A 72,089-nucleotide genomic window follows, 5' to 3' on the forward strand; every position below is an offset into this window, starting at 1 on the left:
GCAACATCCTCCAGCATGACCGGTTTGGCGGTGGGTCAGTCATGGTGTGGGGTGGCATTTCTTTGGGGGGCCGCAGAGCCCTCCATGTGCTCGCCAGAGGTAGCCTGACTGCCATTAGGTACCGAGATGAGATCCTCAGACCCCTTGTGAGACCATATGCTGGTGCGGTTGGCCCTGGGTTCCTCCTAATGCAAGACAATGCTAGACCTCATGTGGCTGGAGTGTGTCAGCAGTTCCTGCAAGAGGAAGGCATTGATGCTATGGACTGACCCACCCGTTCCCCAGACCTGAATCCAATTGAGCACATCTGGGACATTACATTACATTTACATTTAAGTCATTTAGCAGACGCTCTTATCCAGAGCGACTTACAAATTGATGCATTCACCTTATGATATCCAGTGGACATAATGTCTCGCTCCATCCACCAACGCCACGTTGCACCACAGACTGTCCAGGACTTGGCGGATGCTTTAGTCCAGGTCTGGGAGGAGATCCCTCAGGAGACCATCATTACCTCATCAGGAGCATGCCCATGCGTTGTAGGGAGGTCATACAGGCACGTGGAGGCCACACACACTACTGAGCCTCATTTTGACTTGTTTTAAGGACATTACATCAAAGTTGGATCAGCCTGTAGTGTGGTTTTCCACTTTAATTTTGAGTGTGACTCCAAATCCAGACCTCCATGGGTTGATAAATTGGATTTCCATTGATTATTTTTGTGTGATTTTGTTGTCAGCACATTCAACTATGTAAAGAAAAAAGTATTTAATAAGATTATTTCTTTCATTCAGATCTAGGATGTGTTATTTTAGTGTTCCCTTTATTTTTTTGAGCAGTATATTTTGATTTGTTTAACACTTCTTTGCTTACTAGATGATTCCATATGTGTTATTTCATAGTTTTGATGTTGTCGTGGACATTTTTACACAGGGACACTCGAAGTAAATATTAAATGAATCATTGTTTATTTGTCAGCACACTTCCAACTAACTTATTGAACCATAGTAAACATGTCAATCAGGAGCTCTGCCTGAGCAGTCCCAGCAGTTGTCTTACATACGGCTATACACAGACAAGTTATATTTGCATGATTTAGCATAATTAATGAATCATTACCAGTTTGTTTCATTCATGTGACCGACCAATACTGGTTCATAGCTTGTGACAGACCAATACTGTCACGCCTGCTTACAATTATTTCCTTATGGAGTTATCAAGAGATTATTTGCCGCTCAAGGGCGCCAGGCGGCCCATCATTACGCACACCATCACCATCGTTACGCACATCAGCGCTTCATGGGACTCACCAGGACTCTATTACCTTATTGATTACCTCCCATATATCTGTCACTTCCTCAGTTTCTTCCCCATGTCTGCATTAATGTTGTTTTGTTCCCCTTGTCCAGACAGCTGTCCTTGTTTTGTTTCATGTCCGTTATTTATTAAATATTCACTCCCTGTACTTGCTTCTCGTCTCCCAGCATCTGTCCTTACAAATACCTCACGAGGCTTCTTCTCTCTAAACTGAGACTTTGAAACTGAGATATCTTTTGTTCGTTCTCAAAACAAGGTCTGGGCGTACTACCAAATTGCAGGAAATGATAGTTAGGATTCATTCAGTCAACCACTAGCATGAACACTGAAATTGGCTTATAGAACAGCACATAAATAGAACACATACATTTGTTATAAGAAAAGCACAAACATTAAAATTCCTGTCACCTCCTGACCAGTAAAGGGGTCATTTTGTTATTTTAGTTGGTCAGGACGTGGCAGGGGTGTGTTTGATTTATGTGTCTTGGGTTTTTGGGTAATGTTCTATGTAGTCTATTTCTATGTTTGAATGTCTATTTAGTCTATTTCTATGTTCAGGTTTGGTTTGGCCTTCAATTGGAAGCAGCTGTTCTTCGTTGCTTCTAATTGGAGGCCATATTTAAGTAGGGGGTTTTTGTCACTGTGTTTGTGGGTAGTTGTTCCGTGTATAGCTGTGTAGCCTTACAGGACTGTTTTCGTCGTTGTTTGTTATTTTGGTCTAAGTATTCACGTTTCTCCAAATAAAATAAGGAAGATGAGCACGATACCCGCTGCGCCTTGGTCCACTTTTTACGACGCACCTGACAATTCCATTACATTCCATCCTCGTATCACTTGTGTGATAATAATTACATTTTAATGTAAGCATTTAGATTTTAGCTTCTGTACCAAAAAATTATATACTCATATTAAAGTAAGGTAAATCATCACAGAAAAAAAAGGCACCATATTTCTTACCACAATCGGGTTGCATTGACCTATGTTTTTCATTAACTGTCCCTGGGACATCAATTTAGTCCAAATATAAAACCTGCTAAGACCTTCAAAAGGTTGGTGATTGCTCATCAGCTCAGTGTTCCACATAATGTAAAGGGTTTAGATGACCTTACCCTCAACTTGTTAAAAGAAAACAACCTTCAATCATTACTCATTGTCCTTATCTACAGGGGGAAATGGGAGCTCATGTAGATTTGGCATCTAACTATTTCACCATCCTCTGGAGGAGCAGAAAACATGATAGCTGCTGAAATCTTACCAGCCAGAGAGGCACAGATCGCCTTACAGCATGTTAATAACAATTCACAGGGAAGACAGAGAACACATGTTATAACAGTTTCACACCAATTTTGCTAAGAAAGACTAACTTTTCTCATCACTTGTGGTAATGACAGATTGGTATTTCAATGCATTCTTAGTCTAAATTACTATAAATGTGCAGTGTACAGACCTCCACAATCAACCTGATAGCCCAAATAAACAATTTTGGATAAGCCTAAATCAATTACGGGCATGGTTGACCACCCGTTTCTTCATATTCTTCTTCAGATAGTGTTTCAGTTTGTCCTTTAATGGCACATGTTCTAAGTGGATGGCCCTTGATAATCAATCAATCAAAGTGTATTTGTCACGTGCGCTGAATACAACAGGTGTAGACCTTACAGTGAAATGCTTACTTACAGGCTCTAACCAACAGTGGAAAAAGGTATTAGGTGAACAATAGGTAGGAAAAGAAAAAAAAAAACTGTAAAAAGACAGGCTATATACAGTAGCAAGGCTATAAAAGTAGCGAGGCTACATACAGACACCGGTTAGTCAGGCTGATTGAAGTAGTATGTACATGTAGATATGGTTAAAGTGACTATGCATATATGATGAACAGAGAGTAGCAGTAGCGTAAAAGAGGGGTTGCGGGTGGTGGGTGGGACACAATGCAGATAGCCCGGTTAGCCAATGTGCAGGAGCACTGGTTGGTCGGCCCAATTGAGGTAGTATGTACATGAATGTATTGTTAAAGTGACTATGCATATATGATAAACAGAGAGTAGCAGCAACGTAAAAAGAGGGGTTGGGCACATAATGCAAATAGTCCAGGTAGCCATTTGATTACCTGTTCAGGAGTCTTATGGCTTGGGGGTCAAAACTGTTGAGAAGCCTTTTTGTTCTAGACTTGGCACTCCGGTACCGCTTGCCATGCGGTAGTAGAGAGAACAGTCTATGACTGGGGTGGCTGGGGTCTTTGACAATTTTTAGGGCCTTCCTCTGACACCGCCTAGTGTAGAGGTCCTGGATGGCAGGCAGCTTAGCCCCAGTGATGTACTGGGCCGTACACACTACCCTCTGTAGTGCCTTGCGGTCAGAGGCCGAGCAATTGCCGTACCAGGCAATGATGCAACCAGTCAGGATGCTCTCGATGTTGCAGCTGTAGAACCTTTTGAGGATCTGAGGACCTACAGCCCTGTCGATGAGAATGTGGGCATGCTCGGTCCTCCTTTTCCTGTAGTCCACAATAATTTCCTTAGTATTGGGATAGGTTGTTATTCTGCCACCACCCCGCCAGGTCTCTGACTTCCTCCCTATGGGCTGTCTCGTCATTGTCGGTGATCAGGCTTACCACTGTTGTGTCGTCAGCAAACTTAATGATGGTGTTGGAGTCATGCCTGGCCATGCAGTCGTGGGTGAACAGGGAGTACAGGAGTGGACTGAGCACGCACCCCTGGGGAGATCAGTGTTGAGGATCAGCGTGGCAGATGTGTTGCTACCTACCCTCACCACCTGGGGGCGTCCCGTCAGGAAGTCCAGGATCCAGTTGCAGAGGGAGGTGTTTAGTCCCAGGATCCTTAGCTTAGTGATTAGCTTTGAGGGTACTATGGTGTTGAACGCTGAGCTGTAGTCAATGAATAGCATTCTCACATAAGTGTTCCTTTTGCCCAGGTGGGAAGGGGCAGTGTGGAGTGCAATAGAGATTGCATCGTCTGTGGATCTGTTTGGGCGGTAAGAAAATTGGAGTAGGTCTAGGGTTTCTGGGATAATGGTGTTAATGTGGGCCATTACTAACATTTCAAAGCACTTCATGGCTACAGACGTGAGTGCTACGGGTCTGTAGTCATTTAGGCAGGTTGCCTTTGTGTTCTTGGGCACAGGGACTATGGTGGTCTGCTTTAAACATGTTGGTATTACAGACTTAATCAGGGACATGTTGAAAATGTCAGTGAAGACACCTGCCAGTTGGTCAGCACATGACCGGAGCACACATCCTGGTAATCCGTCTGGCCCCGCAACCTTGTGTATTTTGACCTGTTTAAAGGTCTTACTCACGTCGGCTACGGAGAGCGTGATCACACAGTCGTCCGGAACAGCTGATGCTCTCATGCATGCCTCAGTGTTGCTTGCCTCGAAGTGAGCATAGCAGTGATTTAGCATGTCTGGTAGGCTCGTGTCTCTGGACTGTCACCTTACAGTCCATTAAGTCTTTGTTCATTTTGGACAGGATCTCTCTCCATGCTCACTCCACATGGACCCATGTCACACTCCTGAGAGAAAAAGCATGAGAGACAAGGCAGTTGATAGCTTCTGGATGCTGTGTACAGGTTGCTGGCTCGGACTCAGGTCTCACAGTAGAAGTGGTGAAGTACCATATTGAAGGCCATTTTAGCCATTTTCAGCTGGTTAGAGGGGGCGTTGAGGTTCACACTGTTCTTGGTCGAATTGTCTTCCATGCATCTAGATACCATCTGTGGTCACCTTCACCATAACTTCAAGAGAGGACAGACCAGAACAACAGTTTAGTTTAGAATAACAACACACAGTTGAAACCATTTTTTGCTCCCCCAAATTGGGTTATACTCCCCTATCATCTTCGTGATCTCACTGCAGAGTTACAGGTCAGAGAGTCAGAGGGCTAATCCTTAGGGAGAAATCCCGACCATCCAGCAGACCCAATCCGGTGAGATATGTTTTTGAAGCAAGACAAAAACACACAAAACAAAACAACAACAGAAATACACATATATCACTCGAGGTGGGGAAAATTTGAATTAATTTGGAGTAGCAGTCATCCATTACCAACATCTCTTTTTTCCTTTTACAGGCAGACATGTGAAGAAAAAACATTTGCATATTCACCAAAGGGCCCCAGGGGACTGGTAATTCCCCCTTTGGAAACATGACTCACATTGTGATTCATGCATATAAAAAAAACACATTCACCGCCTGTTAAATCAAAAATAAACATTAGAACAACACGTCAAATTATCTCTTAATAACTCCATAAGGAAATAATTGTATCCCATAAGGGAATGGTAAAATATACTAAGGACAGCTCTCTCTCTCGCTGTCCTTCTCGTGGTCCGATCACACATTATAAACTTGTTCTTAATTATTTGTTTTTACATAGCCCATAAAACAAAACAATGTCTGCTGTCTTTCTAGTGAGGGTGATCAGGCCTCACCAGGAAGTAAGAACAGAGGTCAGAGGTCAGTCAGCCCTACTAAGTGAGTGTTTGTTTTCCTGTACCTCAGATATTATTTGGATGAAATACTGTAACTTGGAATGGATACCCCCTTTATATGTCAAGTTTGCATCCAATATGTTGTGCATAGGATATGAAAAAGGATGAATATATTTGTGTTAAGATAGGAATGTGATTTTAGAAGTCATAAGAGATAATTATATCCTTTGCGCAGTAACTAGCCACACCCTGAGTGAGGTCAGAAAAGTGTCAGTGTGATGGAACCGCTCTTTTCGACCAGAGTGCTTAAAATGACTGGCTAAGAATTAACATATCAGACCAGAAAGACTTGAGACCGTGGTCCACACGTTTGAAATGGTTGAAACTCTCAACCTCAACACAAGGTGAAGAAAATTACCTTACCAGACCAGGATATTGCCAGTCTGCAGCTAAATTGGTTTGGAACTTTGACTATCTGCCCTAGGAAGAGGAGAAGAAAACTCCCCTCTCAGACAATCACTGGTATGGCTAAGTAGCTGTTCTTAGGAAACAGCCCATTGGAGACTGGACAACTAAGAAGGACATTGTGATCTCTGGTGGACAATCAAAGCATGTACAAGTAGCCCACAGGAAAGGCTCACCAAACCAACATTCTTCCAAAGGAGGGCTCTTTCCGACAGAGAAACGGCGAACAGCATTCAACATGTAAATACATTCATTACTTCTTATTCCAAACGGGCGGCGGTTCGTGTGTAAGTTATATGATTAATGTGAGGACAGTCCAATAATGTATCCACTATAAATGTCCCTTTCTTTTCTCCACCCCCTCTCCATATGTGTAACAAGCCGTCCTATCTTGTCAGTCTATTAGGGACCTTTGTCTCATGTAAGTTTGTATGTGTATTCTGTCTTATTATTTAGTTAGCTAGTAAATAAATAATTAAACCAATTTGTGTAGTACTAAATAATGCTCAAGGCTGGGGTTTTTGCGGACCCAGGAAGGTTGCGACCGTTCAGATTATGAGACTGATATGAGGTAATGATTAATAAGTGACTGTTATCGATATATAACTTATATATCTTATATATCTATACATCTAGTGTAATTTGGGAGATGGCAACTCGTTAAACAACTTCTTCCGTGGTGCCCCAAATCCTAATGAGTTAATTGTTACATGATTAATTTGAGTAACAATTAAACATTATGTATTTAATCCACTAACTGTCATCAGATTAATGAATGTAAAGTCACGACAAAAGTGTTTGTATAATATGATTGGTGCGATGTCGCTGAAGCCAATACTCAAGTTCCCTGTCTCAACCTGCTGCATTTAATATAGTAATAGTAGTTTATTTCATTTTTACATTTAGGCCATACTTGGCAGCTAAAAGCTTAATTGCAGTACAGAAGTAAACCAAAACTAAAATAATATTACATTGCTTAAACGTAAAACAAACAAGCATCAAGTCTATATCTTCAGAGGGTGAAAGCATTTGATGAAGGCATCTACCAGTATTCTGCTAGCAGTCTACTTCGATGGTAGCCAAGTTGTATGGTAGGGACAAGGTTGGTGATGATAATGGTGGTGGTGATAGAGTTGGCTCACTGGAGTTGTCCTCAGACGTTGTTTTCATCAGTCCTCAGCTCTCTGTAGGTACTGGATGACTCCTCCCCCAGCGACGTGTAGTACTCACTTGGGTGATGCTTTTTCTCCTGCCTATTCTGGAGCTTAAAGCTCACCACACACACGTCCAATGTATAAAGTAATCCTATAAGGGAGCCAGCCCTCTTCCATCTCCACACTGCAGTCCTCACACTTTGGATGGTGAAACAAGAAGCTGTGTCAAGAATGTGTCTTTTGAATGCAAACAGGCAGCTGGCTAGCTAACAAGCTAACTAACTAGCTAAGCAAACCAAACAAATCAACCTTCAATCATTTCTGGTACTCCCATGAGCAAGACAAGTAGACATTTTGGATTAAAATGTTGAATTAGCAATAAGAAAAACCAGATTTCAAATAACAAAACAAATAAACTAAAATCAACCAAATATGTACAATATTTACAGGAGTCTATGCTGTATTTGCAGCATCATGGCAACCAAAATAAAAATGTTTTACTGTAACTCAAATAAACACACACACAGATGTCTCACTTGCCACAAGGTTTTTATTTTTTCATATAAAAATAGCCATCTCATCGTTATCATCAAAAAGTAACAACGAACAATGGACACAAAGTATTAATTCTTTTGTAGAATTCACTTTTGATTCATTCTTTTCACAAGGAGTGCTTTCACTGAAAGCAATGTCTCTTTGATACTGTCTGTTGAAGGTTAATATCACATTTCCTTAGGAAATTAGAATAGAGCGAGATTACGTCCTGCTTTGTTCGCTCTAAACCCAGGGTCATATACATTACTGTAGCAAAGTTTCTGCAATGTAAATTGAAAATTAGTTTTTATTGGACAAGTTTGGGTAGGTCCTCCCTGTTTTAGTCAATTTTCTTCCGTTTGGTATCTAATGAATACGACCCAGGAGTGGCACACACTCTCAATAAATACACCATAAAATACACCATAAAAATTTACCCTCTCAAGGAGGTCTCTACACTAAATTACATTTGGTCAACATGCAAAATCAACAATGACACAATATTCCAAATTAGTCCTTGATTTGTCGATATGAAAACAATTTCTTAATTTCCATCAACATTGGATTGAAAAATAATATTTTATCTGATAACTCAGATGTAACAATCATCTGTGTTATAAGCGCAGATTCTTCATTCACTAAGATTTGGAATCAATCACACTTTCTGAGATGCTTATTGAAAGCATAGAGAAACCCTGTTTGAAAAGAGAAAGTGCTGTGGGTCTAATACAAGACTGAGAGAGGGAATGGAAACAGAGAGAGACAGGTGAGGGGATAAGGGAGGAGGGAGAAAGTCTGAGTAACACTCAGCATGAGAGAATCTAAAAATAAGGGCTGAGGCTGAAACATCAGTCCTTTGCCAATACCTTTGTTTCCATCTGGAAAAAAGCCTGAGCATTGGTTTGTATAGAGGCTGGCTTGAAACCTTCACAGACAATGATAAAACATGATACAGTACTATAGGGAGATCCTTTTGACCAGACTCCATGGGAAGGTACAAAAGTATGTGGACAGCCTTCAAATTAGTGTATTCGGCTATTTCAGCCACACCCATTGCCGACAGGTGTATAAAATCGAGCACACAGCCATGCAATCTCCATAGACAAACATTCACAGTAGAATGGCCCGTACTGAAGAGTTCAGGGACTTTCAACGTGGCACCGTCATAGGATGCCATCTTTCCATCAAGTCAGTATCAAATTTCTGTCCTGATAGAGCTGCCCTAGTCAACTGTAAGTGCTGTTATTGTGAAGTAGAAACGTCTAGGAGCACCAACAGCTCAGCCGGGAAGTGGTAGGCCACACAAGCTCACAGAGCGGGAACGCCGAGTGCTGAACAGCGTACGCATAGCGCATAAAAATTGTGTCCTCGGTTGCAACACTCACTACCAAGTTCCAAACTGCCTCTGGAAGCAACATCAGCACAATAACTGCTCATTGGGACTTTCATGAAATGGGTTTCCATGGACGAGCAGCAGCACGCATGCCTAAGATCACCATGCCCAATGCCAAGCGTCGGCTGGAGTGGTGTAAAGCTTGCCGCCATTGGACTCTGGAGCAGTGGAAACACATTCTGGAGTGATGAATCACGCTACACCATCTGGCAGTCCGATGGACGAATCTGAGTTTGGTGGATGCCAGGAGAACACTACCTGCCCGAATGCATAATGCCAACTGTAAAGTTTGGTGGATGAGGAATAATGATCTGGGGTTGTTTTTCATGGTTCAGGCTTGGCCCTATAAGCCGGATGTACACAGATTTAGCTGTCCCAGACAAGTTGTTGAGAACAGAGACAAAATCCTCATCCCTACAAAAGGGCGAGCGGCAGTCACCGACGCTCGTTTAATGTGAATGGGTCAGAGATGCAATTTGAGGGCTACTGATCTCGTCTTTGAGCAGTCCCAGACGTCCCCATATTTTCAGACATGTTTGATTTTTATCGGCACAAAATCTGAAATGCTCTTGTTGTGTGAGATGTGCAATGAAATGTTTTGAGAACGGTGATGAGCAATAACCAACGAGAGCTCGCCACAGAAGAAGCCAATGAGATGATGACGTTGTTTCGCATCACCCAGAATGTGTAGACTCTCGAGAAGGTGCGATGAATACTACTAGTATGCGTTTGCACTTGCCTTTAATCAACGTCTCAAATCGTCACAGCTCTGAAGTTCAAAAGCAATGTTATTAAATTAGATATTTCAACTCTGTATGGCAAGCATGAAAAGATTTGATGCTGCTTTGAGCCACAGCTCGTTATAGCTACATTAAATCTAATCACATCATCACATCATTGTTTTCGCGAGACAATGTGGTATCGATAATCCTCAAGACCAAGTGAAGAATCTTGCAGTGTCTGACCCACATCTGTGCCGCATCATTTTGTGTGCTCACCACTACGTGGGCAAGACAACAAAAAAAACGACAGGAAAGATGGTTGTTTAATGTGAGAGGTTTAGCGATGTTAGGATTTTGAAAGTCGTGTAGTGTACTTTAGTTCCAGTGATTGGAAATCGTAATGCTACAGCATACAATGACATTCTAGACGATTCTGTGCTTCCAACTTTGTGGTAAAAGTTTGGAGAAGGGCCTTTCCTGTTTCAGCATGACAATGCCCCTGTGCACAAAGCGTGGTCCATACAGAAATGGTTTGTCGAGATTGGTGTGGAAAAACTTGATTGGCCTGCACAGAGCCCTGACCTCAACCCCATCGAACACCTTTGGGATGAATTGGAACGCCAACTGCGAGCCAGGCCTAATCACCCAACATCAGTGCCCGACCTCACTAATACTCTTGTGGCTGAGTGGAAGCAAGTCTCCGCAGCAATGTTCCAACATCTAGTGGGAAGCCTTCCCAGAAGAGTGGAGGCTGTTATAGCAGCAAAGGGGGGACCAACTCCATATTAATACCCATGATTTTGATGAGCAGGTGTCCACATACTTTTGACAATGTAGTGTAGTTTAGGGGGCACAGGAGGGAAATCTCAGGCGTTCACTGTCACCCTTCTTAGCGAGGAGTGTAACCCTGAGCTATAGCCTTGCACAACCCAGCATTTTCCTTTGGAGAACACATATGAAGAGCAATATTGTAAAATTGTTCTCCAAGTGATATTATTGCACTTCAGTGTGAGCTGGTTTGGGCTTCTCTATGCCCCATGGAGGGTGTTGTCTAGGATCCATCTTCAACTCCCTCTGTCTGACCCATCCAATGGGGTGACTCACTAAGCCGTGAGGGCATGCCCCAGGAGCAGGTTAGCCAATCAGAGCGAGGTTTGGCAGTTAAGTCTCCTCCCCCTCCATTGATTCAGCTGCCCACTCTGACGTAGGTGACCCGTCCCTTGGCAGAGCTCAGACTGGCAGTGCCCGTCTTGAAGAATACAAGCTGGTGACCTGGGGACAGAGAAGAAGAAAAAGAATGTCAATAAATGTGAATAAAAAGTGGAAAAGTAGAAGAGACCGTAAGAGGACGACATTGTGTTAAAACAGCTGAATGTACCCTAGCAAATGCATACCTTCTACAATGTATTACCTGTTAATTGCATGAATGCCATGACAATTGTACAATGCCAGAAATGGCCCAAAAATTGAAAGAGACTGAAAAGAAAGAACTGCGGTGTGTAGAGGAGGTAGAGACAGAGAGAGATACTGTATGATGGGGGAGAGGAGGACAAAGAGTGAAGGGAAGGAATATGAAAGTGCTGTGGGTCTAGACGTGCCTGGTTCAATAAACAGTGATTGCCATGCTGATGTGCTCCCCTCAGACTACGCTCTAATGAAGTGTGTGTGTGCCACCTACTAGAAAGGAGAGGATAGTGATGAGAGACGACGGTACTGTAAGCCCTGCCTCTGTTTGATCAGAGAGACGTCTGACAACGCTGGGTACTTTACCTCCCACATGCACACAACACACACACACACACACACACACACACACACACACACACACACACACACACACACACACACACACACACACACACAGGGTACTTTATGGACAAAAACACAGACACAGACACACACAGGCTGCCACACAAATGCAAGCCACACATTGTCTTCAACCATACAATGATAACACTGTAGCGTGAACAAATATTCACTTGCTGTTGGCTGGGCTCCCCGCTTGTGCCATCAAACCCCTGCAACTTATCCAGAACTCTGCAGCCCGCCTGGTTTTTAACCTTCCCAAGTTCTCTCATGTCAACCCGCTCCTCCGAACACTCCATTGGCTTCCAGTCGAAGCTCGCATCCACTACAAGACCATGGTGCTTACCTACGGAGCAGCAAGAAGAACTGCCCCTCCCTACCTTCAGGCTATGCTCAAACCCTACACCCCAACCAAAAAACTCTGTTCTGCCACCTCAGGTCTCTTGGCCCTCCCACCCCTACGGGAGGGCAGCTCCCGCTCAGCCCAGTCCAAGCTCTTCTCTGTCCTGGAACTCCAATGGTGGAACCAGCTTCCCCCTGAAGCAAGGACAGCAGAGTCCCTGCCCATCTTCCGAAGTCCTCCTCCCCTTCCTCCTCCTCACCTCGACCCCCCTCCCCCGAAAAAATATCTAATATATATATATATATATATATATATATATATAAAATAATTAACCCTTGTAGCTCTGACTACTGATATCTATGTTAAGGAAAAATGTACCTTCTATTCCTGTGATATGTGCTTGTCCCACCTAGCTATCTTAAGATGAATGCACTACATGTAAGTCGCTCTGGATAAGAGTGTCTGCTAAATGACTGAAATGTAAATTTAACTCTTACCTGTCCAGGTGGTCTGATTGGTCAGTACAAATGCTTGGCACTGGGCGTGGCTCTCACACACACCAATAGCCTCTGTGATGCTGAAGACAGATAGCAGACATCCATCGTGCTGATAGGATGGCCAGCAGCGGTAGTTCTCCTCAGGAATAGAGGCATCCACCACATGCTTATAGTCTGGAGAAGACAAGGAGAGAAGTAATTTAGTTAGCAAGGAAGGGTGTGTGTGTTTGTGCGTGTGTGTGCGAGCATGTGTGTGCATATTTGTCCCTGGCTGGGGGAGATGCACTGAGGGTCCTGCACACGTGTAATGAGGTAGCTCATTGTGTGAGGGAAAGGGATAGGGAAATACTTAGTCAGTTGTACAACTGAATGCCTTCAATTGAAATGTGTCTTCTGCATTTAACCCAACCCCTCAGAATCAGAGAATACTGTACCTATCACTCCTAAATCTTAAATGGGACCCCCCCCCCCCCCCCAAACTTCTCCCTCTAACAATTTTTATACTTTGAAATAAAAGGTGATTCATAAAAAAATGAGATTTGAGCAGTTGCAATTTAAATGTTCATTTACAGTGAGGGGAAAAGTATTTGATCCCCTGCTGATTTTGTACGTTTGCCCACTGACAAAGAAATGATCAGTCTATAATTTTAATGGTAGGTTGATTTGAACAGTGAGAGACAGAATAACAACAAATAAATCCAGAAAAACGCATGTCAAAAATGTTAGAAATTGATTTGCATTTTAATGAGGGAAATAAGTATTTGACCCCCTCTCAATCAGAAAGATTTCTGGCTCCTAGGTGTCTTTTATACAGGTAACAAACTGAGATTAGGAGCACACTCTTAAAGTGAGTGCTCCTAATCTCAGTTTATTACCTGTATAAAAGACACCTGTCCACAGAAGCAATCAATCAATCAGATTCCAAACTCTCCACCATGGCCAAGACCAAAGAGCTCTCCAAGGATGTCAGAGACAAGATTGTAGACCTACACAAGGCTGGAAAGGGCTACAAGACCATCGCCAAGCAGCTTGGTGAGAAGGTTGCAACAGTTGGTGCGATTATACGCAAATGGAAGAAACACAAAAGAACTGTCAATCTCCCTCGGCCTGGGGCTCCATGCAAGATCTCACCTCATGGAGTTGCAATGATCATGAGAACGGTGAGGAATCAGCCCAGAACTACACGGGAGGATCTTGTCAATGATCTCAAGGCAGCTGGGACCATAGTCACCAAGAAAACAATTGGTAACACACTACGCTGTGAAGGACTGAAATCCTGCAGCACCCGCAAGGTCCCCCTGCTCAAGAAAGCACATATACATGCCCGTCTGAAGTTTGCCAATGAACATCTGAATGATTCAGAGGACAACTGGGTGAAAGTGTTGTGGTCAGTTGAGACCAAAATGGAGCTCTTTGGCATCAAGTCAACTCGCCGTGTTTGGAGGAGGAGGAATGCTGCCTATGACCCCAATAACACCATACCCACCGTCAAACATGGAGGTGGAAACATTATGCTTTGGGGGTGTTTTTCTGCTAAGGAGACAGGACATCTTCACCGCATCAAAGGGACAATGAACGGGGCCATGTACCGTCAAATCTTGGGTGAGAACCTCCTTCCCTCAGCCAGGGCATTGAAAATGGGTCGTGGATGGGTATTCCAGCATGACAATGACCCAAAACACACGGCCAAGGCAACAAAGGAGTGGCTCAAGAAGAAGCACATTAAGGTCCTGGAGTGGCCTAGCCAGTCTCCAGACCTTAATCCCATAGAAAATCTGTGGAGGGAGCTGAAGGTTTGAGTTGCCAAACGTCAGCCTCGAAACCTTAATGACTTGGAGAAGATCTGCAAAGAGGAGTGGGACAAAATCCCTCCTGAGATGCGTGCAAACCTGGTGGCCAACTACAAGAAATGTCTGACCTCTGTGACTGCCAACAAGGGTTTTGCCACCAAGTACTAAGTCATGTTTTGCAGAGGGGTCAAATACTTATTTCCCTCATTAAAATGCAAATCGATTCATAAAATTTTTGACAGGCGTTTTTCAGATTTTTTTTGTTGTTATTCAGTTCTATTCAAATAAACCTACCATTAAAATTATAGACTGATCATTTCTCTGTCACTGGGCAAACGTACAAAATCAGCAGGGGATCAAATACTTTTTCCCTCACTGTACCATGCCAATAATTATTATATCAAATTACAGAGTGAATGACAAAATGCTCAACATTGTTTAAACCAGATTCAGGGTTCCCCTAAGGATCCACAAACATAATGAGTGTGTTCCACGGACATTTAATAAAAGCAAAACAGAAATCGAAAAATACCAAATAAATAAAATTAAATAGGTTCGCTTTGCCAAGGCTCATAACAAAATACTGCTTCTAGCCATGTTGTAGAAAATAGAATAGCCTGTTTTGTGTCCTGGGTTTTATGCTCACTAGAGCAAGTCTTATTACTCAGAGTGTTGTCAAGTGGAACAATAACTCCATAGATATACTGTACAACCACAGTACGTTACTGATTAAGCCTGACCAGACATGGTTAGCTGGATCTGATGTGGAAAATAGAATCTTGAGTGCATGGCTACCCAACTTAGGTGCAACTAACCATATACAAGCATCAATAAGTAGTTTTAATCGTCAGACTTTTGAATTTCAACAATGAATATGATAATGTGCAGTATCCTGTATATAACACAGTCATGACCTTGATTTAAGTGGGCTAGGGTCATTTTGGGGTTTTGGTTGGTGAGTAGCTTGATTGATGTGTGGCAATTGTCATTTTCATGTATAATTAACAAAAATATAAACGCAACATGCAACATTTTCAAAGATTTTACTGAGTTACAGTTCATATAAGGAAATCAGTCAATTGAAATAAATGAATTAGGCACTAAAACTATGTATTTCACATGACTGGGCATACAGATATGCATCTGTTGGTCACAGATACCGTAAAAAAAGGTAGAGGCCTGGATCAGAAAACCAGTCAGTATCTGGTGACCACCATTTGCCTCATGCAGCGTGACACATCTCGTTTGCATAGTGTTTATCAGGCTGTTAAATGTGGCCTGTGGAATGTTGTTCCACTCCTCTTGGGTGTGCGAAGTTGCTGGATATTGAGGGGAACTGGAACACGATCCAGAGCATTCCAAACATGCTCAATGGGTGACATGTCAGGTTAGTATACAGGCCATGGAAGAACTGGGACATTTTCAGCTTCCATTGTGTACAGATCCTTGCCTGCCCATGCCATAACCCCACCACCACCATGGGGCAAACTGCTCGCCCACACAACACCATACACATGGTCTGCTGTTGTGAGGCCAGTTGGAGATTCTGCCAAATTCTCTAAAATGACATTGGAGGCGGTTTATGGTAGAGAAATTAACATACAATTATCTGGAAGCAACTCTGGTGGGCATTCCTGCAGTCAGCATGCCAATTGCACACTCCCTCAAAACTTGAGACATCTGTGGCATTGTGTTGTGTGACAAAACTGCACATTTTAGAGTAGCCTAAAACAAGGTGCACCTGTGTAATGATCATGCTGTTTAATCAGCTTCTTGATATGCCACACCTGTCAGGTGGATGGTTTATCTTGGCAAAGGAGAAATGCTCACTAACAGGGATGTAAATACATTTGTAGACAACATTTGAGAGAAATAAGCTTTTTGTGCATATGGAACATTTCTGGGATCTTTTATTTCAGCTCATGAAACATGGGACCAACACTTTACATGTTGCATTTATATATTTGTTCAGTATAGTTAAGTCTAACGAAATACAGATTTGTTCTATGCTACGTTCTCTAGAGGTAAGCAACATTACTGACTATGATTACAATTACTGGCTATTGTAATGCTGATCTTTGTATGCTAATAGTGAGGTTTCCCTGGTTTCATCCCAAATGGCTGTGATTACGCTGTGGTTCTGATGACTAGAAACTACACTCTACAAGGTCCAGTCAGCAAGATGGCTCTGTGTGTGCATGTGTCTTTCATCCCAAATGTGCTTACCTGTACAGTACCACACCTACTCATTCAATGGTTTTTCTTTATTTTTACTATTTTCTACATTGTAAAATAATAGTGAAGACATCAAAACTATGAATTAACACATATGGAATCATGTAGTAACCAAAAAAAACACGTTAAACAAATCAAAATCTATTTTATATGAGATTCTTCAAAGTAGCCACCCTTTGCCTTGATGACAGCTTTCTCTCAACCAGCTTCATGAGGAGTGCTTTTCCAACAGTTCTCACATGTGACTCGTTTCAGGAAACTAGGCGTATGTCGCGCATCACTACTTCACAGGAGAGCAATTTGAACAGAATTGCCTTCTCGAACATGTGAACGTTCATGCGCCTTAATAACAAACTTGTATGGCACCTGTAAATATTAATAAAATTGTTAAATTATGAGCCTAGCTGGTTTATCCACATAAAAAGACAGCAACATGATTGGCTGAGATGAGTGTGCTGGACATGCCGAGAGATGAGTTCAGATTGGTCTGCCATGTAGAACGCTTCTGTCTATTTGAGCATAGTAAAACTGCATAAATGTTGCACTCCAGTTTCTGGAGGACCGAGTTTTAAAATCAGTTGAATTAGACTATGATAGCTAAGGAGATGGAGAAAACACTTGTCTCTGGATTACGTCTTCAAACTAAGGGCAACCATAGCATCCGTGACAGAGAGCGAGAAGCGTACATCCATGTATATGGGTAAGATACATTTTCAGATATTAAACATTTCTAATTTTGTCAGAAAGTAGTTTTCATTTCAAGTTAAAATGTACTGTTAGCTAGCTAGCTAACATTAGCTGACTGGCTCATTAGCTAACGTTACGTGTATGATCTGTGTAGTAATATTATTTGTATATCAGAGCCATTTGCTTTGCTAGTTGTAGCCTAATGTTAGCTAGCTAACATTGAACCTGGTTGGTTATCTACCTTCTGATTCATGCAGGGTAGTAACGTCATGAGTTGGGATTATGGTTCATTGTTTAGCTAGCTACATGTCTTAACAAAAGACTCTATTATGCAAGTATCCATTTCAATAGAATGTTCATGATGTCACTGCGACAGCTGTTGATAGACGTAGCTGGTAAATTCGCTCTGGCTATCTACTCCGATTTCAGAGCACTCTCCTCTGAGTGTGCCAGAGCGCAGAATATCTGACACATTTATGAATGCTCAACACCCATTGAATATGGCCAGTGTCAGAAAACGTTGGCAGAAAAGTGTAAATTGTTACCAACAGCACAGTTGCAGTCACCAATGCTCTGGATAACATAAAAACAGCCCAACCAGCTCTGCTAGGGCGAGTAAAATGGTCAGAGTGAGCTGATCTCTCATTTGTGTCTGGAAGTAGCTAGCAAGCAAGCCAACTTTAGCCAGCTAGCTTGGGTGCTTGACTGCTGTTGTTATGACAGAACGCTCGGATCAACCCTTAAAGAGATGGGTGGGCTAAAGCTTAAGAGTGTGAATGATGCTGAATGGATTTAGACAAAGAAGAACTCTCCAGTAGGTGTACCAACACATTCAAAGGCCATTTTCTCAAAAGTGAGGTTACAAGTTTATCAACTTTCAAAGCAGAATTACTTTTCCATTGTTCCTCACCTGTAGTGTATGATATACCATTTTCTAGCTCTGAGTCTATACTTTTATCCAATGTAAAAAACAACATTTCAAATGTTGCTTCATAAGACCGAATCGAGCTGGTCAGTCACATATGCTGAGCACTTGTTGGATGCTTTTACTTCACTCTGTGGTCCAACTCATCCCAAACCATCTCAATTGGGTTGAGGTCGGGGGATTGTTGAGGCCAGGTCATCTGATGCAGTACTCCATCACTTTCCTGCTTGGTCAAATAGCCCTTACACAGCCTGGAGGTGTGTTTTGGGTCCTTATCCTGTTGAGAAACAAATGATAGTCCCACTAAACACAAACCAGATGGGATGGAGTATTGCTGCAGAATGCTGTGGTAGCCATGCTGGTTAAGTGTGCCTTGAATTTTAAATAAATCACAGACAGTGTCACCAGCAAAGCACCCCCACACCATCACTCCTCCATGCTTCACGGTGGGAACCACACATGCAGAGATCATCCGTTCACCTACTCTGCGTCTCACAAAGACATGGAGGTTGGAAGCAAAAATGTCGAATTTGGACTCCTCAGACCAAAGGACAGACTTACACCAGTCTAATGAATATTGCTCATGTTTCTTGGCCCAAGCAAGTCTCTTCCTATTATTGGTGTCCTTTAGTAGTGGTTTCTTTGTAGCAATTTGACCATGAAGGCCTGATTCACACAGTCTCCTCTGAACAGTTGATGTTGAGACGTGTACTTGAACTCAGTTTACTTGAACACAGTTTACTTGAACTCTGTGAAGGATTTATTTGGGCTGCAATCTGAGGCTGGTAACTCTAATGAACTTATCCTCTGCAGCAGAGGTAACTCTGGGTCTTCCTTTAGTGTGGCGGTCCCCATGAGAGCCAGTTTCATCATAGTGCTTGATGGTTTTGGCGACTGCACTTGAAGAAACGTTCAAAGTTCTTGGAATTTTCTGGATTGACTGACCTTCATGTCTTAAAGTATGATAGACTGTCGTTTCTCTTTGCTTATTTGAGCAGTTCTTGCCATAATATGGACTTGGTCTTTTACCAAATAGGGCTATCTTCTGTATCCCAACCCCTACCTTATCATAACACAACTGATTGGCTCGAATGCATTAACAAGGAAAAAAATTCCACAAATTAACTTTGAACAATGCACACCTTTTCATTGAAATTAATTCCAGGTGACTACCTCATGATTTTGGTTGAGAGAATGCCAAGTGTGTGCAAAGCTGTCATCAAGGCAAAGGGTGGCTACTTTGAAAAATCTCAAATATAAAATATATTTTGATTTGTTTAACACTTTTTTAGTTACTACATGATTCCATATATTTGATGTCTTCACTATTATTCTACAATGTAGAACATAGTAAAAATAAAGAAAAACCCTTGAGTAGGTGTGTCCAAACTATTGACTAGTACTGTATTTGTATGATAATGAGCATGTGTCCCAATTCAGGAAACTAGGCGTATGTCGCAAGTCACGACTTCACAGGAGAGCCGTTTGAACGTAAAAATGCATTTTGGCAGAAATGCCTTCTCGAACATGTGAACTTTCATGTGCCTTAATAACAAACTTGTATGCCATCTGTAAATATGAATAAAATTGTTAAATTATGAGCCTTGTTGGTTAAGCCACAGAAAAATACAGCAACCTGGACATGCAGAGAAAGGAGTTCGGATTGGTCTGCCATATTGAAGGCGTCTGTCTAATTGAGCTCGTCAGTCTGTGTTGGTAATAAGTGTTGCTGTGGTTCATTGTTTACCTTATATGTCTTAAGCTAAAGTGTACTGTAAGCTAGCTAGCTAACGTTAGCTGGCTGGCTCCCTAGCGGACATTATTATTAATTTCCCAGAGCTGTTTGCTTTTCTAGTTAGAGCCTAATGTTAGGCAGTGTTGGCACTTTGTTCATGGTTGTTTAACTAGCTAACGTTAGCTGGCTGGCTCGTTAGCTAACGTTACGTGACGTGTGTACAACACCCGTTGAATATGCCAGTGTCAGTAAACGTCTGCAAAAAAGCGTAATGAAATTGTTGCCAGCAGAGCTGGTTAGGCTGTTTTCATGTTATCCAGAGGTAAACAAATAATCGGCCAGAGCGTCGTGTGGGCTCCGAGAGTGAAACGAGATGGGTGGGGCTAAAGCTTAAGAGGGTGTGAACGATGCTGAATGGGTGTAGACAAAGAAGAGCTCTTCATGAGATACCAAAACATTCAAAGGCAATTTTCTCAAAAGTGAGTTTACAAGTTGATCAACTTTCAAAGCAGAATTACTTTCCCATTGTTCCTCAAATGCAGTGTATGATATACCATTCTGTAGCTCTGAGTCTCTACATTTATCCAATGTAAAAAAAAAACACCATTTCACATTTTGCTACATAAGACCGAATCCAGGTGGTGAGTCACATATGTGAGTACTGGTTAGTATGTGACCCATGATTTAGCAAAGAAAAAGATGTTTCAGTAGCCCGTAGGTTGTGTTTTTAACTGAGACAGACACATATACCATGTACATCAAGCAGTGTAAGCATCTGTACTTATCCTACACAATCAGAATCCAGTTGTCCTATGGTCTGTGGGTTTAACTAAGCTTCACAGGACTGTGACAATGGGCCAGATGAGAAGCGGAGGGCAGCTTCAAAGCAAGTCCCCACCCCCCTTTAAAAGCCTCCCAGCCCGTGAATCATTGAGTCCTTTTTCCTCTTTCTCTGTTACTTATTCTCTTTTGTCGTCTTGGAATCTAGTACTTTTAACATTTCCAGACTACTCTTTTTGGTGTTGGAATAAGGAATAGACATCACAACACTGCTCTCTCTCTTTCTCTGTCACTGTCTCTCTCCCCCCCTCAGTCTCTATCCTTCCACCCTCTCTCTCTATACTAATATAAATATAAATATAAATATAAATATATATATATATATATATATATATAAGTGTCATGCCTGGCTGGGCCAGGAGTAGTCCTGGTGATTTACAGGGAGGGTTTACACACCTGCTTGTAGAGGAAGAAAGATGACAGGAGGGGAGCAGGACAGAATGTCTCTGTGTATGACCTCTTCAAGATTTACTATGTGGAAGTACACACACACGCATGTATGCACTCACACACCCACGCGCCGGCCCCCCTGCATGCGTGGCAACAGACAGCAGTGCTCCGGGTAGTAAATAACTACTGCTATTAGACGCTTTATGGCTGTAATTAATGCTTTATGGAGCGCTCGCTTTCTCTAAATGCAGGACTTAAAAGCTCCTAGAAATGGCATGATGGGGAGAGAAAACAAGGAGAGCAGGGGAGGAGGAGGGGGGCTGAAGGGAAGCATGCACAGGAGTGTAATCGCGGAAAAAAAGCACATGACGCAAGGCCACATTCCACAAGGAAGCCCTGCATGGGCGAACACTAGCCACTGAGAATGACCCTACCAGTGTTCCTGTGTGATCGTGCTGTTCTGTGTCAGTGAGAGAGGAGCTCAGGTTGGAGACGGGCGAGTGAGAGGCCTACTGGAGCAGCAGTGTCTTTGTAAAGGTTAAGCAGACACTGTGTTCGGCCCTTGGGCTGTGAGCACTCGTCGGTCAACAACTGTCTGGGTTTACTTTACACTGCCAATGGAGCGAGGCGAGGAGACACCGAGGGAGGCCAGGAAGGGAGAGAGAAAGAACATGTGAAAGTAAAAGACGACGAGCAAGGGGCACCAAATGAATGTAAGACAGTGAAAACAGAATCCTCCAGAATGGAATGGAAAAAGGTGAAAGGATAGAGAAGGAAAGCTGTCGAGCAAAGATGAGAAGGAGACGGACTGAGCGTGAGAGAGAGAGCTCACACGCACCTCTCTCCTCCCAATGCACCCTGCAATTAGAAGACCTGTCAGTCTCTCCCATCGAGTTCCCTCCCGTTATATACATTTTCATATTTTTAATCTCATTACTATTATTTGTCTGGAGTATATCTGATCATAGCTCTCTCTCTCTCCCCACCTCAATCCCCTGGGCACACACACACACACACACACACACACACACACACATTTCTTTAACTATCCTTGTGGGGACCAAACATTTGATTTCCATTCAAAATCCAATTTTCCCTAACCCCTACCCTAACCCTTAATCTAATCTAACCTGAACCTGTGTGTGTGTGCGTGTGTGCATATTTACCTGTTATGTGTGTCTGTGTGCTGTTCTGCAGGTAAAATCCATTTCTGTACAGGTGCAACACTTTCTCCAACTGAAGCAGCGTCTCATCTATCCCCCATATCAGCTCTCCTGAAACCAACACAGGAAGTAACATTCAGATAGTGCAACACAGTTTAAACTCTACACGTCAAACTAAATTCCACAGAACAAAGGTTATGACTTATTATTATAGCGACATTAAAGCATACCATTCAACCAAATCTGTGAGGAACAAAAATGGCGTACAATAGCACAGACAAAAGAGGCCCAGCTCAGTCTTTGAACATGGATCAAGGGACATGAGGCAGTGTCTGTGTTTGCTTCCCTTATAGTAGACACTGATCGGAGGTCGTTAAGCTCTCTGTCTGACTAGGAGAGATAGGATCACCTGACCCATCCCCCAGTTTGTACACACACGCACAAACACACACAGATGTGCACAGATGCACATACACTGACACACACACAGCCCGCCCACGCGGCTTGCATCTTCACGGCCTGTTGTGTCCCAGTAAAACAGATCTCAAACACCCGGCTGACATACCGGCACTCTGATGAGAAGCCCGATAGGAGGGAGAGGAGTGAGGAAAAGGAAAGAGAGAGCAAAGTGGAAGAATGGAGAGATGAGAGAGAGAGGAGAGAGAGAGAGAGAGAGAGAGAGAGAGAGAGAGAGAGAGAGAGAGAGAGAGAGAGAGAGAGAGAGAGATCCATCTCAGGCATATAACATGGATAGCACTGAGCCAGTCTATGTATAGTGGTAGCTGGTAGCTTCATATCTTAGCAAAACAGTAACTGGTGAGAAGCAGTGAGAGAGCACCCACACCCACTGGGCACAACCTGGTTGAATCAACATTGTTTCAACATAATTTCAACAACAACAAAATGTTATGACATTGAATCAATGTGGAAAACTGATTGGATTTGCAAAAAGTCATCACCATACAGACATTTCATGATTTCTTGTCTCTTTTCACCCAACTTTACCCTAAATCCAGTGACATGGTTGAAAGTTTTGCTGATTCACTTCTAATTCAAGTTAGTTGACAACTTAACGAAATGTACACTACCGTTCAAAAGTTTGGGGTCACTTAGAAATGTCCTTGTTTTTTAAAGAAAAGCAATTTTTGTTGTCCATTAAAATAACATCAAATTGATCAGAAATACAGTGTAGAGATTGTTAATGTTGTAAATGACTATTGTAGCTGGAAACAGCTGAGTTTTAATGGAACATCTACATAGGCGTACAGAGGCCCATTATCAGCAACCATCACACCTGTGTTCCAATGGCACGTTGTGTTAGCTAATCCAAGTTTATCATTTTAAAAGGCTAATTGATCATTAGTGTCTAGTTTGAGAAACAGACGCCTCACAAGTCCTCAAATGGCAGCTTCATTAAATTGTACCCGCAAAACACCAGTCTCAACGTCAACAGTGAAGAGGCGACTCTGGGATGCTGGCCTTCTAGGCAGAGTTCTTCTGTCCAGTGTCTGTGTTCTTTTGCCCATCTTAATCTCTTCTTTTTATTGGCCTGTCTGAGATATGTTTTTTTCTTTGCAACTCTGCCTAGAAGGCCAGCATCCCGGAGTCGCCTCTTCACTGTTGACACTGAGACTGGTGTTTTGCGGGTACTATTTAATGAAGCTGCCAGTTGAGGACTTGTGAGGTGTCTTTTTCTCAAACTAGACACTCTAATGTACTTGTCCTCTTGCTCAGTTGTGCACCGGGGCCTCCCACTCCTCTTTCTATTCTTGTTAGAGCCAGTTTGCGCTGTTCTGTGAAGGGAGTGGTACACAGCGTTGTACGAGATTTTCAGTTTCTTGGCAATTTCTCGCATGGAATAGCCTTCATTTCTCAGAACAAGAATAAACTGATTAGTTTCAGAAGACAATTATTTGTTTCTAGCCATTTTGAGCCTGTAATCGAACCCACCAATGCTGATGCTCCAGATACTCAACTAGTCTAATGAAGGTCAGTTTTATTGCGTCTTTAAATCAGCACAACCATTTTCAGCTGTGCTAACATAATTGCAAAATGATTATCTAATGATCAATTAGCCTTTTAAAATGATAAACTTGGATTAGCTAGCACAACGTGCCATTGGAACACAGGAGTGATGGCTGCTGATAATGGGCCTCTGTACGCCTATGTAGATATTCAATTAAAAATCAGCTGTTTCCAGCTACAATAGTTATTCACAACATTAACAATGTCTACACTGTATTTCTGATCAATTTGATGTTATTTTAAAAGGACAAAAAAAATAGCTTTTCTTTAAAAAAAACAAGGACATTTCTAAGTGACCCCAAACTTTTGAACTTTAGTTTATATAAAAAATGTGACGTTGACGTGACGTCTGTCCCCAGTGGGCACTCACCTGTGGAGTTGACTATCTTGTCCAGTAGGGGTCTTAGAGTGGGTGGGGCACTGTGAGGCAGCAAGTATGTAAAGAAGAACCTGGAAATTAAAATCAACACAGGAGTTAACACAATAGCTGTATTATTTGACTTCAGTTCTAGCCTGGTTTAGATCTTATCGGTATATTGGTTTGTTTTTGTGTATAGTTTGTCCTCCGACAAATCAAAGGTAAGTTTCGGGGTTCTTCAAGGTTCCATTCTAGGACCACTAATGTTCTATATATGCTACCTCTTATGATGTAATTTGGAAACACAATGTCAACTTTCACTGCCATGGGGGTGATATACAGTGGTACATTTTGTTGAAACACGGTGAAGCCTCAAAATTGCCTACCCTGGAACCCTGTGTTTCAGACATAAGGAAGTGGATGGCGGATAATGTTCTACTTTTAAACTCGGACAAAACAGAGATGCTAGTTTTAGGTTCCAAGAAATAAAGAGATCTGTTGTCGGATCTGACAATGAATCTCCAAGGTTGTGCAGTCGTCTCAAATAAATCGGTAAAGGTCTTACTCTGGACCTTGATCTATCTTTTGATGAACATATCAAAAATAATTTAAGAGCAGCTTTTTCCATCTTCGTAGCATTGCAAAACGCAGAAACTTTTTGTCAAAACATTATTCAGAAAAGCTAATCCATTCTTTTGTCGCTTTAAGATTAGACTACTGCAATGCCTTACTCTCTGGCTACCTGGATAAGGCACAAAATAAACTTCAGCTAGTGCAAAATATGTCTGCTAGTATTTTGACTATAACCCACATGTTTTATATTTTTTATATTATTCCAGTGCTAGCCACTGGCTCCATGTTAAAGCTCCCATGCAGTCGTTTTAATTAAATGTATTAATCATCACTGTATGTCTAATAAATCACTGTGTGTGTTTATTTCATTAAAATACTGTAACTCCAAATATACTTATAGCCCTTTCTTTCAGTCAAATGACCTAGTGGCATGGGTGGAATGATATTAATATCTTTCATAATTTCATAATTCATAAACATAAAAAAAGTCAGTGTTTCTATGTCAAACGGTTTTATTATATTTCAGTCTTCTGTGATATAGTGTAATATTGGGATGCAATCTCAAATTTGAATACATTTCAACTCTATATCTGACATGGTACAGGTGTCTTATTTTTTAAAGCCCATAACCATGTGTGTGAGGTGTATACTTTTGTTTCAAAGTAGATTTCTTTAAGACTACCAAGTAACACACTGTGACCCTGGTTTAGCCCACTGCAGTAAAAGGTTATCATTTATTTCCCTGAGCCTCCTTTTGCCATTGAAATGCGCGGTCTAATCGTGAGAAAGTGTTGATACAAATGTAAATATATTTAAAGACACAGCCCTGATTGGCAGATAGGATCATCTAGACTCTAGAGCAGGGGTCGGCAACAGGCCAAAACCGGCTGCAAGTTGTTTTGCAAATTTGTTTTTTGGGGCCCTCTAAAGTTTTTGTAAATAAATACTAAAATCACCTGGAATTCAGCTAAAAATGTATTTCATTTAAATCTGTTTACCAAGTATTCCCACAAATAAAAAAAAGAGACATACAGTGCCCTCAGTAATTATTGGGACAGTAAAGCATTTGTTCTTCTTTTGGCTCTATACTTCAAAACTTTGGATTTGAAATCAAACAATGACTATGAAGTTAAAGTGCAGATTGTCAGCTTTCATTTGAGTGAAGTTACAATACTTTTTCTACATAGTCTCTCTCCCCCCCCCCCCCCATTTTAGCAGAGCAAAAGTATTGGGACAAATTCACTTGTGTATTAAAGTAGTAAAAATGTAAGTATTTGGTCCCATATTCATAGCATGCAATAACTACATGAAGCTTGTGACTCCAGTGAGTCAAGACCAATTCAAGACTAAGACCGGAGAAAATCTTGTCTGAGTCAAGACCAAGACCGGGGAGGGCAAAACCGAATCAAAAACCGAGACCGGGAGGGGGACAAGGGTTCCGAGACCGAGTCAAGACCAGAAAAATGCGAGTACAATTCAAGACTATGATTGTAATTTTGCCAAATCACCACCGTAATAAAAGTTCAAAATGTCCAGTATTTCTGTGTTCAAATTTCAGAACAACATATGGATTCTTTAGACATCCAGAATAGTGAAAAAAAATGCATGCTGAGGGAATTACAAATGATTAGTAACCCAAACAAAGTGGGGACCAAAGGGCCTTCTACACCTTCAGAGAAATGCTAAGAATTTCTAAAATATTTATTATATTAATAATAATAATATTATTATTATTTTCAATGATCTGATTTAATCTCTTCAGTTTTTGTTGGAAAGGGTTAACATTGAATAGAAAAAAATATCCAATCAGGATTTTTCTTTACTGGTTTCTGAGGAGATACATCTAGCTAACTATGTCAGCCATTGGCTAGGCCATCAGAAGCTAGATAAAGGCATCTGTTATTCAACTGTATTAGGGCAAAATTTGGGAGTGACAGTAGAATCCACTAATCACATTTTGACTTATGGGTGAGACCATTATTACCAAACTTATGGCAACTCTGCCTTCTTGAAGGCCAACAGGTCACTGTGGAATAGCAGCAGTAGTTTTCCCATGGTCTAGCTAGCTACCATGGGAAGTTGGCCATCAAAATTGCACAGGTAGTTGGCCATCAAAATTGCACTGATAAACGACAAGGAATTGTATCCTCCTTGACTTCTGCAGCTTGCTGCCAATGTATGCTTGTCCCAACCAAGCATCCAAGCTAACTGGCTAAAGTTGGCTAGCTAGCTACTTCCAGCACAAATGAAAGAACACCTCACTCTCATCCAAGCTAACTGGCTAAAGTTGGCTAGCTAGTTACTTACTTCCAGACACAAATGAGAAAACACCTCACTCTGACCATTTTCTAATTGCACTGTCCAATTTACAGTAGCTATTAGTGAAAGAATACCATGCTATTGTTTGAGGAGAGTGCACAGTTTTGAACATGAAAAGTTATTAATTAACAAATTAGGCACATTTGGGCAGTCTTGATACAAAATGTTGAACAGACATGCAATGGTTCATTGGATCAGTCTAAAACGTTGCACATATACTGCTGCCATCTAGTGGCCAACATTTTAAAAAAGGGGCAGCCAGAGTTCAACTTTAGGTCACTGGTTACTTTGTGAAATGTTTTTTTGCAATGGGAAGTATACTCTAATGGTTGTGTTTTTGTATTCTTATGATTGGGACCTACTGGCTTATTATGTCTAAGTTTATAAACTGCTTATCCTTTAACATCATGCTGAGCAACTGCTGTCTTTCCATCAGCCCTATGCAGTGGTGTAGTGGGTATACTCTAATTTTGCCAAATATTTTACCATCTTTATTGATTTATCAAAAGCATTTGACTTAGTTGATCATTCTATTTTACTCAGAAAACTTCAAAACATTCGGTTTCTCTAATAGATCACCAAACTGATACCATGCATATAGCAATAGAGAAAATGTGTTTCATACAAGGACACAAATCGCATCTTCTTGGACTCAGAAGTTCAGTATTGGCTCCCCTTCTTTTCTCTATATTCATAAATGAATTGCCTCCAATTTGTCAGAATACAGATGTTCACTTGTACGCTGATGATAAAATGCTCTAAACATCAGGTTCAAATATTTTGCAGACACAAGCAACTCTCCAAGTAGATTTTAACACTTTATAAAAATGGTCTCTAGCAAGTAATTTGGTTTTAAATCAAACAAAGTCCTATATCATGCTGTATGGTACACAGCAAAGAATAAACTAATTGCACCATTACTGCAAAGGCAAGTGGAAGGGGGAGCAAGTAAGGAACTTGTCTGTCGGCCCTGCATTAAAGACCAAAATTGGTTAAAGAAAACTGTGATGAATAAAAAGGTATACCAATTTCATTTAAGGTCCAAAACATGTACAGTTGTGCAATATAGATTGCTAAATAGTTGGGAAAAGATTTGATGTACTGATTCCATGGAACATCTCAAGGATGATCAATGGAAACACGATGCACCTGAGCTCAATTTCGAGTCTCGTAGCAAAGGGTCAAAATACCTACGTAAATAAGTTATTTCTGTTTTTTAATTTCAATAAATGTGCAAACATTTCTAAAAACCTGTTTTCGGTTCGTCATTATGGGGTATTGTAAGTAGATTGGATAGAAAAAATCCTCACTTTACAATAAGTCAAGGTGTCAGAATACTTTCCCGAATGCACTGTATATATGTATATACAGTTGAAGTCGGAAGTTTACATATACCTTAGCCAAATGCATTTCAACTCAGTTTTCAAAATTCCTGACATTTAATCCTAGTAAGAATTCCCTGTCTTAGGTCAGTTAGGATCACCACTTTATTTTAAGAATGTGAAATGTCAGAATGATAGTAGAGAGAATGATTTATTTCAGATTTGATTTCTTTCATCGCATTCCCAGTGGGTTAGAAGTTTACATACACTCAATTAGTATTTGGTAACATTGCCTTTAAATTGTTTAATTTGGGTCAAACGTTTTGGGTAGCCTTCCACAAGCTTCACACAATAAGTTGGGTGAATTTTGGCCCATTCCTCCTGACAGAGCTGGTGTAAATGAGTCAGGTTTGTAGGCCTCCTTGCTCGCACACGCTTTTTCAGTTCTGCCCACAAATTTTCTATAGGATTGAGGTCAGGGCCTTGTGATGGCCACTCCAATACATTGACTTTGTTATCCTTTAGCCATTTTGCCACGACTTTGGAAGTATGCTTGGGGTCATTGTCCATTTGGAAGACCCATTTGTGACTAAGCTTAAACTTCCTGACTGATGTCTTGAGATGTCGCTTCAATATATCCACATAATTTTCCCTCCTCATGATGCCATCTATTTTGTGAAGTGCACCAGTCCCTCCTGCAGCAAAGCACCCCCACAACATGATGCTGCCACCCCCGTCCTTCACGGTTGGGATGGTGTTCTTCGGCTTACAAGCCTCCCCCTTTTTTCTCCAAACATAACGATGATCATTATGGCCAAACAGTTCTATTTTTGTTTCATCAGACCAGAGGACATTTCTCCAAAAAGTACAATTTTTGTCCCCATGTGCAGTTGCAAACTGTAGTCTGGCGTTTTTATTGCGGTTTTGGAGCAGTGGCTTCTTCCTTGCTGAGTGGCCTTTCAGGTTATGTCGATATAGGACTCGTTTTACTGTGCATATAGATACTTTTGTACCTGTTTCCTCCAGCATCTTCACAAGGTCCTTTGCTGTTGTTCTGGGATTGATTTGCACTTTTCGCACCAAAGTACGTTCATCTCTAGGAGACAGAACGCGTCTCCTTCCTGAGCGGTATGATGGCTGCGTGGTCCCATGGTGTTTATACGTGCATACTATTGTTTGTACAGGTGAACGTGGTACCTTTAGGCGTTTGGAAATTGCTCCCAAGGATGAACCAGACTTGTGGAGGTCTACAATTATTTTTCGGAGGTCTTGGATGATTTCTTTTGATTTTCCCATGATGTCAAGCAAAGAGGCACTGAGTTTGAAGGTAGGCCTTGAAATACATCCACATACACACCTCCAAATGACTCAAATGATGTCAATTAACCAATCAGAAGCTTCTAAAGTCATGACATAATTTTCAGGAAATGTCCAAGCTGTTTAAAGGCACAGTCAACTTAGTGTATTTAAACTTCTGACCCACTGGAATTGTTATACAGTGCATTATATGTGAAATAATTTGTCTGTTAACAATTGTTGGAAAAATTATCTGTGTCATGCACAAAGTAGATGTCCTAACCGACTTGCCAAAACTATAGTTTGTTAACAAGAAATTTGTGGAGTGGTTGAAAAATGAATTTTAATGACTCCAACCTAAGTGTATGTAAACTTCCGACTTCAACTGTATTATAGCTAATTCGCTTTATTAGTTGTATTAGTAGTTGTAACGGTAGTTTTTATTAGTAGTTGTACAAAACGTATTTATGCCGTTAAAATGAATGTCATTTTTGAAATTACTATTACTATTTAATTGTTATTATAATTATTAGACAGTAGTTGGCATAATATTATTGTTACTAAGTATAGCTTTAGTTTTTTTTTCATTTAGACACTTGAAAACGAGATGGTGCATCTCAAGAGATTTCATCCTGCAAATGTTTTCATAAATTAAAAAAATATTCAAGGTATGAAATAATTGACATTTTCAAATAGAATCTCTTTTGGGGCTTAGTTGTGGTCAATTGGCAGTGTACCATCCACTCTTAAAAAATCGTCCCATGGCTGAATCTAGTTGCCTACCCCTGCTCTAGATCCTACCCCTCTTACCCCTTCAAAGTAGAAGGATACATATGCAAATAAAAGAGGACTGGTCATTGGTCAGAATAATCAGATCAGATTGTGATGTCATGCTGTGGGCCAAAAATGCCATCCCACCTGAACAGGCTTTTTTTTCACTAAAAGGGGATTATCATGACTGCACTGCCCCGTTACGACTAGGGCTGAATTCAAGCCCTTGCTACATATCTACATGGCCCAGCCAAATTTCTGCAAGCCCACACATTAAAGATTTCTGGCTACATCCCAGCACAGGCCTCCTTTCGAAGCAAGCAGCTGGATGGAGGGCTAACTTGTCCCTCAAAGGCGCATCATGTCATGCCAGCCTTTTTTCGCTACACTCTACTTGAGTCACTGATGTGATATTCCTGTCCGGTTTTGCGCCCCCTCGGGCTCATGCGGTCGGGGAGATCTTCGTGTGCTATACTCAGCCTTGTCTCAGTTAGGTCTGTTGATATCCCTTTGTTGGTGTGGGGGCTATGCTTTGGAAAAGTGGGTGGGGTTATATCCTTACTCCCTTCCGGGGGTAACTTTGGACGGGGCAACAGTGTCCCCTGATCTCCAGTCTCAGTCCCCAGTATCTATGCTGCAATAGTTTATGTATCGGGGGGCTAGGGACAGTCTGTCCTATCTGAGTTTGAGTTTATTTTTACAGGGACAATGCACATTAATCAACGTTTCAGTAAAAGTGCCGGTTTTAGCCAGCCGGCTAATTTTCAACCGCAGACCCTGGGCGGGTTATTGGTATACTGTGTGATCTCAAATTCTCATGTCCTGTCTGGGGCATGTCCTGATCTTAGGCATGCTCCCTCTAATTCTCCTCTATCTCTTTCTCTCTATGCCTCCCCTCCTGCAGGCTCTAGTTTTGTCTTATGTTGATTATTGTCCAGTCGTGTGGTGGAATGCTGCAAGGAAAGATCTAGTTAAGCTGCAGCTGGCCCAGAACAGAGCACCACGTCTTACTCTTCATTGTAATCAGAGTGCTGATATAAATACTATGCATGCCAGTCTCTCTTGGCTAAGAGTTCAGGAGAGACTGACTGCATCACTTCTTTTTATAAGAAACATTCATGTGTTGAAAATCCCAAATTGTTTGCATAGTCAACTTACACACAGCTCTGACACACACACTTACCCCACCAGACATGCCACCAGGGGTCTTTTCACAGTCCCCAAATCAGAACAATTTCAAGAAAGTGTACAGTATTATATAGAGCCATTATTGCATGGAACTCCGTTCCATCTCATGTTGCTCAAATGAACAGCAAACCTGGTTTAAAAAAACAGATAAAGCAACACCTCACGGCACAACGCCTCTCCCCTATTTGACCTAGATAGTTTGTGTGTATGTACTGATGTAGGCTACATCTGCCTTTTGTAAAAAAAAATATATATAATAATATTGGTGTAGTTCTGTCCTTGATCTGTTCTTGTCTATTAATGTCCTATATTATGTCATGCTTCATGTTTTGTGTGGACCCCAGAAACAGTAGCTGCTGCTTTTGCAACAGCTAATGGGGATCCTAATAAAATACCAAATACCTCCCGGAAGGACCTGAGCCCTAGGACCATGCCGCCGGACTCCTGGCCTGACGACTCCTGGCTGTCCCTGTACCAATCCATCTGGTCGTGCTGCCGATCCAGTTATGCCTCCGGCTATGGAACCCTGACCCATTTCACAAAACGTGCTACTTTGTGTCTCTCTCTCTCTCAATGCTTGGCTATGAAAAGCCTACTGACATTTACTCCTGAGGTGTTGGACTGTTGCATCCTCTATAACCACTCTGGTTATTATTTGACCCCACTGGTCATCTAAACGTCTTGAAGAACAATCTGGCCTTAATGGCCATGGACTCTTATAACCGTCACCTGGCACAGCCAGAAGAGGACTGGCCACCCATCGGAGCCTGGTTCCTCTCTAGATTACTTTCTAGGTTCTTGCATTACTAAGGTTTTTTCCTAGCCACTGCTTCTGCATCTGCATTGCTTGCTCTTTTGGGGTTTTAGGATGGGCATATCTGTATAACTCTTTTTTTTAGCAATTGCTGACATAAAAAGTGCTTTATAAAATACATTTCATTGAATTTGATTGATTTCAACAGAACCACCTAATCATACTATGATGTAACTAATTCAGTGGATGCTGATGTCCCTTTAAATCGGAGGAAGAGCTCATTGTCATGGCAGCAATGCAATTAACCCAACCCACCCTCCGATTTCTCTCTCCCCACCAGCCTCCACCTCAAATAACGAGATTATCCTTTAACATGGCAGAGGTCTTGCTCCTCCTCACCTGTAGGCGTTGTAGAGGTTGCGCTTCTCGTTGATGCCCAAGCAGCGCCCTCTGCTGCAGGGGAGGGTGAAGTTGCGGGCGGGAAACTCCATGACGCAGTCGGAGGGCGAGCAGGGGGCCTCCTCTGTGCTGGCGTCATCCAGGTCTGTGACTTTGAGCTCCCCCGCCACCAGGACAAACTGGCGAGGCCTGAAGTCCAGCAGGGTGACAGAGCCCAGAGGGGAGTGGGCCAGGTAGTGGAGCAGACGCACCAGACTCAGACAGATCTGCAGCAGACCGAGAGAAAGAGTTTGTGAGTGTAATGTTTACTGTTCATTTATGATTCACTTTTGTTTATTTATTTATTTTCACTTGTTTTGGTCATATAAACATATGTTTCCCATGCCAATAAAGCCCCTTTGAATTTAGTTGAATTGCGAGAGAGAGAGAGAGAGAGAGAGAGAGAGAGAGAATGGTGGCTCCATATCTAAATCTGTTCAGGGTACATGCATCTACTTCTGTGCCAAATGTGAAGCCCTTATCTTAAAACAGTCCAGTTAGAGTATCCGCCCTGAAATTGTACGGTTGGACGGGTTTTAGTGTAATTCTGTAGCAGATAAGAGAAATGACAGCGGAGATGAGTCAGTCTGTCATTATTTCCGTGATTCCATCTCTCTATTCCATCTCTATTCCATTGCATTGTTCTCTTTTCCACTGCATTATTCTCTTTGGGGTTGACAGAGAGCAACCCCCCCCCCCCCCCCATTTCCTCTGTGAACACTCATAAATCCCTGAGAGAACCACATGAGTCTGTGTGTTTGTGTGTGCCCCTCTCCCATTGTGTGTGTCCAGGGGTCGAGGGTAAGGGCTGAAAGGGGCAAGAGAACGCGTGAAAGGGGCAAGGAAACACGTGAAAGGGGAATAGACACCTATATTATACAGACTATAAACCAAACATCTACGTTCCCAAGAGCAGAGAGGGAAGGGAGACAGAGAGAAAAGACGAGGAGAGGAGGAGGAGCTGAACAGCTCCTTTCTTTTCAAGCGAGACAAAAGCTGTTTTTAATGTACTGTGGATTAAGAGTGAGTGGGAGAGGTGAGACACAGAGCACTGAGGCATGAGATAGGGGCTGGAGTCTCTTTCTAACCCTAGTGAAGTAACAGTAGTGCTGGAGGAATGCAATACTATGTCACACTATGCTTAAATGGGCAATTTGCAGTTGCTACATACATTTGTGGACTTATAGATGAATTATATGTATATAAAAAAAACACTGTACAGCCTCAAAACATGGTAAAAACTATAATGTTGATATCATGGATGGTCAGTCCTTTCATCTATAGCTCTGTCTATGAATTTGGGAGTGGTTACATTTCTCCAGCACCATCCCTCAGCTTTTTACCGAAACAGTGGTGAGGAATTAGCTTTCTTGTTGTTTCAACTGCTGATTTCCCCTTTAAATACTGGGTAATTTTTTTATTGATTTGATTGATAGCCAAAGGTTTTTAGAGTACCCTAACTATTCTGTCATTCTATTTGACCATACTGCGTATTGTAAATACTGCAATACAGGTTCGATAGAATGTATCTATAATTTATAATTTCCATAAATGTAAATGAGCCTGACGTGAAGGTTGACAGACAGACTGCTGGGTGGGTGTGGTTAGTGGGGAGGGAGGGGTTAAAGGGGATATGGGTGTGTCTGTCTCACTGACAAGGGCTGCAGGCCAGGGCCATCAAAGCCTTTGTCAACGCTCACAGGAAATGGTTACAGACCTAAATGGAGCATTTGAAATTCAGTGGGTTTACAGCGCGCCTCCCTAGAGTCTATTAATGCCTCATACGAATTGCAAATGCTCAGAGAAAAAGCATATTTTTCTTTCATTTCGCCCTCCACATTTCAAGGGAAGGATCTTGGGTGACAAGGGAGGCAGACCTGATGCTTATGTTGTGGTGAAACAAAGGAGCAACCAAAAAACAGCATACACTGATGCTGCATGAACACACACAGCACACACTGATGCTGCATGAACACACACAGCACACACTGATGCTGCATGAACACACACTGATGCTGCATGAACACACACAGCACACACTGATGCTGCATGAACACACACAGCACACACTGATGCTGCATGAACACACACAGCACACACTGATGCTGCATGAACACACACTGATGCTGCATGAACACACACAGCACAAATTGATGCTGCATGAACACATACAGCACACAAAAGATCCAGAGATAGTAGGTGGTGACACTCCATTGAAATAGTATTATTATATTTAGGTAATAAAAATATTAAAATAAACATCTAATTGAATTGGTCTAACCTCATGCTCTGTTATTACGTTACGGTAAAATCGAGTTACATAGACAAAAACCAAGACATCTTGTTTGAAATGCAACGGTTTCTCTCAAAGCTAGACAAAGTCCTTTTTCACTGTGCTTCAGAACCACTGACTGAACCACAAAGACATTTACAGAGCCATTCATAGAAAAGCAACTGATTTCTACGTGCAACTTAAAGTTATTTAAACGCTGTTTCTATCATACTTACAAAAAGGAACAAGCACTAGGAAGGAGTCTTTAAAAGCATGGTCGCTGTTTAAAAGTGGGAATTATTTCAATTTTACTTGCACTAAGCCAGCGTTTCCCAAACTCGGTTCTCGGGACCTCAAGGGGTGCACGTTTTGGTTTTTGCCCTAACACTACACAGCTGATTCAAATTATCATAGCTTGATGATTAGTTGATTATTTGAATCAGCTGTGTCCTGAGGACCGAGTTTAGGAAACCCTGCACTAAGCACTGGGTATTGTTCTCTGTGGATGTACTCACAGGCTTGGAAACTTGTGTGGCTATCATTCAAGGCCCAGGAAATCAAAGTGGAAAGTTATCTCAGTCGATTTATTTACCAGAAGGCTGATGTTCGGTGGCGGTTGGTGCCGTTTAAGATGAGGGAGGACGATGTTTGTATTTTTATGAGCATGTACTTATTTCTATTAGCTACAGCATACTGGATAATGCATCTAGCTGATCTAGGGTGTGTAATCATTAGTCGGAAGTTGCAAACAAAGGTTTCTATTGGACAAATTCAGTTATGTTTTCCCCGTTTTTGTTCCGTTTACTTCCATTCAAGAAATGTTTTTCAAAAGACTTTGGCAGAATGAATACACCCCTGATCATCCGCAAACGCAGTTCACTTTCATAGAAACCTTTCCAAGCCAAACCTTCATACCACATCCAAACAGCATCGTCACTTTGATCTTTATATAATTCCTTCTCGCATCTACGCACTCTCCTCATCTCACCTTTTCCCTTCGCTTGTGGACTTCAGTGCGCAACACAAAAGCTGTCTGTGACCAGGCGAACAAACCTTTCCAAACCTTCATACCATAACCACTAACTGCTACACACAGCCTACATCATTGTCAGCATATTAGCTAACATCATAGTCAACATACTAGAACTAACGGGTTCGTAAACCCACTACAATCATGTAGTACAGTGTACAGAATGCAGTTTAGCAGTTCACCGGCAGGCCCTGGTGGCAAATTAATAAACTCAAAAGCTTACCATGACTTGGAAGAGTTCCAGTGTTGGGTAGCCATAGCCAGCTAGCTAACATAGCATCCTTCTCTGTTTGAGCTGGGTGTTTGAGTAGGCTAAACTTGCTAGCTGCATTCATTAGCTAAGTAAGTGAAATTGAAAGTGAAAACACACAAAATAGAGCTCTCTCTCGCTCTCGCTTCTCCTTCATTTTTGAAGAAATTCTTTCATTCAAAACTGTTCTACTATTGTCAATCTTTCTCTTTGAGTCAACCACATGTTATGCACTGCAATGCTAGCTAGCTGTAGCTTGTGCTTTCAGTACTAGATTCATTATTTGATCCTTTGATTGGGTGGACAACATGTCAGTTCATGCTGCAAGAGCTCTGATAGGTTGGAGGACGTCCTCCGGCAGTTGTCATAATTACTGTGTAAGTCTATGGAAGTGGGTGAGAACCATGAGCCTCCTAGATTTTGTAGTCAATGTACCCAGAGGACGGAAACTAGCTGTCCTCAAGCTATATCATGGTGCTACCCCAGAGAGTGCTGTTGAGGCTACTGTAGACCTTCATTGCGAAACAGATTGTTTTAATCAATTATTTGGTGACGTGAATATATTCAGTATAGTTCTATCTAAAAAGGATAACTTTTTTAATATTTCACCATTTTTATTTTTATGAAATTTACTGAGGAGGATGGTCCTCCCCTTCCTCCTCTGATGAGCCTCCACTGGCTGATGTATTTGGTGTGGCGAACTACACTATGAAGCTCCGTGAGGGAGCGCTGACTTTGGTTAGAATGCCGCCACTCCATGACAAATACAGTGTTGATTAGGGATAAAAACAAATGATGCTTTAGGAGGTCATAGACTAGTGTGATGACATGTAGATAGGCTTAGTGTGTAGTGTTATAAATGACAGTGACGGCACATCCAAGGACGTGTTGAGCTGTGCATGTGTCAATGGTTACACTGGGAACTCTTTAACTAACTTCCCCATGCCCAATTCCAAACCCACTCCTAGCCCTACCCCCCAGGCACTTGTACAAATCTGAAAGGATTGTATAGATGTAAATGATATGGAAGCTCAAGGCACTTAAGGAAGCCCAAGGCCTATCAGAAGGCATTGTGAAGCTATTACTATGTTTTATTTTATATATATGTCTATCCATTCCTTTTCTGGTCCATGTCAACAGATATAGGTTGATTTGAAATTTGGCAACAATCTTTCCCATCCTGTATTCATCATCACAAAACGTTTGTGTTGAAGGATCTCTCAGTAGAAGAGCTGACTGTCTCAGTGAATCTCCTCCAGTCTTGCCAGTGAGGAAAGGAAGAAAGGGAGAAAGGAACAGAAGAAAGGAGGGGATAGAGAGAAGAGAGGAAGAGAGCACTTGCTGGTGATTTCATGCACCGAAGCTCTTTCATCCTCTGTGTGGCAGGCGGGTGGACACTCCCCCGGCCACAGGAAGCAATAGGAAATAATTAGAGCGCGGCTCTGTGGCGACAGTGAACGGCAGACCCGGCCCAATGGCACACAGGTCCATGCTACCCAGCTAGGGAGGCAGGAAACTGGGCAGGAGAAGGGCCCTGGAAATACCATCCGCTATACCAGTAGTGTCCCTGTAAACCAGGTTAACCAAGCCCATGTTTCAGCCAATTCGCTCTACATTCTGAGTCAGCCTGTAATGGGTTTGCGTCACAGGCCTTAGTATCTACTTACGCATGTGATCTACTCTCAGTCCCTCAGTAACACCTACCAGAATTCAGCCTATTCTGTTGACTCATACATGTTGCACTCTGTTCAGTGAGAGAGAGAAAATCACAAGACGTTCACAAGATAATGATAATGTCAACATATCATTTGATTAAAACACTGTTTTAAGTGAGGGCCCGTGTTTAAGTGAAATGTGTGTGTTGTCCGCTAACACTCACCCTGAAGCGTTCCTCCCAGGAGGTCTGCAGTAGTTGGATCATCTCCAGAGGACTTCCCAGCTCTGTGATGGCTGTCACTGTGTCCTGGATGTCATTGCTGTCTTGGTAGCAGTAGCCGTACAACTGGAGAGGACACAGAGGAACACTGGTTCTTCATCTAGACACACACGATATACACTGAACGGACAAAACATTAGGAACACCTTCCTAATATTGAGTTGCACGCCCTTTTGTCTTCAGAACAGCCTCAGTTAGTCGGGTCATAGACTCTACAAGGTGTCAAAAGCATTCCACAGGGATGCTGGCCCATGTTGACTCCAATGCTTTCCACAGTTGTGTCAAGTTGGCTGTATGTCCTTTGGGTGGTGGACCATTCTTGATACACACGGGGAAACTGATGAGCGTGAAGAACCCAGCAGCGTTGCAGTTCTTGACACACTCAAACCGGTGCACCTGGGACCTACTACCATACCATGTTCAAAAGCACTTAAATCTTTTTTCTTGCCCATTCACCCTCTGAATGGCACGCACACACAATCCATGTCTCAATTGTCTCAAGGGTTAAAAATCCTTTAACCTGTTCCCTCCCCTTCATCTACACTGATTGAAGTGAATTTAACAAGTGACATTAATACGGGATCATAGCTTTCACCGGGATTCACCAGGTCAGTCTATGTCATCATGAAAAGAGGTGTTCCTAATGTTTTGTACACTCAGTGTAAATCTGAGCCATCAATGACAAACAATCTCATTCAGAAGATTGAGTTACTGTATGTCGGTTGCATGCATTCTGATGTTTTTAAATGAAAACGCAATGAGACATGCGAGAGCTTTGGCACTCATTAATGTTTCTTTTGGTCGATTGAAGTAGTTTACTCTCCTCTTTATTGCTATGGTAAGTGCCTCCTAGAGATGCCGGCCCTTTGCTTGCGTAAACATTTGTGTAAGATAATTTGTGCCAGAAGAACTGGTTAAAATAAGTGGGCATGAAATTCAATCTAAAAGCATAACAACCAATATGGCTGTCAACCATACCATCAGGGAAAACACTGACTATGCAAAACAGAGAAGGTGGCATCGCATGTTGTTTATTGGTTAATAAAAGGCTTTTACAAGTGAATGATGTGAGAATGTAGCATTGTCTGAGAGTAAAGCAGTGGAGGCTTCTCTCTGAGGGTGACTACTGTTTGTTAGCAGTTTGGGTGTGTCTGTGAAGAGCGATGCAGAGACATTTATAGCGGTGCTGTGTGATGGGAAATGTGAGGTGCCCAGTGGGTGCCAACCTTGTGGGAGGAGAGGAGGGGCCTGTGGGCAAGACTGGCTGAGTGCCCCCTTACCCCACCACTGGGTGCAGCATGACAAACACATGAAGAAGACTGCACTTATAGAGCTTAAATCAGCCCCTTTTCCTCGTGCAGTGAGAATGCATGTATGAACTGAGTTCAGTTGAGGTTAAGTTTTCGAGTGTTGTAGAGCCTCTTTATTTCTCTCTGTAAAAATTGTTCTGTTGAGTACGTGAATTTAAAGTGCATTTTTGCAGCAAAAGAAGAATGGTGTTTTTTTATATATAGGGCCATCAATACAGGACGAACACCTTTTTTGGGGGAGTGAATGTGTGTGAGTGCGTGTGTGAGCGCGTGCGTGCGTGTGTGTGAGATTGCCCTTGGCAATGCCAGAGAAGCTTTCCTTGGGGTTGGAGTGTACGGAAAGTTTTGTTATCGGAGATTGAATTCACAGTAATGGCTATTATCAGCACACGCCATCTCCAGGTTGTGTGTACTGTATGCACCACGTCTGCAGCCAGCGCTGAAGTTGTTGGTATTGTGTGCAGCGGAGGCATTCTTGTGCGAACACGACCGCATCAGGACAGTGTTTTCCCTCCATGTCAGACTAGACTCATCGGCAGCTAAGGCTGCCCAGAGTGAGATAGCAGCTGTACGCATGCTGGGGCAGTGTTTTGTGTTTGCTTTGAATCTGGTGCCATTTTGTCTGACTGTGGTTCAGAGGTCACTCACCTCGGTCGTTTGATAATGTCTTTTTACTGAGAAAGGCATGACATCATTGAAGTGTTTCCGAGAAATATTAATCTGTGCAAATGTATTTATATATTTTTTGCAAAGGGATTCTGAGCGGTTCTGTTGTGAGTGCTGTTCTGAGTTCAGAATCTATTCTGCTATTGTGAGTTCAGGTCTTGATGTGTCTCTGTTTCTTCTGTACATAGAGGTTTATCTAAGTGCATCTTTGGATGGGTGTATATAGAGTATGAGAGAGCGTGGCCTTAGCGAAAAGGCTGAGAAAATCTGAGGTGAGGTAAGTGTGAAAAGACAGGCACATTAGGAACCAAGCCTAGTAGGCCAATCTCCTGGCAGTTCACCACTTTCCCGGCCAGAGGCAGGAGTGAGTCAGCATGCCATGGCACGGCATGGCCTCCCCGGGAACAGAGAGGGGGCCAAGGGCCAGGGCTACAAACACACACCAGCCCAGGGACCAGTCACACTCACACAGGCCAAACCCCCACTGGCCAGTTGGCTGTACACACAAGAATTGAGTTGAAGGAAGGTTGGAAGGTCTCTCTATTCTTACTAAACTAAATGTAGGGTAGCGGGAATGTGCATTTCAACTGAGACCGGTTAATAATGCTGAGAGTTGAAGATGGACAAAGAGAATGAATCCATGCTTGAGGTGAGGCCGGGTAACCAGGGTAGCATCAGAGTGAGACGTGTCTAACAGCCAAGAGGGGGTGCTGCTGATGGAACGGTTGCCCTGCTCTAGTAGCAGATGAAATAGTCGAGAACATATGCTATGCGCGTCATAATATGCCAACGCACCGATGCTCCACAAAAGCATTTCTGTGTGGGACATTATTAATGTGTAAATAAACGCCGGGGTCGGCAGGGCAGTTAACTCAGTCACCACACGCTCTTCAACGAAGGCCTCCTGGCCCCGGATCAAACCGGCCCCGGGGCGGACATGTTTGTCCAGAGATGAAATCCCCAGCATCTGCCAGAGCACAGAGCACACTGCTGCTCTTCTGTTGGACAGGGTAACTGCAGGACTGAGTGTCAGTCAAACAAGAACACCTCTATCATACCAACTGGATTCTCTCTGGATCTCTGCTACGGACTGGGTGGGGACTTACTGTAAGCCTAATAACAAAAGTAGAGCTTTTAATTTCACTCACAAATCAGGTAATAAGTAACATACTTTGAACTATTATTCATGAAATTGTATGAAATGCATGTTTGAAGTGTATCCATGTGCAGCGTAGGGGTTTAACTTAGGTGTGTGTGTGTGTGTGTGTGTGTGTGTGTGTGTGTGTGTGTGTGTGTGTGTGTGTGTGTGTGTGTGTGTGTGTGTGTGTGTGTGTGTGTGTGTGTGTGTGTGTGTGTGTGTGTCTATCCTTGTGGGGACCAGAAGTAGTCACGAAGATAGTAAAACAAGGAAAATTCTGAGAAGTGGTGACATTTCGCCGTTCCCCAAAAGGAAAAAGGCTATTTTTGGCATAGGGGTTAGGTTTACAGTTACAATTAAGGTTAGGGTTAAAATTAGGGTTAGTTTAGGGATTTAGGGTTAAGGTTAGCGTTCGCGTTAAAATTAGGGTTAGTTTAGGGATTTAGGGTTAAGGTTAGGGTTCATGTTAGGGTTAGGTTAAGGGGTTAAGGAAAATAGGATTTTGAATTGGAATCAATTGTTTAGTCCCCACAAGGATAGGGGGGGGGGGGGGGGGGGGGGGGGGGGGGGTGGGTGTGTGTGTGTGTGTGTGTGTGTGTGTGTGTGTGTGTGTGTGTGTGTGCGTGTGTGTGTGTATCGAATGACATTAATGGTTGGATTTGGTATGCCTTGTTTTAATCATAGACTTGGACCAAGTGCAACTGGCAGAAAACCCTCTGTCATTTTCCTTTTCCATGTGAATTGATCCTTGTACATTAGATGGATTTGAGACTCATAATGCATTAAATAGAGGAGGGTGAAATTGTTAAAACCGTAAGTTTGGGTGCATAAAGGGGTTTAAACGTTTTGAGTTTCGATGATTACACACTCCGTTTATTACTTTCCCCTTATATAATTTGCATGACTTCATAGGGTTGAAAACAAAGTCTGGGAGCAAGTGTTCTGGAAGAAAATATGTATGACTGCTAACTTAGTACTTTTTGGATGACTGTAAAATCGATAGATTATATATTTTTTTTTTTGCTGAATTTGGTGCCTTTACATCTCAACGAAATAGGGAAGGAAGCATATGGAAACAGAAACCAGTTTGTTGAGTAAGAACTCTCATCAACGTGTTTTATCCAACTGCTCAGTAGAAATAAACATTTCAAAACGGTGTCGGAGGAGAGGGCTGCACACAAGGTGTTTTGCAGAAAGAATTTACTCCCAATACTCTGGAGTGGTATTCATCTTCTCATTCCCTCCTTAAACACATCACAGGGTTTGTCAAATCAATACCTGACCTTCAGACTACCAGTTAACAGGAGCTGTGCATGAACTCAGAGTGAAATAAAGCGGAGAAGTTACAGAGCTTCAACTAATGCAAATGACGTGGGAGACTCGCTGGCCATATCAAATAATGTTTCACACGAATGTAACTTTATCCGATCAAATAACGGTTCACATTTCTCTTTTAAAACTGGGGGGACTTTTTTATTAATGTTCTTTGAGCACATGCACAACAGCCCATATTCAACTTCAAAACTGTACTTTCCTTGACTTTCTTTATCTGTTACTTAGAAGTGTTGACGTGCCTGTATTGTATATTCTCGGAAAGTTTCAGAGCAAGAAGACAAGCAGAAATGTCCTATGTTTATGTGGTGAGGGTCTGGGGTTCTGAGGGTCATGAGGGCACCCTGCTCTCCATGTAGAGTGTGGGGGCTGCAGGGCTGCTGATCCCCCAACATACCCAGGGTAGCGGTTGATCAGAAACAGGGCTGAGGGCTTAGAGAGGCAGGGCAGGCCCTGGACAACATTTCTCTGGGGTTCTCTCCCCCCCCCCCCCCCCCCAGCTTCCTTCCCATGGAAGTCGGAGGTTAAAGTGTTAACCCTGGCTTAATTGCAACTCTGTCTCCAGTCCACTCATCCTCAAACTGACCCCAAGGCCCACAGACACCGAGCTTTCACATTAACACAACCTGGTTACTGATTCCCCAACTAACAGAGGAGATCTACTGAGCAGGCCCTGGGGTAGAGAGGGAGAGACTGACAGAATGACACGCTTGTGTAAACATAATCCCGCTACACAGCCAGAAACAGGCCAAGACCCCTGCAGCAGCCCAGAGGTCCCACCACTCTCAGATCATCTGTATCCACCACATATACTTTTGCTGACAGGTAACCCTTACATTCATGTCATTAAGTAGACACTTTTATCCAGAGGGAATGCATAGATTATCTTTTTTTTTTTCTTTCTTCCATACTGGTCCACCATGGGAATCAAACCCACAACTGTGGTGTTGCAAGCACCACGCTCTACCAACTGAGCCACACAGGCCCTCCTCCCCTCATTCCCTCCATCCCCCACACCCTCAGCCCAGGCAGGCAAGCAGCCCCTCTTGTTATCTCCCTCACTGATCAGCTCAAATTCCTATTATTCACACTCGTTCTAACATGGACGAGGGCAGAGAAAGGTGAACGGCGCCTGCCGTGCGTGCTGGTGTAAGAAACATTTGTCCTCAATCCTCCTCGACCTCCCAGTCAGTCGCCCACTACTCCTCTCCTCTTCGCAGGAGCGTCCCCCCCATCTATCCTGGACAAGCCGTATCAGTCAACGTGGCTATTGACACCAAAAGTGTGCTGAGTTAGGAGAACAGAGATGAACTGCTTTGGTTTCTACCTCTGATCCCACCCTCTCCAGTGAGAGAGCACGGGCCTCTGTCGCTCCTCTCATACCGAGGACTCAACCAGAGGCAGACACTAAGCAGACAGTGTGTTGTAGACTAGACTGTTTTGCTCAGACAGAGCCAGACTTCATTACTCTAACAGGATATATTGGATCAGCGGAGCTGAACATTAAATACTCTTTGGGATACTAAACATACTAAAACGTTTACTTGCAATCAACCAGTTGTTTAGTTTGCACAATTTTTCTTGTAAATGATGCATTGATGTCAATGGGAGATTTACGTGAATAATATTGTTATACATACAGATCTCAAGTTATGGTTCTCGTAAGTCAAATGAATATCAACCTAAGCCAGCTAAAATAAACATTTGTTTTAGTAATGGAGATATTGCTTTAATTCAGTCTTAAAGTTAATATATTATTTATTCCTGTGATTTATTCTTTCTACGGGCTAGTGGAGCATGCCAGTAAACTTTACCCTAGAAGTCATTCAGGCATTTTTCCTGGTGCACAAAAAAAAGTGCCTGTATTAGCCTTAAGGCCAGTGTGCTCATGTTCATAGAGGAATGAAAAAGAAATAATATTTTCCCTATGATTAGAGAGAGAAATTCCATACCATTTCCAGTTTATGTTAACATTTTCTAAAGCAATTCCTGTAATCCCTCAATGTAGCTTCCATGCCAGAAAATGAATTTTGTTATTTTTTATGTTTATCCTGAAATAAATCATCTTGGTATTATTCGCTTATGACAACGATGATAGAGTGGGATAGCCAGAGTGCACTTCCCAGTCACACAAATGCTAGCATGTACGTGTGTATACGCCTACGTGTGTGTGTGTGTGTGTGTGTGTGTGTGTGTGTGTGTGTGTGTGTGTGTGTGTGTGTGTGTGTGTGTGTGTGTGTGTGTGTGTGTGTGTGTGTGTGTGTGTGTGTGTGTGTGTGTGTGTGTGTGTGTGTGTGTGTGTGTGTGTGTGTGTGTGTATTACACTGTGATGGACAGAAAAGTCTGAGTGGACACACAAACCAAGACTCCAGTACCACAAAAAAAGTTTTTAAAAATGTTACAAAAATAAACACTCCTGTATTATAGTCAATATCAATGTAAGTCTGTACCTATCACAACATGGACTAGGAAGTGAGCGATGAGAGATGGGCAGCTACTATATTGTGCTCCACTCCCACCCTGACTCCGCAACGGAACTTCTATAACGAAAAGAACTTCCTATTGATGAATAAACCAAGTAAAACATTAGAAACTGTCCAAATGTATTAACATGCTGTAGTGACTGTTCAATGCGCTTGTCAAAAAATAATGCCTGGTTAAAGTTATAGCTTGGCCATCAAGTTTTGAGGAGAGTTTTGATATGAGTTAATAATGTGGATTATTGAATGTAAATCAATTGAAAGACACCCAGTTAGTTATAAGTTATAAGTCAAAGATTTAAATAAGTTACAAAAAGTGGCAAAGGCCTAACTCCCCATATAGCCTTACTAAAGTCTAAAAATGTCAATAAAAAAAAATATGTTTTACATACATTGGTTTAATTTATTAATTTTAATTCAAGGTTAATGTGGGTTTAACATTGTTTGACAATAATGTGTGCTTTACAATAATACACATTTTGTAAGGGTGTGACATTGTTTTATTGTTTGCAATTGAAATCTTGATAAGAACGTAAACTACCTCTAAAGCGTCATACAGGGTAAATAACTTGATTATGGGCCAGATATTCACTTATATCCTAGGCTAGGGTATAATTCTTCAAAATGTTTCTACATTCACCATGCAAACAGAAAGATCAAGTCTGATAGAAGTGACTCAAAATATGTATGACACGTTCAGTTTAACTAGATAACTTCCAGGTCGGCTGTGCTAACAAAATACTTATGTATAGCAATACTGATCAAAAGATCACAAACGTATAATATTGTCCAGAAAATTATTTTATGGAGCTTAATTGATTACATGTATTGTATTTGAATAAATGTTCTGTATAGACTATTTGGCTATTGTCTTGATTCTGTTGTACCATTCCTATAAAACAAGTAGGTCTATCTTGAAAACGTGACACTTTTTACTTGGTTAAAGTGCAACTATTGTTTTACCTTCAATTAGCCTACCTAATTTTAATTAGGTTATAATAACTAGACTACACTTGATTTCAAAACAAAACGGCACGTTTTTCCACTGGTTTGATGACTACTTATCTATCTATCCGGCAACAGTTACGATGAAGGCATGAAATGCCCTCAACAATGTCGTTTGGATTGCTGTTGTTTGGATATTTTAATTGGGCCTCATGCGGTACATATTACTGTAAAGCGCAGACTTAGGCCTATATGCTGTAGCCTATAAATGCCACTGTAACCAGTACCTCAAGGCCATATATTTTCTCAAACAGTAGCCTAACATGTGAAACATTAGAAGAACATTCTTCAAATATAGGCCCTATAACGGAAAATGTGAGATGCGTGAGTATAGGCTTGCAACTGTTCTCGTGCATAAATCTAGGGATACGTGTACTACTATTACTATTTGTGTATTAGTGTATTACTATTTGTAGACCTACATTGCAGGCCTATATGGATTATACATGCTTTATTAGTGTGGATATTTATAAGGCTATTTGGCCTAGGCTACTTATCTCCGTCTGAATTGTAAAATCGCCCTTTACGCATGCGTGCATTTATTTTGGTGATGTTATGGACAAGCTGCTTAAAGACGAGCTGTTAATATAACGTAATTAAAAGGCCTTCTGACTTTCTTACACAAATGTATTATGATTTACCCGCGTATCGGTAGGCTACGCCACAGATCTTGTGTAAATGCAAATAAAATACAAGGTAGAATGCGGCAAAGCCTCGGGCGTCTCACCGCTCACCGGCTCTTGTGCCATGCAGATCCAGCAAACCGCTGAACGGCTTAAACTCGACAGGGTGACAATGAAGCGATGGCGCTCATTCAACTCTAAACTATTAATCAGCCACTAAACGGACAACACATCGTCCAAATGGCACTATTAATAATAGGCCAACCATGCACTTATTTCACGTTGCCTATTTTGTTTTCACTGCACTCTGGACTGATTTCTCAAGTTATCTCGTGGAAATGGAATACACACCAATGTCCAAAGTGTTCAACCCATGTGTCACTTTTGACACGCCGAGAGGCTTAAATGTAAAGTTTCACACCTATGGTTATTCAGTCATTAGGGAAAGAATGATTCACGGTTTGGCTGTTGGCATATGACAAAACGGCAATTAACTAACTTCGATACTGCGTAAAGAGCACAAATTGGGTTACATTTGAAGACTTAAATGATTTATAGGGCCACTGCTACAAGTTATAATGAAATTAATGGATTTCAGATCAAATCCTTTAGGCAATAGGCAACAAAAACATACCGCATTTTAAATAGGTCTGTGTGTGATACTAGGCCTATAGCGAAATAAATAATTGTGCAACAGAAATGGCTAAAAGACACCGGTCAGTAAGGCATCAATTTGTTAGCTAGCCTAGATATAGATTACCTTTAAAATGTTGGGGTGCTGTAGCCTTTCCATCAGCGTCATTTCTTTCACTATTTTGAAGGACGCCAGTCTGTAGCAGTCTCCAGGTGAACCATATTTCTTTACGCAATTTTCCATATCGTGTCCCCCGAAATCCACCGATTTCAGAGCCACGGACAAGCTGTTGTTGAGAGACGCCTTGTAGACAGCCTTTGTGTAGCCTGAGCCGAGGTACTGGACATTGGTCACGTTGTCTATGCTGCTGCAGCCAAGCATCGGAGTACCGTTAACGCTGCTCAAAGTCATAGTGAAATCTTTCCGTGATGCTGTGTGCATGTATATGGAAGGTGAAAGTCGATTTTGAAAATGCGTCTGTCGGTTATCGGTTCGCTCAATTACTTTGATAGGGTCCCAATTGTCCCCTGGCTCTGAATCCATGAGCCTCCGTCTCTCCAGCTGGCGGACTGGGTCTCCGGTGCCAGACCCATGTGCTTGGCGCTGACGGTACCGCACAACCTCATCGAATCTTTCTCGTATCTGCAGCAGAAGGTCCTGATGATGCCTGCTTCCTACGGCAGGTTTACTACTGGACTCGGCCACAGCTTTAGTGACTGACTCGCCGACTTGAAGCTGTGAATCGCCTGTAACCTGCTGCTGTTTTTCGTGGTAGTACCGATGTACTCTATGGTCGTGGTTCTGATGGTGCTCAAACCCTGGTATATACAGCAAATTCATCAGTGTACCAAGGAAGAAGGCAAGACAGAAGCCTACCGCAACCACTATCCTTCTGCGCTTCATTGTGATCCGTTTTATTAATAACATTAAAATATGTCTGTTTTCGCCTCCAGCCCCCGCCTAGCAGTCTACCACCTCTGTAGCCGTGCCCGGAGTCCACGGTTCTATCGTGCGCGTCAGAACTTAATGGTATACCGATGCCTCGAACGATGCCGAATGCGTTATGATCACGTCTTCATCTTGATTAGGATTTATGCAGCCAAGCAGGTTGAAGATCCTCCCCATATAAGGTTGATCATGGTGATACACTTGCCTTCACAGACTGCAAAGCCCACCACTTATGTAGCCCATGCGCGCATCAGGCAGAGGTCCTCTCTCGTAGCCTACTAGAAGCCCCCTGAGCGACTAAACAACCGTGACGCCACTGTGATTGACAGCATACGTATATCGTGCGGCTGTGAGCACTGTAGTTCTCCAGGCAGGGCATTCTCATGAGGGTACGTCTTACATAGAACATCTTACAACCACACTACCCATGGTGCAATGTGAAAAATCCAGACACTGGACATTGAGTTCCATCAAACAAGCAGCTGTGGGGCGGTGTTTGATGGTTCTTCGAAATGCCTTTTCGAGTAATGGCACGCGCAAAAGCTGACCACTGAAGCGAGTGATGAAAGCGCATTAGTTGATTGATGGACATTAATAATAATATCTAATATTGCTCTTGGATGAATCTTGTTTTAATCACCATTTTGAAAGCCTAGGCTTATATGTGTTTCAAATGTTGGCTTAATTGAATGTTTGCAAAATCCTTTCTGATAGGGGCCTACGCCTCGGCAAAAGAAAAGGGGATGCCTAGTCAGTTGTACAGCTGAATGCATTCAACTGAAATGTGTCTTCCGCATTTGACCTAAACCCTCTGAATCAGAGAGGTGCAGGGGGCTGTCGTCTTAATCGACATCACGTCATCGGCGCCCGGGGAACAGTGGGTTAACTGCCTTGCTCAGGGCAAAACGACAGGTTTTTACATTGTAAACTCCGGGTTTCGATTCAGCAACCTTTCGGTTACTGGACCAACGCTCCTACCTGCCAGACTACCTGGTCACTCCTTAAATATATGCCAATTGGTTATGTCATCCATATTATAAATTGGTACCTATCTAGTAGATTTTCTTCTGATGGTCTATTCTTACACAACATGACAAGTAGGTAAGTTGAAATGTTTTCAATGAATATTGAGCATTGCCCTTAGAAGAGACAACAAAAAAATTGAGCACAATGCTTTTCAGCAAGTATTGCATTTAGCTAACACTTTTGGATTGCTTTAAATCTACTACCTCGGTTTTAAATTGATAGTGAAGTTCAGACTCCTTGCAGGCTGAAGTTATGCGAGCCCCTCTGTTACTTGGAAAGAAAAATGTGTATAATTATGTCTCTGGGGTCGGAGAAGTAAAACTAAACTAAAAGCAGACATTACAACCAAAAAAAAGCAGTATAAATAATCAAATAATAGGCTCCAATAAGGCTTTGTTAAACTCGGCTGAGATAAGCATTCCTCGAATGGAATCTCATGTTAGCCAGCACCCCCGCCCTCCTAAATAAATCCCGTGGTGTTTGTCTACTGTAAATACACTGTAGCAGTGCCAGCGACGTTAAAAAAAAATGAGCCACGACCCCTTTTTAGTTGGCCCAAACAGAGAGTTCACGCAGGGGTCTCGCTCTCTATTGTGGTAAACAATGATGAACTTTAAAATAATGTTATTAATAATTTATTGGATGACTTTAATGACAAATTAGTTATTTCGGATGTTGCAAAGGCGAGACCGAGCGGCCTCTATGGCTTCATTAGGCCCCCAAAAAATCAGCAGGATGACGCGGCGAGACCAGTCTAAACCCTGCTGGGGCTCCGGATAGTGTAGACCTGAATGCTAGTGACACGTCTATCCATCAAACCCACATTACCATGCTGTTAGCAACTAATTAACACATACAATCAACCTGGAAACTGAACAAACAAAGCGGAGACAGGGGGTGGGTGGGGGGAGGGGTAGGGGGCTTATAGCTTTGGTTAATATATATTAGTCTCGGTTTAAAAAGGTCAGAGTAGTGTACAAATTATTATATTACATACTATTATATTATACTATATTAGCTGACATATTATATATTAGGAACCATTGGGCCTTTTTGAGAGATTGGTAAGGATAATTTTGGATGGAACTGCAGTGGAGCTGAAGCGTTATAGTAACTATACCTCATTATAGTAACTATACCTATACCACTGTATCCCCCACCAAATTGTATAGTGTATGGAGCAGTTCTTGTCACTTTAAGACTGTTTTATGTACAAAAGTAGCATGGCTGTAGAGAAGAGTTGCTTAGGAGGATGATAATTATACAATAATAGTGATTTATAATAATAATAATCAAATAATTAACAATTTGTGTATTTGGCGTTTCTGTTTCTTTACTTTTACACACAGTGATTGCATTCAGTCATTGTTATCTGGCCATATAAATGGCTCATTAGAGAATGATTGGTTACACTTATCTAGGCCTATTTAGCAAAGTCATCCTTACATTGTGATGTAAATTAGAATTTTAAAAATGTAACCTTTTATTTAACTATTTAGTCATTCTTATTTACAATGACAGCCTACCCCGACCAGACCTGGACGACACTGGGCCAATTGTGCGCCGCCATGGGACTCCCAATCACGGGCGGATGTGATACATCCTGGATTCGAACCAGAGACTGTAGTGACACCTCTTGCACTGAGATGCAGTGCCTTAGTAAATACATATTAGTTAATATTTAGGCCTATTTTTGCAGCACAACTGTCAACAGGTTTTGACTTGTGCAAGATAGCCTAATCACCATAACGCTCTGACACAAAACATTTAGAATTCTTTTTTTAACTGGATTTCTGAGTAACAGGAGTGATGTGTAAGGAAATTGTATTTTCCTCATGAGTGGTGCAGTTGTTGCTGTAGTATTTCCGATTCCTTACTAGAAGGGTGGAGAGGTCATTTATTTGTATGGCCTGGTTTGGGGCGTAGGCCTACAGCTCTGCGGGTGGGGAGGCCCAGTGCCCCTCAGGGGAGCTATCACGCATTAATCCCACTTAAATAACTTCATTTTCTTGAGGATTTCTGGGGGACAATAGCCAAACATAGTATTCTTATAACCACTGTGCTGTGGGGCCTAACCTTTTAAGGTTTTCCATTAACCGGCCGTTTACATGAGAATCCTCACAGAGGGAGTGGTGGTTGGCTGGCTCGGGGGGTGACGGATTAGCCTGCTGCAGTGCAGGAATGTTTAGCCTTTGCTGTCCCTTTGTGATTGGTGCAACCTACGGCTGCATGTGACTGAGCTAATCCTTTTACGTTCTATTTTCTGAGGGTGATAATTATAGCCTATGCGTCGGTTACTGTAAGCCACACATTAATTAAAATGGTTATGGGGGGCAAAGGTTGACCATTCATTGTGTGCTTAAGTAGGCCTAATATGTCACCCGAAGTAATGGCATGTGTCAATCAATCAAGTGTGAGCCGGAAATAATGATCAGCAACCTGCAAATGTGAGAGGTATAAATATATCAGCTGTAAACTTCTAAATGTTGTTGCAAGGACCCAAAGGTCAAAAAGAAATGAGCTAGTTTCTTGGATAAGCCTTTTTAGACAGAGCCATTTCTGAACTTCAATGTACAGTGGAGTCAAGTCAACTGGAGCTGTTTTTAATCAATATAATTAATTTCTGAACAGTGTCTTGATGTTGTATCTATTACATTTGCTGTGTGTCTTATTCATGGTTTTGATTTTAGAAATGCACTGTACATGTATTTAATTTCCCACTTTGGTGCCAAGCTTTTTTATGGTCCGTTTAAGTTGAAACTGACTCCATTTCCATCTGGACCTCTAGTCAGGAGTTTTGAATGGTTTTCTTCTTCCTGTCCTCTTGCTGGCTGCTGTAGAAAAGTGGAGTAAACCCATATCAGTGTCTGAGACGAGAGATTTCTTTACTCCGTAAGAGTTATGTTTTTAGAGATTAACTTCTGGTCCTGTTTAGTGGAGAAACGAGGAAGTTGGCGAGAAAGAGAGAAAGGAGGAGAGAGAGAAAGACCGGGAGGAAGGCCTGTGCCGCCCACCAACACTCAGTCACACTTTGAGTTTATGAGCCTCAGACTATGTGTGAATGTGACCTTGAAACAAGCATGTGCTTTGGTAGGAGCCATTAGGAAACGTGTCAGTGGATCAAGCCCTGGCCACGGCGTGCGTACGTGTGCACGCATGTGTGTGTGTGTGTGTGTCTGTGTGTGTGTGTTTATGCATGCCCCTCCTTACCAACAACCCTGTGTATCAGTAAGATGATAAATGCAATGCAGGTGATGGCAGACACTTATCTCAGTAAGACAGTGCAAATGTATGTGTTTAATAAACACAGCTACTCCACAGGAGCTACCCCACTACTTGCCATGGGGGTCAGATACACTTCATTGCATATATCCCATTTAGCTTTGACTGAAAGCTGCATGCAGCGCTCCAGTTTTCACTCCAATCTTCCTATTTAATTGCAAATTAGTATATCTAATGAGTTGTAATGTGGATCATGGCTTGGAGCACAATGTGACACTTGTCTACATTTGGCCAATACAATGCTATCCAGCTAGCACAAAACGTTCTGAGAACAATTTGTTTCTTAGACCTGGGTGAGAGCGTGGTTGTCCTATGGTTGTCCTATGGTTATTTTGCATATGGCTATTTTCCCACAACGTTCTGGGAATGGTGCAGGATATTTGCTTGCTTTTGGAATATTCTCATCACATTTAAGGAACTTGACAATTAAAAAAATATATATATTGGTATTTCATTACTTTAACAAAACATTTACTAAAAGTTCAAGTATGGTTACATTTAATTTCAGCCAAATGGTTTGACATTGGGAATGTTTTCAAATAGTTCCGAGAACATTAAGAAACAATGTTTTTCTGTGGGAATTTCAGTACTTCCACAGAAGTTCCCATGTGGTTCTATTTAATGTCATATTTTTACTACATTCTGGGAACGTTCTCAAAAATGGTTTGAGTGATGCTACGTTCACGTGCTAGTCAGAATTAGGAAACTCTGAAATCTCTGACTTGGAAACTCATTGTAAAAACATGAACTCCGAGTTTCCAACTTGAAAGTACCAGTCTCAACCAAATAACTTGCGCTCATTTGAACTCATAGGTTCCGAGTTTCGATAGCACGTGAACGCGACATTAAGCAATGTTCTCAGAATTTTCAGAGAATGTATGGTTCTCTTTTAAGTCAGTTCTTGACAATATTCTGGGAATTAAAAAAAATATATATTCTACACATTAACAAGCTCTAAATTCTGTTAGAACAAACAAAAATGTTCCGTAAAATCACAAGAAAACTTTAGTAATGTTTTAAGAATGTTATTTCAAAACATATAGGTTGTCATCAATAAAACATCACAATAAGGTGCACAGCATTCTATTTGCCTTCTAGGGGGCATGGAGAGCCCGCAGCTCTGTGACATTTTGAAGGGATTATTAAATAAATATGAACTACTTCGTTGTAATATCATCACCCCTTGAAGAGTATAGCCAGAACTACAAATTTCAGGTTATTCCATGCAAGACAATTGCGTACATTTAGCTCTATCACCAGAGTTATAGGCCTATAGCAAGAAGGCATAACTGCATGCTTTTCATGATCAGTAAACAATTGATCAGATCATTTCAGAAACGTGAGGGTAGCCTCACGATATCGCTCAATATTGACCACCATTAATTGGATATTTGAGTGATATAAAATAAAAGTGAACTATACCTGACAAGTATGAGTGCTCTAGGTTAATTTCCCAAACTATTGTGGGGTCTGCCTGTCAAGCAGCAGAAGGGCGCATTTTGCCGATGTAACGTTGCTGTTGGCTGATCATGTTTAATTTGCAAGTTACCAGTAAAAAGTTTGTATAGTTAAACATAATGGTTGGTAAGTAGACCTAATATACTTTTTTTCTCCAACCAATGTAGGCCTACATAGTGTTGGACCAAGTCAAATTGGCTAGCTAGCTAATAACATATCACGTCAATATGGCTAGTTAAAACCTCTTTGGGGTAGGGGGCAGTATTTTCAATTCCGGATGAAAAGTGTGCCCAAAGTAAACTGCCTGCTACTCAGGCCCAGAAGCTAGGATATGCATATAATTGGTAGTATTGGATAGTAAACACGCTACAGTTTCCAGAACTGTTAAAAATAATGTATGTGAGTATAACAGAACTGATATGGCAGGCAAAAACCTGAGAAAAATTCATCCAGGAAGTGGAATTATATTCATCTGGCTGTACTTCAACTCAATGCCTATAGAGAATCCAATGGGTTAGGAATCAGATTGCAGTACCTATGGCTTCCACTAGATGTCAACAGTCTTTCGACATGATTTCAGGCTTTTATCTTGAAAAACGACGAGTAAAAAGCCATTTTAGTCAGAGGACCATGGAAGTATACAGTGCTGGTTTCGCTCGTTCCCGTGAGCGCGCAGCTCGTTGTTTTTACTATCTATTGAAGACGCTTTTGTCCAGTTGAAATATTATTGATTATTTAGAGAAAAGACATACTGAGGATTGATTATAAACATCGTTTGACATGTTTCGACGGACTTTACCTGTACCTTTCGGACTTTTTGTCTGCCTATTGTGACCGCCTCTGAGCCTGTGGATTACTGAACAAAACGCGCCAACAAAACGGTGGCTTTTGGATATAAAGAGGGACTTTATCGAACAAAACAAACATTTATTGAGTAAATGGGAGTCTCCTGAGTGCAACCATATGAAGATCATCAAAGGTAAGTGATTAATTTTATTGCTATTTCTGACTTGTGTAACTCCTGTGCTTGGCTGGTAAATGTTTGTAATGATTTGTCTGCTAGGCGCTGTTCTCAGATAATCGCATGGTATGCTTTCGCCGTAAAGCCTTTTTGAAATCTGACACAGCGGCTGGATTAACAAGAAGTTCATCTTTAAGCCGATGTAAAACACTTATATTTTATAATGTTTATTATGAGTATTTCTGTTTTTGAATTTGGCGCTCTGCATTTTCACCGGATGTTGGCCAGGTGGGATGCTAGCATCCCACCTACCCTAGAGAGGTTTTAACAAGCTAACTTTCAGGGGATAAACTAGATGGCTATATGCAAATATTATTTGATTTGCTTGCCATCTATAGTGGTGATGACATTAGTCTGACTGACAACTTTACCAGGACGATGTCAAGCTCTTGCCAAAAGCCTATTCTCTGATGAAACAAGCTAAAAGACATGTTGCGATTTCTTTCACTAGCTAGCATGTTAGCTACATGCCAAATGGATTTGGCTACCCTCATGTATCTGTAAATACATGATCAATTGATGTTTACTGATTGCTGTATAACTCTGATGATAGAGCTAAATGTGGAATAATCTGGAAAGAGTAACTCTAACTATGCTCTTTAACGTGATGATATTAAAACCAAATACTTATAACATTTATTTAACAATCCCTTGAAAACGGCACGCACTGTAGTTGTCAATGGTTTTAACAGAGCTGGAGGTCTCTTTGTTCCCCAGCAGCTAAATGTTTTCTTGATAACGACCTATACATTCTGTTCTCAGAACATGAAGAGAAAAAAAACACGAGAAAACGAGTAACATTCAGAAAACATTCTAAGAATGTTATTTAAAAAAAAATACACATTCTGTTCTCAGCGTCTAGAAAACTCTCTGTCCTTTATCTTGTTAAGTGTGTTCTGCCATGTTTGCTGCGCCCACTAATTGGCCACAACTGATCTTAATGAGTGCTTGTTTCCTTGGAAATGGGATCTGCTTGAATAGACAAAAATGAAAAGCTTTGTATGAGTAAAAAAATATTGCATGCTAGCTCCAGTGGACTAATTCCATGGATAGAGAACAGAAGATCGTAGGTTAAAATCTCCCTGATGCCCTGTCACAATAGAAAATAAATGTGTTTGCATGATGAATGTCTAAGCAAATTCATTTCCGTGTGTGCTCTCTCTGCTTGGAGTTTTACATTTTTTTACCCAAAATAAGCTAGCAGTATTATTAAAAATCGTATTAAAACATTCAGTGAAAGTTAAGGGAGTTATTCAAAAACCTCCAAACAACCTTTCATTTTCCTAGTTAGGAATTAAGAAAAGTTTCAATAATAACCATAAAACTTTCACAATATTTAGAGAATGTTATCAGAATGTGATTTTATTACCTTTAAATAACCTATCATTTCCATTCTCAGAGCATTAATAAAACTTCCCAGGAAAACTTTCAAGGAACCAGATTGAAACATTCTCAGAACCTCCCTGCAACCTAACAATAAATGTTCCCAGAACAGGAAACATTTTCAGTTCTGTTCTCAGATTTTGCCTTTTACATTTTTTTTAATCAATGCTCATTATTAACAAATGCTAGCGGCCATGACTGGAGGCAAACGAGAGTTGTCTTGGGGGTTTGATGTGGGTGTTGTTGCCATTCAATCACAAAAAAACTGTAGTAAGTACAGCGAGGTAAGCTAAGCTAGCTTTGATATGGAGAGAACAAAGTTTTGAAGTTGAGGACTTATCCCCTCCTGACTGACTCTACTCATACTTGGTTAAAGTAAAGATGCTTTAATAGAAAATGACTCAAGTAAAAGTGAAAGTCACCCAGTAAAATCCTACTTGAGTAAATCTCTAAAAGTATTTGGTTTTAAATATACTTAAGTATCAAAAGTAAAAGTATAAATTATTTCAAATTCCTTATATTAAGCAAACCAGATGGCACCATTGTCTTGTTTTTCTTTATGGATAGCAAGGGGCAATCTCCAACACTCAGACAATTCACAAACGAAGCATGCGTTTAGTGATTCCACCAGACCAGAGGCAGTAGAGATAACCAGGGATGTTCTCTTGATAAATGTGTGAATTAGACCATTTTCCTGTACTGCTAAGGATTCAAGATGTAACAAGTACTTTTGGGTGTCAGGGAAAGGCAGCGCACAATTGGCCCAGCGTCGTCCGGGTTAGGGGAGGGTTTGGTCGGCCGGGATTTCCTGGTCCCATTGCGCTCTAGTGAGTCCTTGTGGCGGGCTGTGCGCCTGCAACCTGACCTCAGTCACGAGCTGTACGGTGTCTCCTCCAAGACATTGGTGCGGCTGGCTTCCAGGTTAAGCGAGCAGTGTGTCAAGAAGCAGTGCGGCTTGGTAGGGTCGTGTTTCCAAGAACGCATGGAAGTTTCCAAGAACGCTCTCAACCTTCGCCTCTCCCGAGTCCATAGGGGAGTTGCTATGGGACAAGACTGTAACTACCAATTGGGGAGAAGGGGTAAAAGTAAAAAATAACAAATTGTAAAGTACAAAAAAATAAGTAGTACTTCCAAGTATTTTTACTTAAGTACTTTACACTTTACAGTCTACCAGTGAAAACCATTGAAAAGACGACACACAGAGGTTGTGCTATTTGTATTTGAGCAATATGATTGGCCATTCATTCAAGCACCACTACGTTCCCGCAACTCACAACCTCTTGAGCAGGACAAAAGTTAATAGCTACACTCCCACAGCACACTAGCTGTCTTGAGCAAAAAAGAGGCACCCATCAATCTACTCAGTGAGCATTTTTATTATCATTTTTCTCTCGTCTCTCCTTATGTCTGCTGTTAGATCTTTTCCGGGGGACAAATCCCAGAACTACTAATATCCCTACAACAGGTGTAGGCTACATGTGGACATTGTACAAACATCTCAATGCTGCTGAGCACTTGTTGGCTTCTTTTCCTTCACTCTGCGGTCCAACTCATCCTAAACAATCTCAATTGGGTTGAGGTCGGGTGATTGTGGAGGCCAGAACATCTGATACAGCACTCCATCACTCTCCTTCTTGGTCAAATAGCCCTTACACAGCCTGGAGGTGTGTTTTGGGTCATTGTCCTGTTGAAAAACAAATGATAGTCCCACTAAGCGCAAACCAGGTGGGATGGCGTATCGCTGCAGAATACTGTGGTAGCCATGCTGGTTGAGTGGGCCTTGAATTCTTAATAAATCACTGACACCAAACAAAGCACCCCCACACCATCACGTCCTCCTTCATGCTTCACGGTGGGAACCACACACACCACACGTCCTTTAGTAGTGGTTTCTTTGCAGCAATTCGACCATGAAGGCCTGATTCATGCAGTCTCCTCTGAACAGTTGATGTTGAGATGTATCTGTTACTTGAACTCTGTGAAGCATTTATTTGGGCTGCAGTTTGAGGTGCAGTTAACTCTGATGAACTTATCTTCTGCAGCAGAGGTAACTCTGGGTCTTCCTTTCCTGTGCCGGTCCTCATTCATCATACCCCAGCAAGATAGAGAAGTGCTGTGGCATGCTACGACACCAGCATGCATTTCTTTATGTCAGATGGCTACTGCGTCTGCTATACCGATAAATATGTACTGGAGGGTAATTCGTACATTTCAGATAAACATTTTTTGTTTAAAGATAAGCATTATATTGTTAGATCATAGGAGTAACTCTGGTAGGCCTGAAAACAGTCTTCCTCACCTCAAGTTCAACTGTCAGAGTCAGTTGGAGCGCCAGGGCGTACTGCCTTCATATCATAGGCCTGCAGTAGCTAAAGCGTAATAATAGCCACACCGTAGCAAACCTTCACAAACGTTTCTAAACTTTATTAGGGTAATATCAAAAGTAAGTCAAGCCATTGATTACACTGTAAAATATGTTTTTACGATAAAATACGAGCAGAAGAGCAAATGTAAACCAGGGAATACAAATCAAAATACATTTTGACAATCTGCACCCATTTTGGTTTCTAAACTTTATTAGGGTAATATCAAAAGTAAGTCAAGCCATTGATTACTTTCACCATAAAGACTTTCACCATACGGTCATGGAAGAAAACAATAAATACATGGTTGAACATAGCCAATCAGAGATCCTGATTCACAGCTAATTCACAAGGGACACGTGCCAGCTTGGCACTGACTGGTTGGTCTTACTGACTCTGGCCCAGGTAGTCCATTGGCACAGTGGCACCTACTTACAACATACAAGACAAAGGACAGACAGTATTTTGACCATTGACCAGATCAAATGTGACCAACCTGATTCAAGTGTCCTCCATTACTCTGAAGTGGGACTGGAGTCTGGCCACTGCCTCAGCCTCCTGATATAGTAAGGGGGCTTCCACAATGATGCTGAAAAACAAATCCACCAGAAATAAAATGTCTTCACTCAATAACCATATAGTGAGAAAAATAACTTTCTCTAGTTTGGAAGTAATTTATATCCAATAGAGGGACTGTAACTACAAAATAGATTCAGGCCGGTGACGCTGACACCGTGAATGTTGCTGAATGCTTGTTAATACATTTGCTATTTGCTGCCAGGGCCATAGCTATATTTGTAGTAGACAAGGCCCATCATTCATTTATTTTTGCCCTAGAAAATCCACAATAAACATTTATGAGAACAGACATGTTGTTTTAAGTTAGCAGACGAAGCCTCTGAATTCTAGCCAGCTAGCCAGCTACCTAACTTGTAACTCCGGGTTAGTTATCATATCTTTGTCCGAATTGAAATGAGTTAGGTAGGTAGCAAACATTAGCTAGCTAGCTAACATGCCAGTTAGAGTTGAAACATTATTGAAAGCAAGCTGGCTACATCCTATGATTAGCTAACAAGCTAGTATCCAAGTGCCTGCACTGTATTGACCCTAAATGCCAATGCGTTACAGTTAGTTGTTGTTAGCAAGGTAGCTAACTAACGTGAGATATGCTCATCTTCCTCTGACAGGATACGTCACATTACACGTTAGCTTGATGTATATAGCTAGGTACAGTATCATTCCCGTTTCATCTGTGGTATCATAGCTAGCCTGGCTCATTAGCATTATCAAATAATGTTGTATAACCAAAATTAGCTACTAACTAGATATATACTTAGCTAATGTCCTCACCAACACCAGTGGTTTGACATTGCCCGGCAGCAGAAGTGACCGTGTTGTTTTACCAGTCAGTAAACGAATGGCTTTGTTCACACAACCAATGGGAAACCAAAATCATACGTTCCCACACCTTCCAAGGAACCAAATGTGCTATGTGGTTAATTAGCTTGAGAGAGGTGAAATACAGGTCAAAAGAGAAAACAACATTCCTGGACTGCGTTCCACTGTGAGATCTCAGGGGCCAACAGCGAGAGAGCACTGACATTTGGGTGTGTGTATGTCTGTGTATGTTTGCCATGCAGCTAAGCAGCGGCATGCAAGCAATGCCTTGGAGTGGAGACGCTAGTATGCTGCACTCCTCCCGTGTTTCATACCCCTCTGACATCAGCCTGCTAGCACACCACCACATTCCACCTAGAGATTCCTCCTCAGACCAAAATATCTGCTTCCTGGAGAGAGTCACATGGCAGACAAGCAGGTCACATGTCTTGAGTCAGTATTGACACATTGATTCAGTGTATCAAAAGTAAGAAGTTTAGAATAATACAAAAGTACAATATACATAATTATGAATTCTATCTACCTTCATACCCGAATGCAATCTACCTGAATTACATGTTAGAATAGTCTTATTTATATTAGCCTAGAGTCCAGTCACATCAGATCAGTGAAAGGCCTGAGCTAGCATTAGCTTCAGTAGTGTCATTGCATGGCTTACGTCTTGTTGCTGAGCAAACTTTCTGTGGAAGATAATGCGCTGCGTACAGTATCTTCTTTATTTTAGGGCATAAATTAACCAATATGAGAGCCTTCAGACATTTTTAAACAAGTTTCCCCTCTAATGTAGGCTTTATGGATAAAATGTTTCAAGTTATTCACCCAACCCTGTTATGTATTCTTTCTAAAAGGAAGGCATCAAATACAGTGAATTTGTACATTTGTATTTTATACAATATTATATATAAATATTCTGCCACCAACCAGCAGTCGTTCCCTAGCCAATCGTCCACACACGGGCGCGGCCGACAAAGAGTAACTGAAGAAGGAGTTTGCTTCTGCTGCAACCTTAAAATATAACACGTTGCAGCAGTGCTTCGCATTTCATGAGCTGTAAATGACTTTCTCCTCTCCTCTCACCTCACCTCCCCTCCTGTCCTCTTTTCTCCTCTCCACAGGTCTAAATTCTTCCGTCAGTTCCAGACTGTGGGGGCGGGGCCACAGCTGCTTCCAATCATGGACGTCTAATAAAGAAGGCTTGCAGGTCGGTCCAGGTCACTGTATCTGCACACCATATCATTTCAGACTGCTAGTGGGGCAGAAAATTGGATGAATTGCCCCCCCCCACACACACATTTTATTGTTCCTTTCTTCAGAAGTCTCTGTCCTGTCATTTGTCTCCTCAGACTATCTGTCCTCCACATTTCTTGCTCAATACACAGTGGCAGCGGGTCATTTGATTCCTAGGCATCAATGCTCTGCTTGTTTCTAAGTTACCGTTTAACCCACTTTTGATGACTGTGAAAAACAGCTTGATAAAGCAACTCTAAAATGTGACTTTCATTAAGCAGTAAGTACATGGGAATTAACATCAACCAACATACCCTCAAGGTCTTGACTTACACAGATAGCCCTTAGTGCACTGACTGGGATGTGCTCCAGTCATGACCACGGTTTGTAAACCAGAGTTGACAGAACCATGTTTGCCATCTACTGATAGTCCTGCTGACTGGCATATAAAAAGGCACAACACGGGACAAATGGTTATTAGTGGGTGAGTAACGTGTGTTTGGAGGGTTAATAAATGGTTGTAAGAGTTGAAAGGCTTGGCTCGGGGTGGTTATCTGGCTCTTAGCAGTAGATGATGTTAATGTGTGAGGAAACCATGGATTAACCCTTTACAGTGAGGGAAAAAAGTATTTGATCCCCTGCTGATTTTGTAGGTTTGCCCACTGACAAAGAAATGATCAGTCTATAATTTTAATGGTAGGTTTATTTGAACAGTGAGAGACAGAATAACAACAACAAAAAATCCAGAAAAACGCATGTCAAAAATGTTATAAATTGATTTGCATTTTAATGAGGGAAATAAGTACTTGACCCCCTCTCAATCAGAAAGATTTCTGGCTCCCAGGTGTCTTTTATACAGGTAACGAGCTGAGGTTAGGAGCACACTCTTAAAGGGAGTGCACCTACTCTGAGCTTGTTACCTGTATAAAAGACACCTGTCCACAGAAGCAATCAATCAGATTCCAAACTCTCCACCATGGCCAAGACCAAAGAGCTCTCCAAGGATGTCAGGAACAAGATTGTAGACCTACACAAGGCTGGAATGGGCTACAAGACCATCGCCAAGCAGCTTGGTGAGAAGGTGACAACAGTTGGTGCGATTATTCGCAAATGGAAGAAACACAAAAGAACTGTCAATCTCCCTCGGCCTGGGGCTCCATGCAAGATCTCACCTCATGGAGTTGCAATGATCATGAGAACGGTGAGGAATCAGCCCAGAACTACACGGGAGGATCTTGTCAATGATCTCAAGGCAGCTGGGACCATAGTCACCAAGAAAACAATTGGTAACACACTACGCCGTGAAGGACTGAAATCCTTCAGCGCCCGCAAGGTCCCCCTGCTCAAGAAAGCACATACACATGCCCATCTGAAGTTTGCCAATGAACATCTGAATGATTCAGAGGACAACTGGGTGAAAGTGTTGTGGTCAGATGAGACCAAAATGGAGCTCTTTGGCATCAACTCAACTCGCCGTGTTTGGAGGAGGAGGAATGCTGCCTATGACCCCAAGAACACCATCCCCACCGTCAAACATGGAGGTGGAAACATTATGCTTTGGGGGTGTTTTTCTGCTAAGGGGACAGGACAACTTCACCGCATCAAAGGGACGATGGACTGGGCCATGTACCGTCAAATCTTGGGTGAGAACCTCCTTCCCTCAGCCAGGGCATAGAAAATGGGTCGTGGATGGGTATTCCAGCATGACAATGACCCAAAACACACGGCCAAGGCAAAAAGGAGTGGCTCAAGAAGAAGCACATTAAGGTCCTGGAGTGGCCTAGCCAGTCTCCAGACCTTAATCCCATAGAAAATCTGTGGAGGGAGCTGAAAGTTTGAGTTGCCAAACGTCAGCCTCGAAACCTTAATGACTTGGAGAAGATCTGCAAAGAGGAGTGGGACAAAATCCCTCCTGAGATGTGTGCTAACCTGGTGGCCAACTACAAGAAACGTCTGGCCTCTGTGTTTGCCAACAAGGGTTTTGCCACCAAGTTCTAAGTCATGTTTTGCAGAGGGGTCAAATACTTATTTCCCTCATTAAAATGCAAATCAATTTATAACATTTTTGACATGCGTTTTTCTGGATTTCTGTGTTGTTATTCTGTCTCTCACTGTTCAAATAAACCTACCATTAAAATTATAGACTGATCATTTCTTTGTCAGTGGGCAAACGTACAAAATCAGCAGGGGATCAAATACTTTTTTCCCTCACTGTACATTAGTACCTGTTAACAGGTTGAAAATGGTAGATATGGCTATCTGTCTAAGTGGCTGTACAATAACGTGCTATACATGACGTCAGAGCTCCGGCTCTGTGCTTCCCAGCGCTGTATGGGTTTTGATTGACAACTGTTCTGAACTTGAGCACCACACACGACAAGAAGTGTCCATACCTGGGCAACTTTTGCAAACGCTTTGTTGTCTGAGTGAGGAAAATGCTGTAAATTAAGATGACTTGATGCGTTTTGAAAGATGAGATGTTGAGGATTATAATAAATACCGCTGACATCATACAAGCAAACCAAACAAATGTGCGTCCAAGTTAACACGTCACATCTCTAAATCATAGAACTCTTGTCATATACAGTGCCAACGTTTATGATCACTATGTTTGATGTACAGTTTCAAGATCACGTCGTCATACCCTGGGTTGTTTTGAACAGAATCAGTCTGTTTGTTTACTGTGAAGAAAATTTGCCGTGGCACACGCACCTGAATGCACTCATGAATCCTTTCTATGAGAACCAAAATTACAATCTGTTTCTCTGAATTGCCTTGTGAAAGCCTAACATTATGATATCATATTTCATAACTTAGCTAGTCATGCTGGCAATAGAACACGCTTTCAAATCATACCCACCTGACCCAGAATGCAATTTATAATGGAGCATTTTTTGTTTACTGTTGTAAAAAACAACAGTAATTATTTGATGGCGGTCATGCAGGGTTGTGTTCCGAACAACTACAACTAGGATTGCTTTAGTTCCTCAATAACGCAGCTAGGAGAGCTCAAAAAAGACTGTTCTTTGAGTCATAAAAGTGCATTGAAATTGCTTAGGAACTGTGCACACTTTGGAGAGGTGTGTATTCACTTGGAGACACCAGTTAGTTCTCTCACTCAAACCTTTGTCATTTTTGTTGTTGTCTTAAATTGCACCTACCCCACATTTTCCAGAAATAGTCTCATGATGTTACTGAATGTATCCAGAGTATTTTCAGATTTCGTGATCGACAAATGAAGTGGAAATTACAGTAAATGTAAAACGCACATACACTCAACAGTGGAATGTTGTAACGGGGTAGAACCGTCAACCTATTATTTGGGTGGCAGGTAGCCTAGTGGTTAGAGCGTTAGAGCGTTGGACTAGTAACCGAAAGGTTGCTGGGTCAAATCCCTGAGCTGACAAGGTAAAAATCTGTTGTTCTGCCCCTGAACAAGGCAGTTAACTCACTGTTCCTAGGCTGTTATTGTAAATAAGAATTTGTTCTTAATTGACTTGCCTACTTAAATAAAAAGAAGAGAAATAGTCATTATTATAAATGTAGTGTTTTTAGGTGTTGGTTCCCGTATTCCAAGAACCTGTGTTATGTTTAGCTTAGTCCTGAGGACCTCACGTCGCGTATAAAAAAAGAAAGAGAATGGTGGCATAGTAATCAAATCAAATGTATTTGTCGTCACATACACGTGGCTAGCAGATGTTAATGCGAGGGTAGCGAAATGCTTGTGCTTCTAGTTCCAACAGTGCAGTAATATCTAACAAGTAATCTAACAATTCCCCAACAACTACCGAATACACACAAATCTAAAGGGTGAATGAGAAACTGTACATATAAGTACATGGATGAGCAAAGGCCGAGCGGCATAGGCAAGGTACAGTAGATTGTATAAAATACAGTGTATACATGTGATATGAATAATGTAAGATATGTAAACATTATTAAAGTGGCATTGTTTAAAGTGACTAGTGATCCATTTATTAAAGTGGCCAGTGATTGGGTCTCAATGTAGGCAGCAGCCTCTCTGAGTTAGTGATCGCTGTTTAGCAGTCTGATGGCCTTGAGATAGAAGCTGTTTCTCAATCTCTCAGTCCCAGCTTTGATGTACCTGTACTGACCTTGCCTTCTGAATGAAAGCAGTGTGAAAAGGCAGTGGCTCGGGAGGTTGTTGTCCTTGATGATCTTTTTGGCCTTCCTGTGACATCGGGTACTGTAGGTGTCATGGAGGGCAGGTAGTTTGCCTCTGGTGATTCATTGTGCAGACCACACCACCCCCTGGAGAACCTTGCGGTTGTGGGCGGTGCAGTTGCCGTACCAGGCTGTGATACAGCCTGACAGGATGCTCTCGATTGTGCATCTGTAAAAGTTTGTCAGGGTTTTGGGTGACAAGCCAAATTTCTTCAGCCTCCTCTCACCGTCTGTGTGGGTGCACCTTTTCAGTTTGTCTGTGATGTGTACGCCCAGGAACTTAAAACTTTCCACCTTCTCCACTGCTGTCCCTTCGATGTGGACAGGGGGGTGCTCCCTCTGCTGTTTCCCGAAGTCCATGATCATCTCCTTTGTTTTGTTGATGTTGAGTGAGAGGTTGTTTTCCTGACACCACACTCCAAGTGCCCTCACCTCCTCCCTGATGGCTGTCTCGTCGTTGTTGGTGATCAAGCCCACTACTACTGTTGTGTCGTAGTACGGCTACAGGACTAGATATGTACTGTATGTGTATTTCCCCCACATTATATCATGTTTGGATTTAGTCTTGTCAGGTTAACATGTACACACCTTTTGTCTAATCATTTCCTCATTATCTCCAAACTGTTCCCTTTCAATTGCTACCATGGTTATGCTAATGATTTTCATCTCTCTTGTCTAAGAAACATTTCAATTTAGCCCTATCCATGTAGACTAATTCCCACGAGTGTGAAGGGTTAAACTGATTCTCTAGCACCTGGCCCTCTATCACCAGTAGCTAGCCTTAGTCTATCCCCCTAACAGCCCTGTTCAGCTCCCTGTAGACCCCACCCAGAGTGGCCCAGTGGAAAGTGATCTGGCCCGGGTGCTGAGAGACAGACGTGGTGCACTTTATACTGTCAGATGGCCCTGATCGCTGAGCCATGTCGGCAATACAAGAGCCCGTCTTCCTGGGACAGTGGCTGATGGGAGGGCCGAGAGGACCGGGGCGGGGTAAGAGGGTGAGCGAACCCGATCTTGCGGGATGCTTCCCAAGTGTGGAGTGTGATTGCAGGTGCCTGGAGAGCAGATGCCTTACAATGGAGCTGTTCAGCAGGGGATCAGGAGGATGTTCCAGCCCAGGGCCCGGGGAGAGAGGGGGCCATTGTCACCCAACGCACAGGCACTCCAAGAGAGAGGGGTGGAAAGAGAGATGGGACAGAAAAGAAGGCAGGGAGGAGGGAGAAAGGGCAGGGGCATGATCACAGGTTCGCAGGGAGTACTTGTGATGGACACTCTGAATAAGCATGGAGGAAGGTAATAGAATGTTAGAGATAAAGTATGATTGGTCAGTGAGAGGGATAACAAGGAGAATGAATCTGTCTGTCTCTATGGGAGTCAGTAGGAGTAAGAGAGTGTGATCAGGGCAGGCAGAGGGCCCCTTCTAGCTCAGAGCCAATATTGAGGCGCACCGTGTGTCAGGTCAGCTGGAGAACACAGGTGCTGAAGGGGGAGTCTGATCTCTCACCCCCATAAGTCCTCCTCCCTCCATCCCCATCTCTGCCACACTGCACCACATTCAGCTCATGAAAGACACTGCAAAACAATGGCTGAGCTTATCCACAAAAACTCTGCATTTGGTTGGCACCTCCAGTCACCAGGCCCTGTATGTCTGCATGAACAAGCGTCCAGTCTGACGCCAGTACTGGCGGGCTCCACATCTGGCCACAACATGGCACCCAAATCAGCCTAAGCCACTGCAGTGTGAGCTCTCAAGGTGCCCAGTGTGACGCCAAGCCCCCCTCGCACGCCCAGTAAAGCCTGTCTCCATCTCGCCATTCCTCAGCGGTGGGGCTGAAATGCTTAACGCCAGAGCTGGGCTGAGTTTACAGGTCAGAGAGAGACGCCCCCTCTCTTCTCTTCTCTCCTCTCCTGCCTTACTAGAGTTGCTGGGCAGGGGAGAACAGTGGCATTGAGACGAAATAGGCTTAGCTGCAGGCTCAGCTGTTGAGATGGCAACAGCGCCACCACTCACGGCAGGAGCAGAGATGTACTGCACTCTACTGTTACTGTATGCAGACAGGGTGACACATCAGAAAGGATGACCTCACCAGTCTCAGACAAGGCGGAGGTTTTTTCTCCTGACTCTCAACTTTTTTGTCAATCAGATTTGAAGAACCTGTACTGCTTCCAGTGGGTGTTTCTATTTAGGTCGAAGCAGTGCGGAGGTCAAAGATGCATGTGGCACAGCTGGGGCAGAAGGGTGAGGGCCCGGGGTGACTGTCGCCTTCGGGCTGGGTCCTGGGGGGTTGAAATGACATGCCCTGTCTGAGCACAGGGCTACCTGGGAAAAGAGGGCCATGATGGATAACCAACATCCCACAGGGAGTCACCTCGCCAGGTCACTGCAGCAGGCGCTCACCGACGAACACCCACACTCTCTTATAGTGCATGTTGTTTATACATAAGCACGCGCACACCCAATTAAAGATATTACAGTGTATTGCGAATTCACCCACTGTAGTCTCACTATAGACAAATCCAGCCATTTAAAAGATGTACTTTTCCAATTCAATGAATTCCTAACATGTAGGTCTATAGGAGACAAAAGGACATGCGTAGACTCATTCTAGTGGTGGATTGAAGCCAGATTCTAGTATGGAGGAATTCAGGCCAATCATGAGCTGCTGGTCCATATTAAAGCCTAGCTATCTCCCAGACTAGCCTAATGCAAAGGGACAGACTCTACATTGACAGGAGGTGAAGTCAAACTAAGAGCTTCCCAGAGGTAATAGAAAAAGATTCTTGCCCATCCTGAAAAAGCACTGGCTGGATTAAAGCTTTGATTGGTGTTTTCAGCTCTGGTTAAATCCACAGCTTTGGATGTAATGATGCATGAAGTATCTGTAAGAGGGCCACAACAGGCCTTTCGACTACCCAGGATTTTAGAGTGACAGGTTGAAACCGGGCCAAGGAAATGGGGTGTGTGTGTGCATGGCAGCGGGAAGTATGGGTGCTGAAGACTGATGAATCTATATAAAAGATCAGAATTGTGCACGAGGCCTTCCATCGACCAAAAACATTCCCAAGACGACATCTTGCGGCCGTATGTGTGTGTGTTCGTGCGTGTGTGTTAGGTATTTAGACCATGGATACATGTGTGTGTTTGCACTGTGGGCGGGTGGATTTTCTGAATGTGGATTCTTCAGAATGTTGTGTCTAGTGTGGCTAAGCCAATCTGTGCGGAGTGTGTACATGCTTTATGTAAGAGCAGCATGCTGGTCTATGAGGGCATCCATATGGGGCTTCGTCTGACAGAGTTGTTGACAACATATGAGCGTTTGTAGTGAAGAATCACAAGTGTTAGCCAACTGTGTATCATTGAGAAAGTGTCTGCTGTAAATCCATTTATACTGATGAATGTCTACTGTCTGAAATCCACCATTACAATTTCCTTACAAATTTCTTTCTCATCATGTAAAAAGGCTCCCCCACACACACACACACACACACACACACACACACACACACACACACACACACACACACACACACACACACACACACACACATAAATCTAAATAAACAGGTTGTCTGACAGTCTCCGTCCTGAGTTATGGCCCTGTTGTGTTTTAGAGTGGGCTCGATCATCTGTCACAATGAGCCTGGTACACAGGGGTCAGCCATGTGTTGGGTCAAAGGTCAATAAGGTACACTGATTAGGGCTCTCCTGCAATGTAGTATTACATACATCACGCTAAGGATCAATGGGCTGCAATGAGGTGGGTTAATGTCCCATAGTTAGAGGGCCTTTGGTATTTGTTGTGGTTACAGTGCTTTTACAATATGTGTGTCTTTAATTAAAGCATTACCACCCAGGATATAATTGATTCACAACATGAAGGAGCTGCTGTATTTTATGTCTGAACCACTGAGAAAGGTCTGCATTCCCTGAGGACTGGATATTTTCAAAAGCTGCTGACTAAAGCACACAGGTGGTTTTGACAAGTGAAATAACAAGATCATCAAATACTGTATGAATCAAGAATTACAAACACAATGTGCTCTGTCTGTCTGTCTGTCTGTCTGTCTGTCTGTCTGTCTGTCTGTCTGTCTGTCTGTGTGTCTGTCTGTCTGTCTGTCTGTCTGTCTGTCTGTCTGTCTGTCTGTCTGTGTCTGTGTCTGTGTCTGTGTCTGTGTCTGTGTCTGTGTCTGTGTCTGTGTGCGCATGTGAGAGCAAGCAGGTAGATCAATAGTGAAAAACTAAAGTAATTCTCCACTGCATTTCCAAAGCTCCTGTGTGGAGCTGAGAGGGAGAATTCCAGGAGTGGTGGGAGCAGTGTGCTTTGCCTATTTAAGCAGGCTGCTGTAATTTACTACCACAGCGATTCTCCCTCCTTTCCTGCCTGCACTGCTCTGGTCCCATTTTCTTCTCTGTGCTATCTCTGTCCACCTCCATCACTCTACTGTCTACTGCTGCTCTTGGACCAGGGGCCAAAAGGTGTCTCTTTCCGTGCCCAAGAGGCCCATCAAACACAACCGGGTTTAGCTGGCATAGAAAGCATAGACATTTCCCAATTTACATAATTTATTATGGTATGATATTTATTCCCACACAAGCGAATCATTACTATATGAAGTTTAAGTTGTCGTAAGCAAAGATGTTTGTTATTGGAATGTCAATGCATAGTTAATCTCAGTTAGCCCAGAATTAAAGTCTTTCATAATTGGTCAGCTGCTAGACTGAGTTCTGGGTCCAAACATGTTAAGAGAAGGGATTAAGAGATGCTAGAACGAGAAGCTGAAGCGGAACAATGTGCTCCACCCTCTCTCTTTGCAAATTACGGGCAGGTCTATGGGCCGAATCTCTTCTCCCCTTCCGAAATTCGAAAGATGCTAACACATGAAATCGTGATTTGTCCAAATAACCAGTGACAAAAACCCAAACACCAGAACTACTGCTGCTCGTTATCCCACGCATCACATTCCTTCCCGACAGATTCTACGGTACCAGTTATGTTTATGTACTGTAGATCTGTCCATGAGAGAGTAATACATAGTGAAAGTGCATTACGTTTAAACAAATTATCCCAGGCAGTTAGTGTTTCCACAATGGCCCAAAAACTCATTTTCTCTCCCCTCTACCGTTCTATTGTTTCTGCCCAGGAGCATTTGTCGGACTGTTCATCATTTTTATGAGTGCTGCTAAGACTAGTGACATGCAAACAGACAAGACAACCCAAAGCAAACACACATCAATCTGGCAGCTCAGACACAAGGCCCTGTCTGTGTTTATGCAAGCATGTCTGTGACAACACACACTCATCAGACACACACACACACACACACGCACACACACACTCGGAGGGATGCATCACATTTCACTCTCTCTCATGTGGGTGTCATGAGACTGTGTCCAAAGAACCTGACAAGGAATATGTGAACAAAGGGAATATGGCGAGTATATGGGAATGTAGAACTGTTCATTGTAATTCACTACTTATTAAAAGCTGTAACGGTTGAACTTTCATTTTTCTGACAGTCTAAACTCAAAGCCTTATTTTCACAGCATCCTTACCGCCCACCTCAGCATGTCTGGAGGGTATACCCTTCTCTCCATTCAGGAGGGTGTTCAGGGCTGGGGGGGTCAATCTG

At 42.3% G+C, this 72,089-nt stretch overlaps 1 protein-coding gene across 1 annotated transcript; it reads right to left on the reverse strand.

Moving 5' to 3' along the window:
• Nucleotides 1–7,919: 7,919 nt before the first annotated feature.
• Nucleotides 7,920–49,391, reverse strand: LOC106605748 (extracellular tyrosine-protein kinase PKDCC). Its single transcript, XM_014201656.3, has 7 exons — nucleotides 48,294–49,391; nucleotides 38,923–39,045; nucleotides 33,453–33,718; nucleotides 24,843–24,922; nucleotides 22,451–22,558; nucleotides 12,683–12,856; nucleotides 7,920–11,308 (listed from the first exon to the last, which is right to left on the reverse strand). The coding sequence occupies exons 1-7, from the start codon at nucleotides 49,092–49,094 to the stop codon at nucleotides 11,223–11,225; spliced, it is 1,638 nt and encodes a 545-aa protein (XP_014057131.1). The 5' UTR covers nucleotides 49,095–49,391; the 3' UTR covers nucleotides 7,920–11,222.
• Between the last annotated feature and the right edge of the window lie 22,698 nt (nucleotides 49,392–72,089).

This window comes from Salmo salar, chromosome 01, assembly GCF_965601325.2.
Source record: "Salmo salar chromosome 01, fSalSal1, whole genome shotgun sequence".
NCBI lineage: Eukaryota > Metazoa > Chordata > Actinopteri > Salmoniformes > Salmonidae > Salmo > Salmo salar.

What these genes read in the sequence shown, in the direction of transcription:
- LOC106605748 (XM_014201656.3), bottom strand. Translation starts at nt 49,094, where the DNA reads ATGTTATTAATAAAACGGATCACAATGAAGCGCAGAAGGATAGTGGTT. An exon ending in AGCACCCCAACATTTTAAAG is followed by an intron (nt 39,046 to 48,293) that starts GTAATCTATATC and finishes TGTCCTCTCCAG; the next exon opens with TTGTACGGCTACTGCTACCA. An exon ending in AACCTCTACAACGCCTACAG is followed by an intron (nt 24,923 to 33,452) that starts GTGAGGAGGAGC and finishes TTTAATTTCCAG; the next exon opens with GTTCTTCTTTACATACTTGC.